Source organism: Mesoplodon densirostris, chromosome 2 (genome assembly GCF_025265405.1).
Source record: "Mesoplodon densirostris isolate mMesDen1 chromosome 2, mMesDen1 primary haplotype, whole genome shotgun sequence".
Classification (NCBI taxonomy): domain Eukaryota; kingdom Metazoa; phylum Chordata; class Mammalia; order Artiodactyla; family Ziphiidae; genus Mesoplodon; species Mesoplodon densirostris.
In genome coordinates this window covers 21730427-21800689 of record NC_082662.1, presented here as the reverse complement: position 1 = coordinate 21800689, position 70263 = coordinate 21730427, and the positions used below count along the sequence as shown (strand labels likewise).

Here is a 70263-nt window from a genome sequence, read left to right as displayed (position 1 = left end):
CCGAGGCAGCCAAATAAATAAATATGTTTTAAAAACCACAAAAAACACACACAAAAAAACCCCATACACCTACCCGGGGATGCAGCAATGCCACTTCTATATGTTTACCTAAGAGAAATAAAAACATATGTCCACACAAAGATCCTACATGAATATTCATATGAGCCAAAACGGGAAAAAGTATCCAACAGCAGATGAATGGATTAAACAAATTGTGGCACCTTCACTCCACGGAATGCTACTCAGCAACAAAAGGGAATGAACTCCGGACACAGGCAACAACATCCACGAATCTTCACAGACATTATGTTGAACAAAGGAAGTCAAACACAAAAGAGCACACCCTGTATGATTCCATTTATACAAGTTCTAGAACAGGCAACACTAATTTATGGTGACAAAAAATCAGAATGGTGGCTGCCTCTGACCTTGGGGGAGATTGAGAAGGGACACAGGGAAATTCTCTGGGTAATAAAAACATTCTGGGGCTTTCTTGGTGGCGCAGTGGTTGAGAGTCCGCCTGCCAATGCAAAGGACACAGGTTCGTGCCCCAGTCCGGGAAGATCCCACATGCCGCGGAGCGGCTGGGCCCGTGAGCCATGGCCACTGAGCCTGCGCGTCTGGAGCCTGTGCTCCGCAATGGGAGAGGCCACAACAGTGAGAGGCCCGCGTACCGCAAAAAAAAAAAAAAAAAAAAAAAAAATTCTGTATCTTGAGAGTGGTATGGGTTTCACAGGTGTACACATTTGTCAAAACTCATCCAATTGTACACTTAAAATCTATGCATTTTATTTTCTGTGAATTAAACCTCAACATTGATATAAATATACATGTGGAATTGCTTCATGGTCTGTCAGCCTGTGGTGGAGTTTAGGAAGGGAACCTCCCTCCATGAATCAGCTCAGAACAGGGCTGGTCATAGTCAAGGATTTGCCACCTGCAGGCAGCTCATCAGCACCCCCAGGAGGTGTGCCTGCACCTTAGCTCCCTCATTGTGACCCCAGGGGCTTTCTTACGGAATGCTGATCCTGCTGGTCTTGGTTAACCAGAGGGAACTTGGGCAAGCCACAGACCTGGGGAACCCCTCTACTGAGACAAAAGTGGCCAGCTTTGCAGTCAGAGATTTGGGGTTCCAATCCTAGCAGTAGGCTTCCTTCCAATCTCAGAAGTCTGTGACCTTGGCTAAATCACTTATCCGCTCTGAAGCCTCATGCTCCAGAGAGGCAAGTAGCATTCATCTTTGCATCTTCAGTGCCTGGAACATACACGTCTACTGAATGAACTACTGCGCAGTGCTGGGCCAGGAAGGCTGTTCTACATACTTGTAAAGTAAAAGTCTAATTATCTGCTTCCCTGGACACAATGCTTCGTAACATTTTAGGGGATCACAAACCCTTCTGAGAATCTGATGAAAACCCTGAACCCTCTCCCTGCAGAAAACTACACATGTGTACACCATTTTATATATCATTTCCACATTCCTGGGAAGCCCATGGACCTTGAGTTAAGATCCTTGGTTCTGGAGTGTCTCTTTCAGCTCTGAAGGTTCTATCAAGCATTTTTGCAACACAGCTACAATTTGTTCTGCACTTAATCTCTGCCAGAGCCTCTACTCTTATAACCCTCTGAGGACGGTTTACAGATAAGGAAAATGAAATTCAGAGAGGCCAAGTAACTTGCCCAAGATCACACAGCTAGTCATGGCTGATGTTGAGATTTGACTTCATTCTCATGCCTTCTGATTCTAACCCTCTGCTCATTCCTCCAGGTGAGAATTTAGACCCATTCAGATGTTCTCTGAAGCTCATGCAAAGGTTCTGGGAACTGTAAAGCTCTGTAGTAACAGCAGGAATGATTGCCCCAATCCAGTCCTCTGGTAAGAAGATTCTGCAATGGGTGAGCGACTCCAGGCCCATCCCAGGTGCAGGCCTCAAGCCAGCTCAAACATGTGTCATCTGCCCCTTTATTTCTCAATTCAGCCCACAGCCCAGTGAGTGGGTATGGAACGGAAGAAGGAAAGAGAAATAGAGGAAATTACTTATAAAAAGAAGTTTCAGACTGAGTCATAAACATGATTTATAACTCAGAGAGAGGCTCTGAGGTAGGAGAGGAAAAGAGAGAGATGGTCCTTACGAGAGGGTTCCTTCTCCTCGTGGGACAAAGATGCTTAGATGAGTTGACCAGTATCTCTGCTCTAGAGAGAGAAAGAGAGAAACTGAGAGGGTGGAGTCTGTGCTTGGGGAGGAGGGAGTGGGTAGTAGCCAACGTGTGTTGAGCATTTCCTATGTGTCAGGCCCTGTGCCATGTGCTTCTGATACAGTGCCTAGTTTACCTTCACCAGAGAGTAGATACTACTATTAATCCCCATTTTATTTATTTATTTAACATCTTTAATGGGGTATAATTACTTTACAATGGTGTGTTAGTTTCTGCTGTATAACAAAGTGAATCAGCTATATGTATACATATATCCCCATATCCCTTCCCTCTTTCATCTCCCTCCCACCCTCCCTATCCCACCCCTCTAGGTGGTCACAAAGCACCGAGCTGATCTCCCTGTGCTATGCGGCTGCTTCCCACTAGCTATCTATTTTACTTTTGGTAGTGTATATATGTCCATGCCACTCTCTCACTTTGTCTCAGCTTACCCTTCCCCCTCCCGTGTCCTCAAGTCCATTCTTTACATCTGTGTCTTTATTCCTGTCCTGTCCCGAGGTTCTTCAGTTAATCTCCATTTTAAAGATAGGGAAATTGAGGCAGAAAGTTTAAGTGACTTGCCCAAGGTCACACAGACAAGGGGTCAAAATTGGATTCTAACCCAGAAATGCTTATACTTCAAGAAAAAAATTAAACAGCAAAACCAGGACAGCCCTGACCCCAGAGTCTGTGCCTGACCACAGCTCTAGACTTCTTCCTGTGTCCTGGTTGCCATTTGCTTATAACCAAATGGCTCTGTAGACATACCCTCTCCTTTAATGCTCACAGCAGCCCCCATTTGACAGTTGGGGAAACCTCAGGGCAGTGAAATGACTCTCCCAAGGTCACACAGCAGGTCAACGCTGGGGCTGGGGTGTGACTGCAGGTCTGTCTGACTGCAGGTCCAGCGCTGTTCCCACCACCACTCCTGCCTTCACAGAGAGCTGGGCGGGAGCGAGCAGGTGGGGTCCACTGCACAGCCTGAGGGACGGGATGGCCCACAAAGCCCGCCTGCTCACCTCCACGTCTTTCTCTCTTGACAGCACAGCCTTAACAGCAACGCTTTGCCTGTGGCTGCAGCTGCCTTCCCTCGGGGTGGGGGTGGGAGTGTCATTTAGATTTCCCTCCTGCTACTGCTGAGTCATTTCTCCCTCGAGTCCTTGGAGTTAGTGGGAACCCCCCCAAGAAATGGAAGCTACTCAGAAGACCTCAGTTCAAAGTGGAGGAACTTTCCAGCCGTACGGGGGACTGCCTTGTGATGTGGTGGGGTCTCTGTAGTGGTTGGCGGTATTTGAGCAGAAACTGGATAACCATCTATGGGAGATTCTTGTCATGGGCAGAGACTGGGTCTAGGCCTTTAGAACCCTTCTAACTGTGAGTTTTTTTTTTTGTTTTTTTGTTTTTTTTTTTTTTTGCAGTATGCGGGCCTCTCACTGTTGTGGCCTCTCCCATTGCGGAGCACAGGCTCCGGACGCGCAGGCTCAGTGGCCATGGCTCACGGGCCCAGCTGCTCCGCAGCATGTGGGATCTTCCCGGACCGGGACACGAACCCGTGTCCCCTGCATCGTCAGGCGGACTCTCAACCACTGCGCCACCAGGGAAGCCCTAACTGTGAGATTTTATGAGTCACTGTAAGGTGAAATTTAGCCCATCCAGCAAGGTGGCTTAGTATGAGCTTTGGGGCCAAATTAGACCTGGGCTCAAAACCTGGCTCAGCCACCTCCTTCACTGCTGGAGACCTGTGGGCAAGCTTCCTCTCTTAGCTTCAGTTTCCTTGTTATAAGATGGAAATGATCATACCTACCTCATGAGATTGCTTTGAGTATTACGGGTGATGTATATATTGTGCCCCGTAAAAAGCAGGAACTCAATCATGCTTACTATCATAGCCATTAAATGAATGGCCAAATCAAGGATCAAATCCATGTGTTAACCAAAGTACCAAATGTTTGGATGCATAACATTTGGGGGAAATCAGATTTTTCTCTGAGGGTGCCTGTCTCAGAAATAAGCATGAAAAACACAAAACGTAAGCGGGTGAAAAGCAGGAAACAACTAGAGACTTCAATGCCTGTGCCAACAACTGAGAATTGGTGTCTCTGACTCAGACGGGGTGTGTAAAATCATCTAAACAGTCCCTGACTGGGAACAGGAATATTCTCTAAGACCTTGACAAGTCCCATTAGTTCTCTGCACGTGCAGCCCAGGCGATGGGGAACACACTACCTTCTGAGACTGTCCATAGGAAACTCCTCAAATTCCCTAAGGTGTTTTCTGCTGTTTGCCAGCTGGTAAATGTAACTTTCTAACAACTACATCTTCTAATTGAGACCAGACCCCAATATTATAGGAACCTTTATGACCACATGGCTGGCTGAGGGGGAAAGTGATAACCAGACAGGTCTGTGGAACATGTGAGTAGATCTTGGGCATCTTGGAAGCAGAGAGGTGGGACATCACCCTGTTAAGAGTGAGTTTCAGGGACTTCCCTGGTAGTCCGTCCAGTGGGTAAGACTCCGCGCTCCCAATGCAGGGGGCCCAGATTTGATCCTTGGTCGGGGAACTATATCCTGCATGCATGCCACAACTGAGTCTGCATGCCACAACTAAAGATCCCGCATGCTGCAACTAAGACCTGGCACAGCCAAAATAAATAGATTAAATAAACTAAAAAAAAAAAAAAAGTGTGAGTTTCAGAACCACACAAACCTTGATTTGAGTTCTGCTCTGCCACTTAGCTGTGTCCTTGGGCAAATCACTTAACCTCTTAGCCTCAACTTTCTCATGTGTGGAATGGAATTAATCATATCTCTGCAATTCCTGGTGATCCAGTGGTTAGGACTCTGCTCTTCCACTGAAGGGGGCACGGGTTCGATCCCTGGTCGGGGAACTAAGATCCTGCAAGCCACACGGTGAGCCAAAAAAAAAGCATATCTCCTTCACATGAGGATCAAATGAAATAAAGCCTGCAAAACACCTGGCATCCAGCGTCTCCACATAGTATTTGTTTAATAGACTGGAACGGGGACTTCCTGGTGGCACAGTGGTTAAGAATCCACCTGCCAATGCAGGGGACACGGATTCGAGCCCTGGTCCGGGAAGATTCCACATGCCGCGGAGCAACTAAGCCCGTGTGCCACAATTACTGAGCCTGTGCTCTAGAGCCCGCGAGCCACAACTACTGAGCCCGTGTGCCACAACTACTGAAGCCTGCACACCTAGAGCCCATGCCCTGCAACAAGAAGAGCCACCGCAATGAGAAGCCTGTGCACCTCAATGAAGAGCCACCCCCGCTCCCCACAACTAGAAAAAGCCCACACGCAGCAATGAAGACCCAACGCAGCCAAAAATTAATTAATTTAAAAATATATATATTAAAAAAAATAGACTGGAGCAGATATTTCATGGGAAGGGGCATCCTACAGGGTGGGAGCTCAGGCATTCTTATTCGAGTGTTAAAGGGAAAAGTGACTCTGGAACTTGGGGACATCTGGACTGACAATTTGTTTCCCCAAGCCGGGTAATTTCTATTAGTGGGTTTTGCCCAAAGAGTCAGCACTCAGGAAAGTTGCTGGCTGAGATGTTGGTGGCTTGGAACTGTGTTTCTGGAGTCCACTGAGTTCCTGGGGGGCCGTCCTGACCTTATGAAAGTTAGAACAAGCTTAACTGTACAAGCCACACTTTTTACCTTCCAAAACATGTTCAGACTCACTTGCTCATTTGATCTTCAGGTTATGCTGTGACATGAGCACAGATTATGATCCTCATTTAGCAAGTGAGAAAACTGAGGCTCAGAGAAGGGAAGTAATATTTGGGTTTTGGGGTTTAGCTGCTGAGAAAGCAGTTGTGGACTCCCACTCTACCCATCACCATTTCCTAGTTCTTGAATCTTCCCTCTGGTGCCTGGGGCAAGACACTGCTTGGTGTCTCAGAGCATCAGCTTCCTTTCCTCCTCCCTAGATGCCTTTCCAGGCTCCTGCAACTCTGTGGGTGAAGTTTCTATACTTCCTCCAGCCCTACCAAGTCCACTGTTCCTGCATTCTTTCTTGCTCACCCATTCAACAAACACTAGCTGAGGACCAATATATTGTGTGCCAGGCCTGGTGCTAGGTGCTTGGGATACAGAAATGAACAAAACACAGCCCATACCTTCGAGTTCATAGACTGGGTAGGGAGAAAACACATCATCAGCTAATTCCAAAGCTGTGTGATATACAAAGAGATACACAAAGAGAGCGTCTTTTTTTTTTTTTTTTTTTGCGATACGCGGGCCTCTCACCGTTGTGGCCTCTCCCGTTGCGGAGCACAGGCTCCGGAAGCACAGGCCCAGCGGCCATAGCTCACGGGCCCAGCCGCTCCGCGGCATGCGGGATCTTCCCGGACCGGGGCACGAACCCGTGTCCCCTGCATCGGCAGGCAGACTCCCAACCACTGTGCCACCAGGGAACCCCAAGAGAGCGTCTTTGATATACAAAGCTGTGTGATATACAAAGAGAGCGTCTGGGGATCCCAAAGGAGGACTGACAAACCCTGTCTGGGATGTCCTTGTTGGCTTCCTGGAGGTGTCATTTGAATTTTCCTAAAGGATGAGTAGAAGTTAGCCAGGCAGAATCCAGAGGAGGCAGGAACGTGTTCAGGTCTGGTGAGCAGTATGGGGATAAGTTATGAGAGCTGATGCTGGGGCTCAGCAGGGACCAGATCACACAGGACAGTGGCTGTCAGGCTAGGATGTCTGGGCTCTCTCTGTGGGCAGAGAGGAGCCACTCCAGGACAGATGCTGGGTCAGATTTGTGATTATATTGGAGTCTGCTGCGGACACAAAAGACTGAAGGGGGGACTTCCCTGGTGGCGCAGATTAAGAATCCACCTGCCAATGCAGGGGACATGGGTTCAATCCCTGGTCCAGGAAGATCCCACATGCCGCGGAGCAACTAAGCCCACGCGCCACAACTACGGAGCCTGTGCACCTAGAGCCCATGCTCTGCAACAAGAGAAGCCACCGCAATGAGAAGCCCGCGCACTGCAACGAAGAGTAGCCCCTGCTCGCCGCAACTAGAGAAAGCCCACGCGCAGCAACGAAGACCCAACACAGCCAAAGGGAATTAGTAGCCTGTGGCAAAGGACAAAAAATGCGGTAAACAATGGAGAGGATGGGATGGATCCCAAAAATATTTAGGGAACGATATTGATGGGACCAGGAGGAAGACTGGATGTAGGAAGTGGGGGAAGGGGTCAGGGATGATGCTCAGGATTCCAGCTGCGATGATGGGGTCCAGGGTGGACAACCTAGGGTGGTGGGTGGGACAGGAAATGTTGGTTTCACTGCACGGAGAAGTGGAACACACGCAGGTCAGGGACTCAGTACTACGTGTGTCAGTGGTGGTCACCAGAGCTCCAGGGCAGCCTTCCCTGCTCCTGTGGGGAGGCCGCTAGCTCAGAACCTGCAAGCCGAGGCCAGCTCAGAACCTGAGCTGCGAGTGTCACAATCTCCTTCCATCACAACAGGACGTACCTCTTGGGTACTTACATTCTTATCTATAAAGTGAGGAGGTTGAGAAATAACAGAAGCAAAAGACCCTGGTTCATAAAGCTTTGAATCTTGCCAGACTGGCAGGTCCCCACTCACTGACTGTTATCTCACAGTTTCTTTTGCTGGTTCTCCCTCCTCCAGGTCACCTCTAAATGCTGGTATGTGCTGGGGCTCAATCAGTCTCCTTCTCTGCTCTCAGCCCCTACAATAGCGCTTCTCAAACTTTAACGTACGCACAAATCACATGCAGATCTCATTAAAATGTAGATTCTGACTGAGCAGGTCTGGGGATGGGCCTGAGATTCCACTCTTCTAACAAGCTCCCAGGTGATGCGGATGCTGCTGGTCCATGGACCACACTTTGAAAGTCCAGCTTCCTGGCTCTACAAACTTCCTCCAGACTAATGACTCCCAAATTTATACTTCCAATCCAGACCTCTCTCCAGAACTCCGACTTCTAATTACAACTCTTGGTTGACACCTCCATTTGGATATTTTAAATCATCTCCCAGAGTTCTCAAACCTGCTCCTCTCCAACTTCTCCTTCAGTACTCAACTGCTCAAGTCAAAAACCTACAGGAGGGCTGCCCTGGTGGCGCAGTGGTTGAGAGTCTGCCTGCCGATGCAGGGGACACAGGGTCGTGCCGGGGTCCGGGAGGATCCCACATGCCGCGGAGCGGCTGGGCCCGTGAGCCATGGCCGCTGAGCCTGCGTGTCCGGAGCCTGTGCTCCGCAACGGGAGAGGCCACAACGCTGAAAGGCCCGCGTACCGCAAAAAAAACAAACCTACAAGGTATCTGTGCGTCTCCTTTTTCTCTTAGCCTCTACATCCAAACTGACAGCAAGCAAGTGCGGTCTACTTTACCTCCAAAGCATATCCGGACCCTGTCTACTCCCTCCCCATCTCCACTCCCACCACCCTAGTCCAGGCGACCGACCTCCTCTCGTGTGAGCTACTGCAGAAGCCACTGACCTGGCCGCCCTGCTTCTTGCCTGCCCTCTCCCCGCATCATTTCTCTACACATTAGTTAGAGTGGTCTTTTTAAAATATCAATCAAATCATGTCACTCTCCTGCTTAATTACATTCTTTTAGTGGCTAGCATCTCATCTAGAATTAAATCCTAACTCCTTACTCTGGCCTACAAAGCCCAGCATGCCTGGCCCTGGCCCTGACACCACAGCCTTGTCAGCTTCTCTCCAGTCCCTGAGCATGGCCAGCCTGTTTCCTCCTTGGAGCCTTTGTCCCGACTCTGCCCTCTGCTTCCTGGTCCTGGCTGGGCCCTTCTCATCATTCAGATCTCAGCTTGTGGGTCACTTCCCCTGAGAGGCCTTCCCTGATCACCCCATCTCTCACCCCAATTTAACTCTGCATGTCTCATCAGTAGCTGACCTTTGTTTACTTGTCTGTTTCCCCACTGGAAGTAAGACCCAGGAAAACAATGACCTTGTTTTCTACTTGGTTCACCAGCATCTGGAACAGGGAACTCAGAAAAAAAAAATTACTGTGTTAGGAAATGTCATTCCCCCTCTGAGCCTCAGTTTCCCCATCTATTAAACAGGGATAATAATATAATAGCATCTTCCTCACAGGGTTGTTAAGACTAAATGAGAAATACATGTAAGGCCCAGGCACGGTGCCTGGCAGGTCACTAGTGGCTAGTAATCCCATTACTATGATCAATACCATATTGGAATCCCTGACAGGAATGTGTGGGCAGAGCCAGCGGGACTCCCACATGCTCCCCAACTGAGCTCCAAGCAGCTGGGCTAATTGGCCCTGGCCCACTACTTGTCACTGCCAAAGTCCTCAACACCCAATAGCAGAGGGGAGGCAAATCCAGGGATGACAAGTGGAGACAAGTGAGCTTCAACTCAACTGTAAGTTTATTAGAAAGGCCGTGGACAGATGAACCCTGAGTTACCAGCTGAGGAAGAAATGAAAAAAGCCCCTGCCCCTCTTGGCCTGCCCCACAGGCCTCCTGTGAGCTCTGTCCTGTGGCAGACTCCAACAGAAGTCCGCCAAAAAGTGCTTTCCAGATGCTCCTTCAGGGGCTGCCCAACCTGACTGCAGAGGACCCAGTGGTACGGCCAATGTGGATGCTGGTGCCTGGAGCTGGGAGCCACGGGGCCTTGGTCCTCTCCTCTAGCAGAAAGTGGTTCCAGAACCCCCAACAGAACAGAACAGAAAAGGAGCCGATGGGGATAGAGCCAGTTCTGCTAAACAGCCAAGGGCTCTGGAAGGTGACACTGGACTGCCTTGGAGGTGGGTGCAGATGGCTACAGATGGCCAATTGTAGGGGTCCCCCCCAGGGGGACCCTAAAGCTGCTCTAAGGAGTCTCAGCTACAGACAGCCCTAGTGTGACTCAGTGCCCCTCCTGGGGCTGCACTGGCTACTTCTGCTCCCAGAAAGGCAAATGGATCTTGTAAAAATCCATGGTGGTTGGTGCCATTTTTTCCTTAAAAAAAGACAAGAGTTTGTACAGTGAATCGATTTCAACCAGCAGAGCCTGAGCCGAGAAGAGTGCGTCCTGGGGGAGGAGAAGGCACTTCTCACGCCCTCCCCGGGGTGATCTGGGCCCCCTCGGGGCTCCGCTCCCTCTGGCCCTGTGACTCAGGCCCGCTCCCTCTGGGAAGTACGCTGCCTCCGTCGAGCTAGCACTGCCCTGCAGCCCGGATGCTCTGGCACCTCACAGGGTGGTGGACGGCAGCTTCCTCACCCGCCGCTGGGCCAGGATAGACGACTCGATGGGCTTCAGCTGAGGGGTGGGCTTGGAGCTGTTGAGCGCAGAGTATGTAGCTGCCATGGCTCCCTGGGAGAGGAGGTGGGAGTCAGTTCCTGAGGGTCGGAGGCGCATGTGCTCCAGGGCCAGGCCAGCCCCTCCCAGTGTTCCACAGCCCCCACAGGCCCCTGTTAATCCCGCCTTGGTGGTTCTTCATGGTCATCAGTCCTGCCTCATCCATCAGACTGGAGGCTTCAGAGCTCAGGGGCTGGGCCCCCTAGAGGACCAGGGGGGCCATGAGTGCACTACAGACACCCCTGCATGTCAGACTGGGGCTCCCTGGGAAGACACACACGGCATCTCCTGGCTCTGCCGCCCCAAGTCCCTGCCCATGGAACCTTGGCCTGGCAGCCTGGGTGGCCGTACCTTCACAATCTGCAGGTCCTGGTGGGATAGCTGGCTCTGGGGGAGCTTGTCTTTCTGGGTGATCCACGGGTGCTGCAGGACCTGCTTAGCTGTGAGGCGCTGGTGCGGGTCCACATGCAGCATCTTGGATACCAGGTCCTGGGGGAACAGCAGGAAGGGGTTGGTGGGAAGGGCTAGCAGGGGCGCACACAGCTGCGCCTGTAAGGCAGCCATCTCCTGCCATCTCCTGCCTGGACCCTTGCAGTGGCCCCTTCGATCCACTCCCCACACCACTCCACGGCCTCCCCGAGCACATGCCCTTCTTCAGGACTTCTTCCTGGAAGGCCGTTTCCTTTCTCTTTCACTTTCTAGAAGCCATGCAGGAAGGTGGGAAGAACCTAAGGCTGGGTTGGGCAGATTCAAAACCTGACTCCCCTGCTCATCAACTGCATCTCCTGGGCAAGTTACTTTAACTCTCTGAGCCTCAGTTTCGCCTCTGAGAAACGGGATAACAAAAATACCTGACTCATAAGGTTAATGCAAGGTGGCACTGTTCATTAAGGGCTCAACCTCTGTCTGACACCGAGGTTCCCATGACTGGAACCCATTGCTAACAGTGAAAGCTCAAATGTCCCCTCCTCTGAGAAGGCCTCTCTGCCTGGTGGCCCGGGGCTCTGCTCATGCCTCCACTGCCTGTACCCCTGACCAGGAGGACCTGCCTCTCCGCACCTGGCATCTCTGTTCCTTGTGTGCAAGCCTGTCTCTCACCTCACACTAAGTTTCTCCACGGCAGGGGCTGTGATGATGCAGCCCTCTGTTCCCCTACAGGGCCCAGAACACGGGAAGGGCCAGTAAATGATCACCAAGTTGTTTCCAAACAAGGTGTTGGGGGGCAGTCTGCCTGGGAATCTTCCACTTGGAGAGATGAGGCTACAGGTCACCTGTTCGTGAAATGCTGAAAAGCCCTGGGATGGGGCCCTGCCTCCCCACCCCTAAATGAGCAGGGTCCAGGCCTTACAGACTCACCTTGGCTGTGTCTGAAACCGTGTTCCAATTTCCCCCGCTGAGGGTGAACTTCCCACTGCCGATCCGGGTCAGGATTTCCTCTGGGGTGTCACTGGGTCCATTGGCAAATGGAGTGTATCTGGGGAAAAGTCCACCCAGTCTGGGTATAGCCTCTGGCCTCCATCCTGGGGCCAGGGGTGGGGAGGGGTGGGGGACTGTGTCTCCCCCTTCAGACGGGGTGCTCCCAAGGGTGGCACTTCCTCCTCAAGGTGGAGCTCCCAAAGGCAGGGCCATGTCCCTGTCTTCAGGCCTTCCTGAGGCAGGGCTGAGTCTCTCCCATCAGACAAGCACCACCCCAGCTACACCAGGGCTGGAGGAAGGGGCGGGGGGCCGAGGGGGGCAGGCCAGTGGGGAACTCACCCTGCCAGCATGGTGTACAGCAGGATGCCCAGGCTCCAGATGTCGCAGCCCTCATCATAGCCCTGGCGCTTCAGTACCTGGCAGGAAGGCAGGCAGGGGAGGGTGGTCAGTCTGAGGGGCAGTGGCGAGTGGCCCCATATGCTTGCCTGCTCCTCCCCGAAGGGTAGGACAAGGGTCCCAGGCCTGGGCTGATCCTCCCTTGGTACCTGGGCCAAGGCCACAGAGACGGGTTCTGGACGGCGTGGGGCCTCTGGAAGGGACACAAGGCTCCCCGTGCCAGGTCCCCTCGCCCTTGCAGCTGAGGAGGCCAGGCCACTCACCTCAGGTGCCACGAAGTTGGCGGTGTAGCAAGGTGTCATGAGGAGGCCGTTCTCAGCCCGCAACTGCTTGGCAAAGCCAAAGTCGCAGATGCGCAGGCACTCAGGGTTCCCAGACTCGTCCACATACAGGATGTTGCTGGGCTTGAGGTCCCTGTGCACAACCTGGGGGCAGAGGGCCCGGGTCAGTTCTCCATGTGGGCAGGCTGCCGGTGGCCCAGGTCAACTGCCAGGGATGGGAGAGGTAGAAGATGGGCCCAGAGGGGGGGCAGAATCTGAGAGGGGAAGGGGCTACACAGGGGCCTTAGTGCTGCTGGTATTGCCGACTTGAAACTTCTAGGTCAATGTCTGTGAGGCAGCTCTAAGTTCACTGTCCACACGGAACTCCTCAAATCTGCCGTCACAATCTTACCGAATGGCAACTCCATCCTTCCCGTTGCTTGGGTTGAAATCTTAAGAACCATTCTCAATTCCCCTTTTTTTCTCGTATTCCTCAATCAATCCTTTAGCAAACTCTGCTGGCTCTACCATTAAAATACATCCAGAGCCCAAGCACTTCTCAGCCCGTCTCCTGGCAGCATGCTGATCCCAGCCACGATCATCCCTCCCCTGGGTTACGGCAACGACCTCCTAACTGGTCTTCCTGCTTCTGAACTCACCCCCTACAGCCTGTTCTAAACAGAGCAGCCAGAGCGATCCTATTAAATGTAAGCCAGATCACGTCCTCTCCAAGGGTTCCGCTCTCAAGAGGAAAAGTCTTTACGACGGCCTGATGGCCCCACCTCATCTCTCCCCTGCCCCCTACCCACATCCCTTGTGCTCTCTGGTCCTCTAGCACTCTCCTCCTTGCTCAGTTGGCTTTGGCCACATCAGCCTCTTTGCTCTTCCTTCAACATGCCAAGCACACTCCTGCCTCAAGGCCTTTGCACTTGCTTTCCCTCTTTCTGGAATATTCTTCCCTTAAGCATCTGCCTGGCTCATTCTCAGTTACTTCAGGTTTCAGCTCAAATGTCACCTTATCAGTGAGGCCTTCCCTAGACCATTCCATATAAAATAGCAATCACGGACCAGTACTCCTTAGTCTCTTCATCCTGCTTTATCTTTTTTTTTTTTTTTTTTTTTTTTGCGGTACGCGGGCCTCTCACTGTTGTGGCCTCTCCCGATGCGGAGCACAGGCTCTGGACGTGCAGGCTCAGCGGCCATGGCTCATGGGCCCAGCCGCTCCGCGGCATGTGGGATCTTCCTGGACCGGGGCACGAACCTGTGTCCCCTGCATTGGCAGGCGGACTCTCAACCACTGCGCCACCAGGGAAGCCCACCCTGCTTTATCTTTATCCATAGCATTTACCACCATTGGATATTTACTTAATTGTCTTCTGAACCCACCCACTGGAATGTAAGCTCCACGGGTGTTTTGCTCACTGCTGCATCCCAGCATTTAGAATAGTTCCCAGCACAAAGTAGGTATTCAATAAATAACTGCTGAATGAATGGATGAATGACACTTAACTAGTGAGGCCTTAAGCAAATGACTTTCCTCTGGCCCCATTTACTCATCTGTAACCTGAGGGGGCTGAACCACTCCACTTGTCATCCACCCCCTCTCCCTTGGCATGGTTCTATTCATAGTCATTCCTCTAACTATCACCTAATTATCGACAACTCTCAGATCTCTGACACTAACCCAGAGCTTTCCTGAGTCCAGGCTCATATAGCTGCTTACCAGATGGCAACCACTGAATGTCCCATAGACCCTCAAACCCAATACATCCCAGACTAAACTCATTCTCACCCTCCTTCTCCTCCTCCCATGAGCTCCTGGTACTTCCTTGAGCACGGTCAAGGACCTTCAATGGCTCTCTACTACCTGCAAGATAAAGCCTGAAGTCCCCATCCTGGTGTGGAAGGCTCAGCTGTCCGTTCCAGCCTTTGTCCACCACATCCCTCAAGCACCCTGAGCTCAGGCCAGTGGGGGTTCCTTCAGCCATAAATAGCCGTATCTCTCTGTGGAACGCTGGCTCACCCCCAGCACCCAGCACAGGGACTCGCACAGAGCAAGTGCTACATGAACGCTGTGCAATGAATGAATGAATGACACCTCTGAAACACACAGAGACCTCGCAGGTTAGATCAGCTGAGTCTCACAGGTTAGTTGGCTTTATGAGATGGTCCTTGCATATTCCCCGTAGAGCCAGGCCAACAGGCTCAAGGGGCAGCCGCTGCGCACTCCAGCTGACAGTCATCATACAGCAACTCGGGCCCAGGTTTCAAAAGCAGCCAAATTACCAAACAAGAAAACACCCGCACTGTGGAGGCCAAATGCAGCCACTGAGTCAACAGGCTGTGGCTCTGGCAGAGTTGTGCTTTCAGTCAGGAGGCAGATGGGCCAGAGTGTGAATCCTGGCTTTACCAGCAGTAGCTGTGTGATCTTGATGTGTCACTTAACCTCTTTAGTCCTTGGTTTTCTCACCTGTAAAATGGGGCTGATAAGAGTGCTTGGCCCCCCAGGGTTACAGGAAGGAGCATATGAGTTATGTACCAGAAATATTTAGCACAGGGCTTGGAAAATGGCAGCTGCTGTCATAGTAACACCAGCACTCCCTGGGGTTGAACCCCACCATCATGCTGGACATTAAGATACAGTGAGTGCTTGTTAAGAAGCCCTTAAAAATTAGAAGACAAGAAGGGTAGGAAAATGAAGGGACAGATGCTGTCCAAAGCAGCATCCGATCACACACAAGTCAGGGGCACAGACTCTGGGGCCAGTTTAGCGATGAGGCTTTTACTTAAGCTCCCAGAACCTCAGCTCCCTCACTTATAAAATGGGCAGAATAATACTAATACCCTCTTCATAGGTTCGTTGGAACAGTTAAATGAGTTGATGTGCAAAGTGCTTAGGATCTGTCTGGCCTGTGGAAAGTGCTATGTGGAGCAGCGGCATCTCTGTCATCACCAGCACCATCGGAGGATGTGCATTAGGGCGCCTGTGACCAGCCACACACACACAAAAGGGTGAAGTTCTTCTACATAAATCATCTGGCTAAACAGAGAAGTCAAAGTGTGAAGCCCTGCTGAGTTCTCAGACAAGCTGTCCCCGGCATGCTGGGGCCCTTACAGAAACGATATGAGGGAAGCAAGAGACCTGAAAGGGCCCACGTATTAAACAAAGAACTCTTGCAAAATAGATGAAAAAGGCAGACAACCCAATTTCTTCAAACGGACAAAAGACCTGAACAGACATTCCATAAAAGAGGCTGTCCAAATGGCAATAAACCCACGAAGAGGTGCTCAACTTCATCAGTCATCAGGAAAATGTAAATTAAAACCACTATGAGATACCATTCCTCATCTCCTAGAATGGCTGTGATTAAAAAGATGGAAAATACCAAGTGTTGGAGAGTACCAGAACTCTCACACGCTTCTGGGAGGAGTGTAAGTAGGTAAAACAACTTTGAAAAACTGGCAACATCTACTAAAGATGAATATACACTGCACTATGACCCAGCAATTCCACCGTTAGGTTTACACCCAGCCTTAAAATAGGCAAGTGTTCACGAAAGACAAGTGTTAAGAATGTCACGGTGGCATTATTTGTCACAGTCAAAAAACTGGTAACAACTCCATGTCCATTAATGGTAGAAAGGACAGTTAAACTGTGGTCTATTCATACAGTAGAAACCACACGGCAACGAGAAGGAGTGAACTGCAGTCACACGACATCGCAGATGAATCTCAGAGAGTGCTGAGTGGCAGAAGTGAGATATGAAAGAGTACGTTTATATAAAATTAGAAGTTCACGGGCTTCCCTGGTGGCGCAGTGGTTGAGGGTCCGCCTACCGATGCAGGGGACACGGGTTCGTGCCCTGGTCTGGGAGGATCCCACGTGCCGCGGAGCGGCTGGGCCTGTGCGTCCGGAACCTGTGCTCCGCAATGCGAGAGGCCACGACAGTGAGAGGCCCACGTACCGCAAAAAAAAAAAAAAAAAAAATTAGAAGTTCACTGAGAATGGTTATCCTTGGGGAGGGTGCAGGGACTGGAAGGGGCTCAAGGGGGTTGGGGGGAACTGGAAATCCTTCAGTTCTTGATCTGGGTGCTCGGTTACATGGGTGTATTCACTTTTTTAAGATTTATTGAATTATACATGATGATTTGTTTATGTGATATTTCAATAGGAAGGTAACATTAAAACAAACGGGAGGTCCCAGTGGACCCTGCTCCTGGTCAGCCCCTTCCCATTCCTCGGCTATCATGAGATTCCCAGCTTCTAGACCACAGATGCTGCCAAAGTATAATCAGCCCGAGAATCTCCCTCCAAATACCTCCAAGAGAGCTTCCCATTTCCTCATCATCTACCCCTGGTATTTGGAAAGGGCCAGAAACTTTAGAAGCCCATAGATTCCAAAATCCCACAGATTTTCTTTGGGCAAGAAACAGTATTCTCCCATGACACCCCACCGAGCAGCTGTCTGTACTGGAGCTCACCAGCCCTCACGGAGGGTCTCACTACTTTTGGAGGCAGCTCCCACTCTATAAAGCCCTTCTCTGCTCTGAGTTGAGGGGGCCCACTGGGAACGCACTGCTTCAGCTCTGTCTTCTAAACCTTCTTTGGGTAACATTGGCTAGTACTCACGTGAGAACAAAACAGGAAAAGGAAGCACATTTACTGTCTGACCTGACATGTTTCCATATCAGTTTGTTTGCACTGGCCATTTCAAAAACCTAAACCACTTCAAACATGACCATTAACAGTACATGTGGTAAACAAACTGAAGCTCTGGTTATGAGGTAAAGATCTTTTTCACAAAAACTTTTACTTTATTTTTACAAACCCTAATGGACTGATTCAGGCCAAGGTCCTGAAAGGCTGAAACCACTGCATGAAGGGTTGGTGAGGACCTTTATGATACACCTCAGGCCCACCCACTGCCCGCCACCCATTCACGCATCCCCAGACTGTGACCACCGACACGACTGATCACTAACAGGGGCAACAAGATGTTGGCTCAGGGACGTGATGCTTTGTGAAGTTCACTGTGCCTCCCATGGAGTGTTTCTTGACTCCTTGATCCCAAAAAGAAGTTGAAGCTAAACCTAATTAAGACTTTGGAGCACCTTGCAGTTTACAGGAAGTATAGGCAATAGAGAAACAATTAAAATGATGCCATGAGGAAGCAAACAGACACATTCAGAATGTGGGACAGGGAATTCCCTGGTGGTCCAGTAGTTAGGACTCCATGCTCTCACTGTCAAGGGCCCAGTTTCGATCCCTTGTCGGGAAACTGAGATCCCGCATGCCATGCAGCACAGCCAAAAATAAAAACCAAAAAAGATTTGGTGAATCTTGGGACTTCCCTTGCAGTCCAGTGGTTAAGACTCCGCGCTTCCACTGCAGGGGGCGCAGGTTCAATCCCTGGTCAGGGAACTAAGATCCCCCATGCCCTGTGGCTCGGCCAAAAAAAAAACAAAAAAGATTTGGTGAATCTTAAAGGGAAATATTTTTCCTTGTACTGTTCTCTTCTTTTTTTAAAAACTTTTTATTTCATATTGGCGTAAAGTTGATTAACAATGTGTTAGCTTCAGGTGTTCAGCAAAGTGATTCAGTTATACATATACATGTATCTATTCTTTTTCAAATTCTTTTCCCATTTAGGTTTTTACATTATATTGAGCAGAGTTCCCTGTGCTATACAGTAGGTCCTTGTTGGGTATCCATTTTCAATATAGTGGTGTGTCCATCCCTTGTACTATTCTTTTAACTTTTATATAGGTTTGAACTTTTTCCTCAATAAAAAGTGGGGAAAAATACTCCAGCAACAACAAAAAAGAAAGTAAGAAATTGAAAGAGGGAGAAGGAGGGAGAAGGAGAGGGAAGGAAGAAAAGAGGGAGGGAGTGGGGTAAAAATCTTGACAATTCTTGAATCTGGTTACGGGGGGTTCATTATTCTATTCTTGTACTTCTTGTATATGTTTGGAATTTTTCATACTAAAAAGTTAACGTTAAAAAAAAAAAAAAGGCATAGCAATGATCTGGTCCTATTTCCCCGTAATGTTTATGTGGCCTTTTCCAGGGGCCTGCGCTGGACCATGGTGCTTCCCCGGCACAGCACCTCACTTCATGCCTCATCCAACCTGTGAAGGGGCAGCTCTTACTGTCATGACTTTGCAGATGAGGAAATGGCTCAGAGAGGTGGGAGGCTTTCCCAACCTAACACGCAGAACTGGACACAGCCAGTCTCGTTCCAGAGCCTGCGTCCTTAACCCCCATACTGCCTGACCAGAAGCACCCTAAAACATCATCTCGTCCAGAGAGAAACTCACGCTGACTCTGTTTTCAGCTTTGATACACTATAAGGACTTTTTCTAGCTCCACCTTGTGCAATGATAAGGACAAGTCCTACGGTTCGGACACACACTCTTCCGTAGCACCTGCTGTGTTTCCAGCAGCGTTTCCTCTTGCATCCACTTCCTCTGTCCTAATAGCCGAACCCATGGCCGGCTTCACCACCCTGAAGGCTTGCAGCTTCCACAGTGATCCTGCTCGTTCCTAACTTAAAGCCTCACTCCCCATCTGTAGCCCTCCACCCAAATTCCTCAGTCAGACATTCTGGCTCCATTCTTCCTGGACTGTGTGACCTTGGGCAAGTGAGCTCACATCTCTGAGCCTCAGCCTTCTTACCTGGAAAGTGAGGCCAATAACAGCACCTACTTAACAGGGTTGTTGTGAAAATCAACTGAGATAATGTAAGGAAAGAAGTCAACATGACGCCTGCCTAGGTCCTGAATAAATGTTCCTTTTCACAGTTTGGCCTCATCTCTCCCTCCCTCCCTTCCTTATGTCCATCCACTCGCTCCCTCACCCATCCCAAGTCTCCCCTCTGTCTGGCTGGTTGAAGACTGCCTGGGCCAGTCACAGTTCATACCCTGTTTATGGTATGACCCTTGGCTGCCCCCCACGCCCACTTGGTGCCCCCTACCCAAGACTTACCCCCTGGGAGTGCAGATACTCTACGGTCTTGCCGATGGTGTGCAGGACGAAGCTGGCCTCACGTTCCGAGAAGAATTTCTGCCGTAGGATCTTATCCAGCAGCTCCCCTCCCCGCATCAGCTCTGTCACCAGGTACACGTGTTTGCCATCATCGTACACCTGCCAGAGACCTCACCATCAGGTCCCTCCCCTTGATGCCACCAGCTCACCAGGACAGGAAGGAAGGAATGACATGAGGCTTGGGCGTGTGTTCTGCTCTGTGCTTCAGTCACCCTGGCAGGGCCTTCACCTATCTGGGCCCCTGGACAGGATGCTGGCTCTGTCCTGATGGGCAGGAAAGCTCTCAGAGACTGCCTGGGTCTGAAGTGGAGGGCACTTGGGTGCAGCCAGACCAGAGGCACTAAGGGGCCTCCCCATCCAGAAGCAGAGGAGGAGGATCAGAAGTCAAAGGAATGGCAGCCCCAAGACCAGTCCTAGAGTCGAGGGTCCCCAGCCCCAGCCCACTCTCAAGGACCCCCACTTACATCTTTCAGAGTGATGATGTTGGGGTGCTGCCCGTACCGCAGAAGAATCTCAATCTCTTCCGAGGGATCTCGCTTGCTCTTGTCGATGACCTGAGGAGAGGAGTGCACGTGGTGGTGTCCGAGGGACCGACTCCAGACTCCCTTCCCGCCACAGAGCCCGTGCTGCAGGGCGTGGAGTCTCAGCCGCACACCTTTCACCCATCCACAGAGCCTCAGGCACCAACCCGCCCCCACCAACGGGCCAGGGCTACATAGCCCCCGACCTCCACCCCGCCGAGCGGCCCCGGCCGAGACAAGGTCGAGAGGCCTACCTTGACAGCATACTCCATGGTGGTGGCCTTGTGGACACAGCGCTTGCACTCGGAGTAGGAGCCCACACCGATCGTCTCTTTTACCACATAGCCGTCGGTAAAAACCAGGTTCTTTCCGTGTAGTTGCTGCAGGAGACCAACAGGTGGGACTGACCCCAAGTTCTAGGATGCAGAGGTCATCCCCCCAGAACCCAAGGCCTTGGCACTGTGGAGGTGGCACCGGGCAAGAGGCTGGAGGCCTGGGGTAGAATGTTGGCTGTGTGACCTCGGGCAAGAATCTGCCCCACTCTGGGCCTGTTTTCTACACTATTATGATGGGCACACTCACTCTCTCCAGGGTGCCTGGCTGCAGTCTGTGGTTAGTGGGTGCTGGAGGGGGCAGGCAATAGGCCACAACACACATGGAGTGGTTTGAAGCTCCGAGAAGGCCAGGCAGGACTGAGCGGGATGCAGGAGTCCTGAGCCAGGTCCCAGCTCTGCCACTTACGTGGCCTTCAGTGAGTTGCCTCCCCTTTCCGGGTGACACAGCCCACCTCACGGGGTGTCTCGAGGCTCTGAGACATTAACAGTATCAGATGCTGCTATGGTGCTGCAAGTGTGGCAGGCACTATTGCAAGCACTTTTCACCAGGTGACCCACAGCCCGTGGACGGCCCTGGTTCATGTCTGTTGTCCTCACATCCAGTCTGGTTTAACGTTTGTCCATGACCAAGATATCCCAGGTGGATAATAAATCACATAGTCACCTTAACTTTACACACATGAACTCACATAATCCTTGCAACAATCCTTGGAGAAAGGTTTTATCATCACCCCCATTTACAGATGAGGAAACTGAGGCACTGGGAAGGTGAATGTCCCCTCCACAGTCCCTGACCTTGGAAGCTCTGGCCCAGGCAGGGAGCTCCACAGTCTACATTCTTTTTTATTTTGTTTGTTTGTTGTTGTTGTTGCTGTCGTTTTGTGGCCGCACGGCGCAGCATGCAGGATTCTAGTTCCCGGAGCAGGGACTGAACCCACAAACCCCTGCAGTGCAAGCATGGAGTCTCAACCCCTGGACCACCAGGGAAGTTCCCGAAGTCCACCTTCTTGCCTCTCGACTCTAAATTTCCTACAGAGCCGGGAAAGTGTGTAAATGGGGGACAAGTGGAAGGAGACCCGAGTGCCACGCCACCCACCCCCGTCAGGACCAGCCACTCCCCAGCAGCACCACCCCGGGCACTCCCTGGCATTTACCCAGGCCCTACAATGTCCTGGCTCTGTGTCAAGAACCTCACAACCGTGTGGTTATCCCTGTTTTACAAATGGGGAAACTGAGGCTCAAGGAGGCTGGAGGCCCAGTGGGCTCCACAGTGGCATCAGGGTTTGAACCCAAACCTATCCAAGTCCAGAGCCTGTGTTCTCAGCCGTTCTGCCTTGTGGCTTCTAGGTGGAAAAGGACAACTGAGCAGCAGCCCCCTGCCCCTCACCTGTACCACCGAGTGCAGGGGCGCCTGTGTGGCCCGAGGCTTGCCGTCATCCTCCATCAGGCCAGTGGCCACGAAGCTGAAGCCACGGAAGAGCTGATGGGCACCAGCGCTGGGGGGGATGCCTGGGGAGTCTGCAGGGGCAGGAGAGGGATGTAAGCCAGAGGAGGTACGCTGGACCCGAGGCAGCCCAGCAAAGTGGACCACAGGGGCGTCCAGGCCTGCCTCAGCAGCTGGCCGTTGTGGTAGCCTGGGCAGGGCCCCTCACCCCCGGCCTTAGTTGGCCCATCTGCCCATGTGGGTTTAGACCAGCCCAGCCCTGACACACAAGGAACAGAAAGACCCTCACCTCCAACACCCGCCCAGGCCAAGGCACTTTATCCCTTCCTGGAGGCCTCCCTGCCTCTGGTCTGCCCCTTCAGGTCCATCTTCTGCGCAGCAGCCAGAGGAGTAGTTCCGAGCACAAGTCTACCCGCTGCCTGTACCCTTCAAATGCTCCCCTCTGCCCTCAGGAGAGCCCAGCTCCTCAGCCTGGCAATGAGGCGCTTGAGAGCTCAGCCTCCTCTCTCCCCACTCCACAGCTCAGCCACGCCAAGCTTCTCAGATCCTTAAGGAAGACTCCGAGGCCCTGCACATGCTGTTCCTGCTAACGACAATCCACTCCTTGTCCATCCTTTGAGGCTCAGCTTACACACTGTTCTCTGAGAAACCTGGCCTCATGCTGCTCCTCCAGCCTCTCGCCCCATTAAGCTGCACTTGTCGTGCTGCCCAGAGCTGTCCTCAGGTCTCTTCCCCCACTACAGCCTGAGCCATATGAAGGCAGGGCCTGGGTCTGTCCTGTTCACCATCAATGCTCCCATGGCTGGCACACAGTAGGGACTTGGTACGTATTTGTCAGATCAACAAACAAAGATGGGACAGACTGCTTGGAGAAGTGCTAAGCTCCCTGACATCAGAGATGTGCAAGCCACAGTGAGAAAAGCACCCCCTCTGCTAAACCTGCCCCTCCAGAAGGCTTTCCAGGACGAACACTCTTCCCCAATATCTAGCCAAAATGTTAGGACTTACCAAGTTCCCTCCCAGAAGCCCCCTACTTGGCTTCTAGCAGTAACCCCAGAGACTGAGTGGGTCTATGGCTGAGCCCACGTTTCAGATGAGTCACTGAAGCCCAGTGGTCAGAGTAGCCAAAGCCGATTCCCACACTTGCCCCTGACCTTTGGGCACTGTCACCTCTGCTGCCAGACCGTCTCCACCTCACGTGTTTGCCGGGTCAGATACTTTAGCCCTGACGTGAGTGTGAGCCTGATGTGTCTGGTCTTCCCAGTGGGCTGAAGATGCCCAGGGCAGGGGTCCCGACTTCTCTATTGTGGCCTTCACCCCCACCCCCTCACCCAGGCACAAAGAGGCCCGTAGAGTCCCAGAGTGGGACGACCAGGCAGAATGAGATGGAGACAAGGAGTCAGAGACCCATCCACCTGTCTGCCCACACACCTGGGCCTGCCACAGCCCTGACCACCCCTGTGCCCCAAGAAGCCCCTGACTCCCTGCTTCCCTCCTGTACCAGTCCAAGACAAACCGGACAAAGGGCGCACCCTTGGGCGTGCGGGATGTGAACTCAGTGTCAAAGTAGAAGGTGTCATCGGGTTGTGCCACAGCCGGCTTGAAGGGTGGCTTGATCTCGCGCCGGTACAGCTTCTGCAAGGCGGGGCGGGCACAGTGGTCACCTTGGCACCTCCACAGCCTGCCAGCAGCCCCGTGCAGGAGTCAATAGCCTGGACGGAGCACAGGCTAGGCAGACATGGCATGACCGCTTGCCCTTGGGAGGCCAGCCCATGCCTCCAAGGCCATGGTGTCACCTCTGCTTCTTATGGGAGGCCCTAGGCAGTAGAAGCCCCCTCCGACCACAGCTGAATCCCTGACTGGGGCTCTGGGGTGGACAGACACACTCACATTCCAGTCAATGGTGGAGTAGAAGGCATGCCGCTTGATTTCCTCTGCCCCGTCAGGGCCGGAGCCTGAAAAAGCCCAGAGGAGAGGTCTGCCCTGGGACGCTCTAACCCGCAGACACCCGCCCTGTCCTCCGAGCAGCCTCGCCTCACTGTGGGGCAAGTGGCTGGGCTCACGCTGCCCCAAATGCATCCAGCCATCACCCTGAGGCCTACTGCCCACTCCGCATTTTCACTGTCTGGAGCCCCTCTAGGAACAAGCTCCAATGTACTGACAGGAGAAGGAAAGCCCAGAGAAGAGAGGCCAGGCAACTCGCCCAAGGCCAAAGTCAGGACAGGCCGAACCTGTTCCGAGATCTGCAGGGGGCCCCCACCTCCCTCCCAACTCAGGCCTCATCTCTGCTGCTCTTATCCCATTGCCCTTGTCAGCCACTAGACAGGCTCTCACTCCATCCAAGCCCAGGGACCTGGACGGGACCTTACAAAGCTGGTCATGATCCAGGTGAACCCAGGAGCCAAGGAGCCAACACATACTGAGCAGCTGCTACAGGCACATTCGCGTGACTTCATTTAATCAACAGAGCTTGAGATCATTGTCCTCCATGGAGACGAGGACCTAGGGCTCTGGGGGGAGAAGTCAACTGCCTTGGGTCACTTCGCTCACAGATGGTACTCACTCGATCAACAAAAATTTGTGGAGGGACCACTGGGTACCGAGCAGTGGGGTCCTGTCACGGGGCTGGGACTGGGGCCTGAGCCTCTGACGCCTGAGCTCGTGCTCCTGCCGTGCGGGGCCTCTGTCCTCATCCCCAGGGGGAGTACAGATGACTCAGTTCCTGCCTTCCCCCTACACACAGGTCACCCCACTGCCCCAAACGCCACACATGGAGCCAGAAAGCAGGGTGGCCAGAGGCATTGTCTCCCCACACAAAGGACAAGGGCCCCTTTCAGCCCCCGATGTGGCCCCGTGGCCTAGGCCGCAGCTGTACCCCGCTCCCCTCCCCTGAGCTGGGGCTGCTTACCGAGCCGGTTGGCAGGATTCCGCTTGAACAGGGACCGCAGGAGGCTCTGGGCTTCTGTGCTCAGAAACTGGGGCATGCCTAGCTTTGCCCTGAAACGGCCCCCAGGTCTCATCAGGGCTGAGCTCCGCCCCAGAGGCCCCGTCTCACCTCCCACCTCTGTCCACGCCTAGTTTCCAGATCAGTCCAGACAGGCCATCCTCAAACTCCCCTCCCAAAGACTCAGGGATTCCCCTCCCACAGGCCCCTGTGGATGAAAAGGGAGCCCTAGAAAGCACAATGCTCAACCCAGAGGAGTGTCTCATTAATGGGGAATCTGAGGCAGGTGCAGGGTGTTACTCTGGTCCCCAAACTGGGGCCAGGCATGGAGGAGACCCTGAGGTGTCAGAGGGGGGCCGGAGCTTACTTCAGAATCAGTGTCATGGTCTCCTTCCGGTCCTTCCCCTGGAAGGGCAGGGAGCCCGTGAGCATCTCAAACTGCAGAGGACAAGGGTCTGTTCAGGCTCTGGTCCCATCCCCCATGCCCCCCACCTCCTCCCACCCCAGCCACTCAGCTCCATGCCTAGGAGGTCTGCCTGGATCAAGAACTGCATCCGTCCCTCCCCACTCTGTCAATCAGACCACGAGGTACAGTACTAGGGGTCCAAAGCTGGGGAGAGGCCCAGCACGGGGCTGGGGGCTGAGCCTGGAATCCTTCCAAGGAAGGAAACTACAGCTGGGTGGAGGGTGAGGCCAGCTTAGCTGTGAGAGGGCAAGAGGAGAGCCTTAGAGACCATCAACCACCCCCTTACACAGATGGGGAAACTGAGGCCCAGAGCCTGGGCTGGATGCTTTACCCCTGCCTGGGCACTCACCATCAGCACCCCATAGGACCACCAGTCTGCACTGTGGGTGTGGCCCTGGCGGTTGACGACCTCGGGGGCCATGTACTCCACCGTCCCACAGAAGGAATAGGCCTTCTTCTCATGGTCAATGGCCTCCTTGCTCAAGCCGAAGTCTGTGGCAAGGAGGGCAGAAGACACATCTTCAGGACCCCCTGCCTTCCTTGCTGCCATTCCCTGCACACCTATCCCTCCTGCCCAGAGGCCTGAGGGCATCACCCCCATCACACTCAGGAGGAAGCTGAGGCCCAGGGAGGTTAGGTGACCTGCCCAAGGTTACACAGTGGGGAGATGGGATTCAAACCCAGGCCCTTCCAGGTCTGGGGCCTGGGCTTTTGACCGCTTCCAAGTGCCTGGCACAGCCTCTCAGAAAAAGTGGATCGCCTGGCACTCAGCCCAGGCCCATCAAGAGCCCATCCTGCCCTCCCCTGAAACCGGAGGGGTCAGGTGCCCTCCACTCACCAGTGAGTTTGATGTGGCCTTCCTCATCCAGAAGGATGCTGCAATGGAGAGATGGGAGTCAGGGCCCCCCAAGCTGTGGGCCCTCGGTGGGTTCAGGGGACACCATGGGGCCTGTGGGGGCCGGGTCCAGCCCAGAGAAGGTGATCCACCCAGGGCCGCTCATCTGATGAATGGGCCGGTGGAGTGGGTGTTGGTGGTGCCCTGTAGGTGTGTTGCCTACCTTCTTGCTAATTCTTGAAACAACTGTGTGAGGTAGGTACTTTCATGGCCCCATTTTAACAATGGGGAAGCTAAGGCTCAGGGAGGTTAAATAACTCCCCCGGTCATAGAGCTAGTAGGTGGTAGAGACAAGATTTGAATTTGGGTCTGCCTGACTCTAAAGCCACATCTCATTCCACCTCAGCACCTGCCCCTGGCTCCCAAGTTACCACTTGAGGATATTCAGATGTTAAGGAAAATTCTAGAAAAGGCCATATCAAGGAATGACCTTCAATGGTGGCATCTCAGATGTCACACTGGATTAGCAAAAAAAGTAGGCAACACCCAGGCACAGAGGTACCTGGCCCTTGGTAATGGCATTACTAGAGATCAGGCAGCCCCTCGGGCGCGCCTGCTGCCTCCACCACTCTGCTCCACCCACCCGTTCATGGGGCAGCCCATCAGGCTGGCTTCGTCCCCCAGCAGGCTGGCCCTGTCCTAGAAGAGGCCCCAGGGCCTGCCTCTGTACACCCTAGGGAGGCCGGGCGCGGCTGGGCCTTCACTCACTTCTCAGGCTTCAGGTCTCTGTAAATGATGCCCAGGCTGTGCAGGTGGTCCAGGCCCAAAGCCAGCTCGGCCAGGTAAAATTTCACATCCTCCTCCGTGAACATAACCTGCAACAGGCGGGAGAGGGCTTCAGCTGGGATCGCTTCTTCCTCAGGAGCTGGGTCACTGGGCAGTCAGCAGCTTCCCAGTCCTCCTTAGAGATTCCAGTGCCATACACCCTTCTCTGTATGAAGGGGTCTGAAGAATAAAATGACTAGCATCCAAGTCACTCATGGTAGCACTGAAATGCAAACAGCGAAAGGCTGGAAACAACCCAAGGGTCAAGCAGTAGACTAGAATAAACTCTCTCCCCCACATAATGGAGTGCTATGCAGCCATAAACTAGAACAAGGATTCCTCCATGTTCTGATATGGATCCATCTCCAAGACACACTGTTGTGAAAAAAGCAAGATACAGAACAGTATATACAGAACAGTACTTTGTATGTAAGAAAGTAGGGTCAGGATTCAGAACACACAATGAATTGGTTTGTATTTCCAAAGAAACGTGGGAAGCTTAGATAAAAACCATTAAATGTTTATCTGTGGGGGGGGTGGTAGAGGGGGCTGGAGTGGGAGGAAGACTTCTCAATGAATATTTTTCTTTTCAATCACATATTATCTATTTAAATGTTAAAATAACATTTAAAAAATTTAAAAAGTTTGGTTCTCTTCTAAAGTTTAAGTTGTATTAATGGTCCCATCGTTTTTTTTTTTTTTTTTTTTTTGCGTTACTCTCACTGTTGTGGCCTCTCCCGTTGTGCTCCGGACGCGCAGGCTCAGCGGCCATGGCTCACGGGCCCAGCCGCTCCGCGTCATGTGGGATCTTCCCGGACCCGGGCACGAACCCATGTCCCCTGCATCGGCAGGCGGACTCTCAACCACTGCGCCACCAGGGAAGCCCTAATGGTCCCATTTTTATATTTGGCTCAAATTCTTTTTTTTTCTAATAAATTTATTTATTTATTTTTGGCTGCGTTGGGTCTTTGTTGCTGCGCGCAGGCTTTCTCTAAATGTGGCAAGCGGGGGCTATTCTTCGTTGCATTGCATGGGCTTATTGCGGTGGCTTCTCTTGTTGCAGAGCACGGGCTCTAGGCACACGGGCTTCAATAGTTGTGGCATGTGGGCTCAGCAGTTGTGCCTCACGGGCTCTAGAACATAGGTTCAGTAGTTGTGGCACCCGGGCTTAGTTGCTCCACGGCACGTGGGATCTTTCCAGACCAGCGCTCGAACCCATGTCCCCTGCATTGGCAGGCGGATTCTTAACCACTGTGCCACCAGGGAAGTCCTCAAATTCTTTTATGTGAGTTCAAAATCCTTTTGGTTAACTGGACATAATGTTAAAGCATCTAGCTTTCTAGGTGGATTTGGGCTTCTCTGCATCTTTCATAGCCCTGCCCAGAGAAGCCCTGAAAGAATGGAGGTGAAAGAGGTTAGAGCCACCCTTAGCTTCCTGGAATCAGGGCAGCATCAGATCCAGAGCCTGATTCTCCTCAGACCATCTTGGGGGAACCTCTCAGAGGTTTTGCCAGGGAATGGGCTCTGTCCCAGGGTGGGTCAGGGACTGCTGGGCAGGTCTGGGGAGTCTCAGGTTGAGGTCTCACTGTCGTGCCAGCTCCATCCTGGTGCCCTGGCAGTGGGGTGTCAGCTCACCTCTTTGGAGAGCCGTGTGAAGAGGTCCCCGCCACGCAGGAAGTCCAGAATAAGGTAGAGCTTGCCCTCGGTCTGGAAGGCTGGGGAGAGGGGAAAAGGCCATGGTGGAACCAGCTGGGCCCTGGGCCCTGCCCCTCTGATCCCAGCTCCCTTAGCCTGCTGGGTGGCAGACAGTGCAACATACAGGGAAGGCAACAGCCCACCAGCAAGGGCAAAGGCTGGCAGGTAGGGTAGGAGCTCAACTAGGGTCTGCGGTCTCACCGTAGTGCAGCTTCACCACAAACGGGTGGTTTACATCAGCCAGGATGTCTCTCTCCATCTTGGTCCGAACGCGGTCACGCACTGGTCAGAGGAAGAAGGCGGTTACCAAGGGTCTAGCCACCCAACACAGCTACCCCCAGCCCTGGCTAAGAAGGACTCTCTTTTCTACTTGTTCTTCATGTCTCTCGGCAGTGCCCAGGGCTGGCCCTTGGTACCCTGCCCATCTCTCTAGCCCTGTCTCTTGCCATGCCCCAAGGAGGCCATTCAATCCAGCCAGTCTAAGCATCCTGTTCCTTGTGTGCCCTTAGCCTCTGCCCCCGTGGCTCCCCCTGGGATGCCTTCATCAGCCCCCTCTCCATCTGGCATAAAAATCCCCAATTCCAGTCTAGGGCAGATTCTCTGGGCCTGAAATTCAGACTCATGGGTCTCAGCAGGCATCCCACAAACACTTTTTTTTTTTTTTTTTTTGCGGTACGCGGGCCTCTCACTGTGTTGTGGGGCACAGGCTCCGGATGCGCAGGCTCAGCGGCCATGGCTCACAGGCCCAGCCACTCCGCAGCATGTGGGATCTTCCCGGACCGGGGCACGAACCCGTGGCCCCTGCATCGGCAGGCGGACTCTCAACCACTGCACCACCAGGGAAGCCCCCCCCCCTTTTTTTTAAGGGGTAAAAGTCCCGGGACTTCCCTGGCATTCCAGTGGTTAAGAATCCGCCTGCCAATGCAGGGGACATGGGTTCAAGCCCTGGTCCAGGAAGATCCCACATGCCGCGGAACAACTAAGCCCATGCGCCACAACTACTGAGCCTGTCCTCTAGAGCCCTCAAGCCACAACTACTGAGTCCACACACCGCAACTACTGAAACCTGTGCGCCTAGAGCCTGTGCTCCACAACAAGAGAAGCCACTGCAATGAGAAGCTGGTGCACCATAACGAAGAGCAGCCCCCACTCGCCACAACTAGAGAAGGCCCACGTGAGCAACAAAGACCTAACACAGCAAAAAATAAATAAATTTTTTAAAAAAAAGGCTACTCCCATGTGAGCCCACACCCTTTGAGGCTACAACCCACACTCTCCAGGGCTCCCTGGTCATAGCACCAACTGCACCGTGCTGCAGAGTCTGCTCAGCCTCTCCTGCCCCAGCCTGGGAGCCCTTCGCAGCATTCTTCTCCTCCCACCATCCCTCCCGGGGAAGGACTCCCATCCCTACCAGGCTGGCCGTGGGGCACCACAGCTGCATCACCCCACAGACAGCCCTTTGTGGCTCCATGACCCCAAGGCCAATACCTCCTATTCTCCACTGCCCCCCAGCCCAGCTGGGGCCCGCTTCACTTGGTCAGTGGCCACACTGGTTCCCAGGCTGGTCAAAGAGACACTACCTGGCCCAAAGCCCACTTCCAACCACCCTCACGCCCTCTGCAAGTCCAGGGATTCTAGACCTGGGCTCAGCTTCCTTCTCTGAGCCCATGCATCTCTGCGGCCTTGCCTTGACCCACCCTCTCCTACCCACCCAGCTGCCTCCTTTCCCGGGTTCCCTCCTCTCCTCTCACGCCCTTCTCCACCCCGAGACATCTCCCTCTGACTCTCCTAGCATTGCGAAGCAACTCTGCTGACAGCACAAGGCCCCCCGCAAACACAGTGCACTCACCCCCTGCCTCCTTCCAGGCACCTTCAGCTACAGTCAGCACTTGGCTTAAGGGGAGCGGGAAGGGGTGGGGTTAATCCCCGAAGTCTGTTCTTCTGAATGGACCCTGTCTTTGCCATCAGCTGAGGTGGGGGATAAGGAGTGGCTGAGAATAGGCCTGTTTCTCTACCTTCAGACCAGGTACTCCTGGTGACAGAGCCATCTCCTCCATCAGACCCAAGGCCCTTGAGAGCTGGGCTGTCTCCTTCAATCTGTGCCTAGCCGGGGCTCCGCATGGGGAGGTACCCCCCACTCACCTTTCAGTGTCGCCTTCTTTAGTACCTTCATGGCATACAGGTGCCCACTGTCAGGCCGGGTGACCTTCCGCACCAGGAAGACCTGAGAAGGCAGCGGCGGGGAAAGCAGGGGAGGAGCTGGGCAGGGGGCCGAACACATCAGCTCCCACGTGCTCCAGGTCCCAGGCTGACCTCCAACTTCCCTAAGCACCAAGTTGACCTTGTGTCCCCACTGGGTACCACAGTGACCTCTCTCCTCCTCCCCTTAGACCCATCAACCCTTGCCCTCTGATCTTTTAAGCTCCAAGGTGACCCTCCCACCTGTCCTCTGACATGACCGGCGCTGCCCTTCCAGCTGTGGGCTCAGGACTCACTTTGCCAAAGGATCCCTGGCCCAGAACCTTGAGGAGCTCAAAATGGGATGGGTCGGCCTTCTCAGAGCCAGCCTTGACATGGTGCGTGATGGAGATCTCCTTGAGGACGTCCTCATCCTGATGGGGGAACAGAGCTGGTGAGCACGGTGGGCCCCATTCAGGTCCACATAGGGCATGTCCCCCCATCCAAGTCTACTCCCACCGGGTCCCAGCAGACAGGGTCCTGCAGGCCCCACCAGCCAGCTACCCTGACAGGGCCTCCCAGTTCATCAATAGCAAAAGCCATGGAGGGTCAAACTACCAAGGTGCCAGGTCAGGTGAGCTCCTGTACCTCCTCCTGCTCCAGCCTGTTCAGGTCCAGAGGGATGCCCAGGCGCGGCCAGGTGGAGGCAAGCCCAGGCTCTGGCTGAGGCCCACGAACCTGCCCCAGGTCCTCCCTGTGCGGCTCCCCTCCCCACTGCTGCAAAGGTTTTGGGTTTGCCACAATAGGAAGTAGGGTTTGTTCTCATACTGGGAAGGCACAACTGGGCTTTTGTTCCTGGTCAAGATGGAAGATGGGCTCTCTCTGGCTAGAAGGACAGGGCTGAGATACACAAGAACCCAAGAGTCACCTCAGACTCCCCCACCAACCGGGTAAGTGCCAGTCTGGGGTGGGTAGGAGCTAAGGCCAGAGACTCTATGGTCCACCCTCTGAAACTTCCTTCATACAAGTCTACTAGAAAGCCCTTGCCATGTCCCAGTTGTTCTAGGACCCCTCTGCTCTCCCTCCAATCTGTCCATATGGCCCTGGAGCCCTGAAGTGCCTCCTCACTTCCCCAGAAAGCAAGTCCGGGCAGGGTCCAATCGCCCAGTAGGGACAGGCGTGGGCAAGGAGAGCCCAGAGCCAGCTGAGGCTAAACTGGCTCCCAAGGCACCTGCTCCAAGGGCCACAGTCAGGCCAGGCCCAGACATCTGGGCACACTCACCGAGTCCTGCCTGGGGCCAGAGCCAGGGCCAGGGGCAGGCAGAGAAGTCTGGCTGATCCTGGGCCGCTGCTTCCTGGGCAGCCAGGGGAGCAGGGCCCAGAGCCGCAGACGGGGCAGCTTGGGATCCCGCTCCATCTGCCTGGGCTGGGCCGAGGCACCATGGCAGGAGCAGGCAGCGACCGGGGCTGCTGCGGAGGTGGCCAGGCCCAAGGCGGATGTGCAGGGTGAAGGCGGGGGCTGGGCCCAGCCCAGGACTGCCAATCACTCAGAGCCTGTGGTTTCCCAGCTCCCTTACCACGCTCCCTTCCTCTCTCTTCCCCCTCCCCATTGCCTGAGGGCTACCCTCTGGCCCTCCTCCCCATCCTCCCTGTGGGCCTTCAAAGGGAAAGCCCCATGCCAACCCAGCTACTGAGTAGATAGGTACCCAACAGGGAGAAACAGGCAACTAACATGTAGAGGCAGATAAAGAGGGACACCCAACAGGCAGAGACAGGCATCCTACAGGTGAAGACAGAGGAAGGCGGGCATCCAACAGATGGGTAGGAGAGTCCACATGCCCAACAGGCAGAGGTAGGAAGAACACACATCCAACAGGCAGAGACAGATGGGGACATGTACCCAACAAGCGGAGGCAGGAAGGGACTCATACCTAATAGGCAGAAGTGGACAGAGACTCATACCTAACACGCAGAGGCAGATGGGGACACATATCCAACAGGCAAAGATAGATGGGGACATGTACCCAACAGGCAGAGACAGATGGGGATCCAACAGGCAGAGGCAGATGGGGGCCTGCACCCAACAGGTGGAGACAGATGGGGACATGTACTCAACAGGCAGAGACAGAAGGGGACACGACCCAACAGGCGCCCAGCACGTGACATGTACCGAACAGGTGAAGACAGACACTCATGAAGTGGAGACAGAGACAGGAGCTCACCAATAGAGGCAGGTGGGCAGCAGCCAGCATCAGTGAGGCCCAAAGAGACTGACAGATACCCAGGGCACACACACAGGCAGGAAAGACACACAGACACCCCGAGAGTCAGACTCTGGACTAAAGGGAAGACCTCCAGGTTCTTGCTGGTCTGCCTGGGGGCAGGAAAGCAGTGAGGGGACATCACCTGCAAACTCCCAACACTTGGGAGAGCAGTCTGGTATTTGTGGCAGACTCATCTCTGAGGAATTCCATTTCTCTGGAGTTTCCTTCCCATGCTATGGCCTGAGGGGCCCAGGATCAAGACACTGGAGACCGAGATGGATGTTTCCTAAGCGCAAACTGATGGCTTTGATCCAAATATCCCAAAGCTGTCATCCCCCACTTCAGGAACAAGAAACTGAGGCCCACAGGACAGTGACTCACCCAGGCTCAAAGTGAACAGGTCACAGAGCCAGCTCAAACCCAAGTTCTTCCCCTGGTTACTGCCTGGCCTGGGGTCAGCAGACCTCAAGTACCAGGAAAGCGTGGGCAGGTAAGTCAGCCAGAGCCACGTCCTGCCTTTCCAATCCTGCCCCCTCCCTTAGTACCAGGACAGTCTGGGGACTTCCCATTCTAGATGTTGACCCTCAGAGACACAGCCCCACCTTCAGGGGACCCTGAACAGCCACAAAAACTGCAGTCACAAAAAGCTGCAGGCTAATCAGGCCCCTGAGTGTAACCCAGTGGGTGGGACAGGCAGAAAGCCCAGCTCAGAGAGGGGCTGGGGAGGGCCAAGACCACACAGCAACCTCTACCCACCCCATTCTGAGGTCTGAATCTCCACCTGTCTGCCTCTGACTGAGAATACTCCCTGGGGACACAGGCAGTCACCCGGAAACCCCAGGGGACACAGCCACCCCCAAACCCATTCCTTGCCCAGAGTCATGACAGACCCCGCTGGAGGCAGGTCAACCCTCTGCTCACCTTTCTGGGACAGGGGAGTGAGTCTCTCTCAACTCTGGGGAAATCTGCCGGGGTCTGCATGGTAGGGCCCAAGCTGGCGGCCAGAGGGCCCAGTTACTCCCCTTACTTCTGCTTTTTCAGCTTTCCTGGCCCAGAAGGCAGGGTCCCTGACCCCCTCCTTCTCACTTCCCCCTCTGCAGGGAGGAGGGACAGAAGATGGCTTAGGCTCCCCTGCTAAGGAGGGGACAGTGCAGACCCCAAACCCAGGGCTCCAGGGTGGGCCCAGAGAGACACCCCTCATCTCCTCTGGTACTAAGGAAAGGAGACTAGAACACAGCTAGAAGTTACAAGGAGATGAGGCAGTGATACAGTGGGTACCCCACACCTGCAAACATCCCCCGGAGAGAATGGGGGGCAGAAGTCACCAAGGCTACCATCTCTGACTGTCCCGGTCCAGAGCATGGGAAATCTTTCCCCCGTAGTGACCTTCCCATGGCTGGGCCCACCCAAAACGGCAGCCCACAGAGCAGGCACCACCCTGCCCTAAGAAGCCTGCCAGCCCAGGGCCCTGGGACGGGCAAGGGGGCAGAAGGCCCTAGCATGGACCTCACAGAGGCCTGAGAGGAGGAGCAGGTAGCCATGGGGCAGGGGTTGACCAGGCCCAGCCCTTTGCCACATGGCCTCACCACATCACTGACACCAGTACACCCACAGAAACTGACACACGCAAATGCACACAGTCCGATGATCGGAAACCATTTCCACAGACATCCCCTATGTGGAAACGCTCCCACGTACACAGAACTTCCCCTTCCAGTCCCCACAGGGCCTCCAATAACTGCCTGATGACGGCCTGCTGGGTGTTGTGAAAGATGCTTCCTTAGACTGAGGCCTCTCATTGTACTCCAGCTTCTTCTGGAGCGTCTGGGGTCTGGAGGCTGGGGCAGTCCTCAGAGCCCCAAAACTCTCTGGTCCAGTGCCGGCTGGGCCCCCCCAACCCTTGCATCCCTCAGAAGCAAAGGAAGACTCTCCATGGCTAGCAGGGTACCGGAAGGGGCAACAGGAAGGAAACTGTCTCGGAACTGCCTTCACTGAAGGGAATGTGCAGGGCCTGTGAGGCCACTGGTGGCAGGAGTAGGGAGGACAGCACCAGACCCCACCCCCTGGTCCCTGCCCCATTCCCCCTAGAGATACTTCCTCTTATTTACTTCCTCCCGCAAGGCAGCTGGAGAGAAGCCCAGATCCCCCCCGACCTGATCCCTGGCCCGTAGGGTCCCCACACTGGGCCTCCCTCCAGCAGCTGCAGCCCAAGCCCACCTGCTAATCTCTGGCCCTAATGGACACCAACAGCCCCTCCCCCAGCTGGCATCATCTGCAGGGCCTCCCAGGACTGCCCCCTCTGGTGGGACAGATGTCCCCAGACGCCTCTCCCAGCATGCCTCTGGGCAGGTGAGGAGGGATCTACATTCCCCAGGCATCCTTGATAGGGGAGCTGGCTTTGGGCCCGAGGCCAGGACTGGCATGGAACGACAATGAGAATTGTGCCTATTAATTGAACATTTATTGCATGAAGTCATTCTTTCCCTCAACTTTTGTTGGTGTGGATTCTGCCAGGCCCTGTGTCCTAGCTCCAAGGGAAGTACTGATCCCATTTCAGAGAGGAGAAAACTAGACTCAGATAGAAAGTGACTTGCCCAAGGCCACATGGCCAGAAAGGGGGAGAGCTCAGGGCAAAATCAACCTGTTTGCTTCCAAAGCCTACACTCTAAGCATTTCATTATCACCTTCCTTGCAAGGCCTGCCAGCCTGCCTCCCCTCTGGAAATCACTCACAGCTACGGGCCTGCTGCTCTGTCCTCAGGCCAGGAACCAGACACTAGGAGGCGCACATGTGAAGGCAGACTTGCCCCCCAAATAAATACACAGTAACAAAACACAACTATCCTGGGACAGAGTGCAGTCAAGGTGCTGTAGGTGCCCAGAGGCTCTAACTATCTGCCTGGGGTGAGGTCCAGGAAGACAGGGCAGTCCAGCTGGACCCTGAAGATGAACAGGAGTTGGCCAGGCAGAAAGGAGGAAAAATTTAGACACTCCGTGTAGGAAGAGACCAGCGTGGAAAAGAGGCTTGAGGCCAGGAGTACAGCGTGGGAAGTTAAGAACCGTCTACTCACTAGCTGAGTGTTCCCAGGCAAATCTCTTTCCCTGTCTGAGCCTCAGTTTCTTCTTCTATAAAACAGAGGTCAAAACTAGATTGTTCCACCCTCAAAAGGTTGTTTCTAGAAGCAAAATGGGCCACAGAAACAAAGGGACGTGGTAAACAGAACTCCCTGGATTACACGGGCACTCTTACTGCCACAGGGTCTCCTCTGGGCAGGCGGATAGGACAGAGCCCAGCAGGTCTCAGGCGCTGGGAAGCTGGGCTATAGCCTGCCTGGCCAGTCCCAGGGAAGGTTCCCCCAACACCTGAAGCTCCCGAGGCTCCCCGAAGTCCACAGTCACATCCTGCCTGAGCTCCAGCCAGGGGGAGCATGAGGGATCCGGGAGGGATCAGGGTTTCATAAACAGGAAGAGAGGAGGGGAGGGGGGAGACGCTCAGCTCTCAAAATAGACCTGCAGGAGCTTCAAAGGGGTCCAGCTCCGGAGATAGCCGGGGGAGGGGGCCGGGGGCACCCAGTCCACCCCCAGGAAGGGAGGGAGGGTGAATGGAGCCCCAGCATGCCTGAGGGCACCAGGTGCACTCCAGGAGCTCTCACCCTAGACTGCAGTCCTCACTATGGCTGCTAAAACCCCAATCTCCCCTCTGCCTGAAATGGATAAAATAAACAAGCATTAAACACCAATATTATGCCTCAAACCCTGTTGGATTCTTCACTTTATACACATCACATTCCCTCCTCTGGGTGGCCCTGAGGGGTGGACTCTATTCTTTTACAGAAAAGACATCTGAGCCTCAGAGGGGCAAATCACTTGCCCAAGGTTACACAGCAAACAAGAAAGAGGGGCAGGATTCTGAACTCAGAGCGCCTGCCTCCCAAGTCCCCCTCCAAGTCAGGCCTCTCCTCCACCTGGAAGGCCCACTTCTCTTTCCAGCTGCCCAAATCCTGCCTTTTGAGGCCCAGCCAAATGCCAGCTCTGCAGGGAAGGTGACCTGGTGTCCCATGGCCCACCCCAACTCTTCCTCTTCTGCCACACACAGCAGTGACTGTCCTTCTGGTCCACGCTCAGCTCTGAGTTCAGATGCCACTGGCTGGGTTCCCCGGGATGCGCTCATCTCATCATGCCCCCAAGAGACATGTAGGAAGGTGGTATATTTCAGTGCCCACTATGAGGCCTGGCGCAGAATGGAGGTCTTAGGTGCCCACAGCCTGTTCTTCCCCATCACAGCGCCCTCCACACAGCTTTCCTGTTACCACTGTTCCCCCAACACTGGGAACTCCCTGAGGGTGGGTGTTGAATTCATTTTGGGGTCCCCAGTGCTACAGCAGGGTGCACTGAAAGTCTGATGTTGCAAAAAATAAACCAGCTTGCTGCCAGCTTGTTCCACTAAACAAAGGGATGAGGTCCTGACCACAGGCTGAGCGCTCCCTGGTGTGCTGAGCCCAGAAGTGGGCACTGGGGATGCTAGGAGGTTCTGGAGCAACGGAGAAGGTGAATGAGCAGGGGGCCAAGGAATGATGGAACTTGGGGTCACGGGGACCCAATGCTCCTCCTCTTCAGCACTCAGTATGTTTCCTGGGCTGGGAGGAGGGTGGGTTCTCTGGTCAAGCAAGACCTGACCCTATTGCCCACCAGGTATTTGACCTTGGGCCTCAATTTTCTCATCTGTAAAATGGGGAGAGTTAATCTCCAGGGGTGTTATGAGAACCAAATGCAAAGCTCCTGATATGGCGCTTTCTCTCCCTTAACGTGGCATTCGAGGTTCTCCCTGACCCATCACGTCCAGCCACACCTCCCTTCCCACCCCAGGATCTGCTCTAGAGCAAGAAGGAGTTACAGGCTTGGGATCAAATGTAGGTTGCCCGCCTGGGTAAGTTCCTGCCCTTTCCCAACCAGCCTCTCTAGCACTGAGGTGAGAAGCTGCACTCACCACCAGCTCCCTCAAAGCTGCAAGCACTTCTGCAACTCCCAGAACCATAGCCCCAAGATCTGAACATTCTGGGTCTTCACTGGAGACCTACAGCCCCTTCATTCTGTTACTAGGCAACCAGGGGCAGCTCCTTTGTGGGAAGAGATTCTCCAGACATGGGGCTGAGATAAGCTAAGGGGCCCATTCCACACCACTTGGACTGCTTTTTGTGGTCCAAGGTTGCCATAGTACCAAAAAAAGGAAGGGGTGGGAGCCGACTTCTGTCAGCCTGCCCTACCCCAGGTAGCTCAGCTCCCTTATCTTAGGAGGCTGAGTCAAGGCAAACATCAGGACCAGCTCTGGGTCTATCTCAAAGGTCAAGCTCATGGTCTGGTGCCCAGGCAGACCCAGGCCAGGAGGGTGTGGCCACAAACAGGCAGTGGAGCTGAGCAATACAGCAGGGCGTTCACGCTGCTGCTGCTGAAGTCACTGTGTGGCAGGCAGTTGCTACCTCATTTGTCCTTCATGTCACTCCTGAGAAGTAGGTTACTATTATTCCCAATTTACAGCTGAGGAAACTTTTGAGAAGCTTCTGGTCAAATGGTGACGGTGGAGCCAGGACTCGAACTCAGGTTGGCTCTACTGCCAGAACCCATACTTTGTCCTGCCTGGCGGCTTCCAAAGCCCCTCCACAGCCAGCAGCTCTGTGACCTCACAGCTCCTCGAGAATTGGAGGAGCTCAACATGGAGATGAGAAAGCCCAGGCCCAGAGGAAACAAACGACCCACCTAAGGTCACACAACTGTCACCCAGCCCTGGCACTTCTGTCAACACACAAAACCAGCAACAGGAGCTGAGGGGCTGAAGGGAGGAACCCAGGGGAAGCAGAGAGAGCAGAGGAGAGGGAGCCAGCCTGGGGCTGGGAGGTGGGATCCCTGAGAAATGGCCTGTGTGCCACATGCCAGGCACTGGGCCCTGGTTAGATTTGAGGCCACCAGGTTCCCTCCAGCGCCAGATGCCCAGATGATTCCAGGCCCACGTCAGGCCCAGCAGACCTGAGCCTCTCTCAGCACCCCTTCACCCTCTCAATAAGTTGGCCAAGCTGCCACGAGTAAATAAACGGAGGAAGTGTCCTGGTCTGGGTGATGGGTAACCAGAGTTCTAGCCTGGATTCTGACCCTGTCTGGGCCACAGTCCCCTCACCTGAGAAATAGGAAGGTTGGAGCAAGTAATCCTGACACACAGGGTTGCCTCGAGGATTAGGTGGGACCAGAGAAAGAAGGCTGAGCTGGGCCAAAGGGCCTCACGCCCAGGGGGGACGAGGGCAGGCGTCCCTCCTCTTCCACTCCATGCAAACGGTCCCCCCACCCCTGACAGTCCCTAGCTCTGGTGCTAGCCCTGGTCCTTACCTTGGACGGCTGAAGTCCAGCTTCTTCCCCTGAGGCTTGTCCATTCTGGAAAAGAGAAGGGAGATATGGGAACACTGTCAAAACTTACCAGAGTGGCACAAAGCAAAGATAGACCCCATGGGGCACCCCCGCCCTTGGCTGCTCCCGGTAGCTAGGGGGCCGTGGAGGTGAGGGCGGCAGTTCCGGCCACGTCCTCTCCACCTCCACTCTCACAGGGAGGGCACAGGCATCAAGGCTCCTGCAACAGCCCCTCACAACTCAGCAGACCATTTCCCGGCATCTCTCCCTCAGGCTCTCTGCCTGGCAAATACCTCATCTTTGAAGGCTCAGCTCAAATGTCACCTTCTCCCAGTGAGAAGGAAAGGACTCCCAGCTCTGCCACAGACAAATTGTGCATGCCAACTAACCAACTCAAGAGGCCTCAGTTTCCTGATCTGTAGCAGGAGGGTATTTATATCACCTCCCAGGGTTGATGCAAGGGCTGAAGGAAACAAAGTCTGGAAGAGTGTCCAGCCCAGTGATGGTGGCTACCCGGGCCCTGCCTGCTCTGGGACCCCTCCCTATCCTTGCAGAATCACTGCTGCTCCGCTACGGTCCTGCAATCCTTCATTTTACCACTTATCACAATGCAGGGACTATTAACACACGGGCCTGCCCCTCCTAAGAAACGGGGAGCCCTGGGAGGGCAGAGATTAGGGCTTGGTGCTAACAGCTTTTCTCTTCCGAGCCCCTGCCACATGGCCGGCACTGGGCTCAGTGCCTCACACCTGTGGCACCATTAAACCCTCCTGACCTGGGAGGCAGGCCCTGGTCCCACTTGGCAAAGGAAGAAACTGAGGCACAGAGGGGCCTAGTGATGGCGCATAAAGTTACACCGCTGGTAAGTTGGGATTCAAAATCCGGTCTCTGACACCAGGGGGTGCTCAAAAGAGGACTGAGGAAAAGCAGCCCACTGCCCAGCGAGGGGAACTACCTGCAGAGAGGCAGGCACTGGAGCCCGCCCCTGGGCAGTCCTCCAGCCCCCAGACCTCACCCTCAGGTGGGTGCTACTCACCCTGGGGTACACCATCCCTTTCCTGTGTGATATGAGGTGAGTAACCTACCCCATCCGGGCCTTGGGAAGCTGAAAGAAGCTTCCTGCACAGCAAGAGTGTGGAGAGGCCAGAAGACCCAGGACTTTGGAGCCAGGGGCCGGGTCCACAGGGCAGCTGCGGCTTTGCTCGGCAGCAGCAGGCATAGCTGTGCTCTGCCCATTACATAATCTCCCTGCCCCTGGAGCAGCCCTCCCCTTGTCGCTCCCAGGACATCCTGCCCCGAGCCCCTTTAATGCCCCTAATCCTCCCCAGGGGCCAGTGTTCTACAGGCCCCACCACGCACGCATACACATACCTGTCATCTCTCAGAAGCCTGGGGAGAAGGACCAGGTCGACCAGGGCTGGGGGGAGGGGGAGGCACGGTGCATTTGTAGATGGAGTTCCACTTCACCCAGCATTCTAGACTCTTGACATAATTCCCCCAGACGGTAACAACGGCCTATACGCCAGCCTCCCCCATTCCAAATCCTCACCCTTCCTAAAACTCAACTGTAATCGTTACACTTGAGTGATCGGCTCCCTTGGTTACTCCCTCACTCCTTATTGAGAACCTTCTACGTACCAGGCCCCAACCCTTCCATGGCTTCCCACTGCCTGCAGGATAAAGTCCCAGCTCCTTGGCATGGCATTCAAAGCCGTCATCACCAACTGCCCAACACAGGTGATTAATGTGGGTTCTGGAACCTGACCTTGTGGGTTCAAATTCTGGCTTCTACCACCTGCATGACCCTGAGGTTACTTCATTTCTCAAGGCTTCAGTTTCCTCATCTGTGAAATGGGGATAAAAGTAATGTACCTCATTGGGTGGCTGTAAGAAGCAAGCAAAATGGTGTCTGTAAAATACATATACCTGGCACGTAACTGGTCCACAAACAATCCCCATTATTGCTATCAGGCCCTATTATGGAGCTAAACTGAACAACCTGAGACCCTGAACAGACCAGCTTGTTTCACATCCCCTCGCATTTGCACGGTGGCTCCTCCTACCAAGAAAACCTTTCCTGCCTGGTCACTTTGGCAAACCCCTGGTCTTCTTTCAGGACTCAGTTCTAATGTCATCTCCTCTGCCCACACAGTCTCAAGTCCTTTCCTCCCTCCTCTGGGCCTCACAGCACCGAGCAAACTGCAGATTAACTCAGGGAGGAGCCATGACTTGCCCAGCATCAACTCCTTGGCACCCAGATCAGGGTCCAGCATGTAGCCTGTCAAATGAAAGCTCAACCCAGCAAAGAGAGCAAGGAGGCCAGAGCAAGTTTTTTTGTTTGTTTTTTTTGTTTTGTCACGCCATGCGGCATGCGGTATATCAGTTCCCCAACCAGGGATCAAACCCATGCCCCCGGCAGTGGAAGTGCAGAGTCCTAACCACTGAACCACCAGGGAATTCCCCAGAGAAAGTTCTATTACTCCCATTTTTCAGACAAGGTTCAGAGAGTTGAGGGACTTACCTGTGGTCCCTAAGACATGGGGCCATGACCCAGAGTCATGTGGCTGCAAGCCTGAATCCCTGATGAGGGAGGGGAGGAGGTGGTGGGTGTACCCAGAGGTGTGCGCTTACAGAGCAGTATCTTGGAGGATTCAGGGGGCTCCACAGGCCTTATTTGGTTGCCTCCAGTCCAGGGGTCTCTGGCTTGGATGCCATCCTCATGGAACCCCATGCCTGTAAGAACTGTTGCACAAGGTCTCTAGAGGGGAATGGGCAGCCCTGGAGAAAGGACTGGAAGTGCAAAGAGGACCACAGGTGAGCCTCCCCGCTTAGAGCCAGGGTCCTGGGAAGACAGGGCTCATTTGCCCCTCTGGCCTGACTGCTGCACAGATGGTGGAAAGAACACAGGTCTGCAGCCACAAAGACACAGCCACTAACGCTAGCTCTGCCGGCCTCTCACTCTGACCTTGTGTCTGTCACATGACTTCTCTGAGCCTTGGTTTCCTCATCTGTACTACGAGGGCAGGTCCATCTTGTTCACAGCTGTACCCTGCTGCTTGGATTAGTACTTGTCACATGATAAGTGCTCAATAAATACTTGCTGAATGAATGCATGAATGAACGAAAGAGGACAATGATACTGACCTTGCAGAATACTGAATGAAAGACCTTGTCTAAAAAGTCTGGTACAGGAAAGGCCTTTTGGCCTCTTGGAGGATGGAGACCCACTCTACTCCCTCTTCCTCAGAGAGCACTACTCACGGGGACGGCTGCGGAGGGCCTCCAGACCACTGTGCCCCCTCCCCAGAGGTCAGAGATGGGTTTCACCAAGCATCCTTCCTTCCCACCCAACCAGCTCTGTCTCGGGAAGAGGGGCCAGGGCAGCGTCTGGAGAGGCCGGGCAGCAGATGGACAAAGACAGCACGTGCCCCACAGGCAGGAAGCAGCCCCAGGAGTTGGGTTCAGAGCCCAGCACTGGCAGCCCTGCGCGCTGCTGGAAGCTGGGGGCCAGGTGCCAGGGCCGGCTGGTACCACCAGCCCTCAGCAAAGGCTGGACAGGAAAGCCTGCCAACATCCGGAGCCTCTCCTGGAGCACCTTCCACCTGGGCCAGTTTGATCCCAGCTCTTCCCTGTCCTTAAGCCTCCCCCAACTAGGCTGGAGACAACAAGAGATCTGGGTTCCAATTCGGACTCTGACATTAATTCACAGGCCAGTTCTCCTCTCTGAGTTCAGCTGTTCCATATGAAAATGGGGGTAATAATCCCTACCTTGAGAAGTTGTTTTGAGAGTTGTTTTATTTTAATAAGGTAACAGCGGTGAAGTGGGGTGGGTGGCACATAATGAAGCTCTCTACACAGCGAGGCTGGGCCTGGGGTCAAGGTTACTGCTTTCAGCAAGGCCAGGGAAGGCCCAGGCAGAATCGTCAACCACACTTCCAATGGGTTTACTCCACCTGGGCCACACCCCAGACAAGGCAGCCCATTTTCAGCAGCGTCATGGGGAGGGCAGGGCAGTCCAGATCCCAGGCCTCTGCCAAACGCCCCCACCAGCCCCTCTGCCTGCCTCCTTCCTGGCCAGGAACCAGCGGCAGCGCCTGTACCTGCAGGTCAGGCTGCCGTATCACTTACATGTCACCTGGGCTAAGAACAGCGAGGCCCTGTTCTCCAGTGAAAACAGCCCAACCCGCGCCCTGGCTGCCCCATGGCTCCTGTTACCCAAACAATAACACCCAGTCGCCTGGCACCTCCATGGAGTGGGGAGGAAGAAAATGGGCAGTGGTGCTCGGGACTCTGTACCCTCTCAGGCCCAGAAAGCAGAGGCCAGAACCCAGCCCTGGCCACTGGAGAAACAGAGGCCCAGAGAGGCTAAAGACTGATTGGGGGTCACACAGTGTTTCCAAGGTGAAGCTCCTAGAGAAATCACAGCCCTCCTAATCCTAGGAAATAAGCCAGTCTCTTCCTCTCAGAGTTCAGCTGCAGCAGTACTAAAACTGAGTTGAGTTTCCTGTTTAAACCTGGCCCCTGCCCCAGGATTCCCCAAAGAGAAACAGGAAGTAGTGCCCTGGACTGGGAATTGAGCTCCTGGGTGTCTTTCTTCCCTACTAGTATAACCCATGGTAAGTCCTCAGATTAAGTCTCTCCCTGGCCCCTCCCAGTCCGCCTTCCTCTAGGGAGGCCTAGGTCTCGACAGATGCCCAGGCAAAGGAATCCACCTCTGAGCACCTCCCCAACCCCCTGTGCCCCAGTCCTTGGGGGGTGGGCTGCGGTGGATAGGGGCTGCAGAGGGGACCTCAGAGGGTGAGTCAGCGAGAGAACTTCTGAACTGAGCAGGGCCCGTAAAAACCCCATGGTAGGGATCCCAAAGCAATTTACTCCAAATTGCGCCTTCAGGTTGGCTACCGAATCCTGCCATGCGCCCACCCTCCAATAGCCAGTGTCAGCCATGACCATCCCTTTAAAGGGGCAGCACACCCTGGGTTCTGGGGACCAGGGATCCTCACTCTGATCTCAACCTGTGGCCCTGAGAGGCAGGGCACTTGGTGGTTGCCCCAGTTACGAGAGGGCAGAGGAGGGGATCTAAGCAGGGGCTCCGAGCCCAAGCCAGAAGAAAATCACCTTGGCTCCCAGGCTCACTGAGGTTTCCATACCCTCCCTGCATATCCCCACATCCCCTCTGGAAAGGCAGTATCACCTACCTCCTTCCCAGAATGAGCCTGAGGGAAAAGGTTTTTTTCTCCATCTGCTGGCAGATGGACTTGACCTTGACCCTGGGGGTCAAAGGGCACAGGAAGAGCTGGCCTTCTGCAAGCTTAGGGCCTAGCACCATAGAATCCTCAGAGGGCAGGAGGTGCTTCTGGGAGAGGCTAGGCAGGCAGAGGCCAAACTCCCCAGGGGCCCAGTCCTTCCTACGGGAGGGGGCAGGAACCAACGTCCTCCTCATCTCCAGGAATAATTTTCACAACGTCTAAGGGCTTTTCCCCATTCTCTTCTCCCCAGCCTGAAGCAGGTGACACAGGTGTCCTCTGACCCTAGGCTGGGGCAAAGAAAACCAAGAGTTTCAGCCCCAGACGGGCGGTGTCACCCCAAATTCCACAACTGCTAGGGTCAAGAGGGACAATCCTTCTAGGGTCAGCAGCCGAGAAGCGGGAGCTCTTGGGGTAGGGCGCTGGGAGACATCAAGGAGAAGTGGGGGTTCCCATGATCCTTGTCTCTTGTAGAATCCGAGACATCTGACACCCCGGCCCTGGGCGTCTGCCCTAACGAAGGAAACTCCGACAGCTCCCGGTGCAGGTCCTAGGCGTGTGGGGTGAGGCGGGGGTCAGATCTCAGCGCACCACGGGATCCCCTCTCCGGGCTAAGGGGTTTCTCGGCGCTGTGGCGGAACTGTCCCTCGCGCACACACACCCGGGGCAGAAGGGGGTGGAGCCGGAGAGGGGGCAAGAGATCGGAGGGCACTCGCGTCCGCGCGGGCGCCCGCCAGGCTACAGAGGCGCCGCGGGCCGCCCCGCCCCTGTGGGGACTCGGGCTCGCCGGCCGCCAGCGCCCGTCCCCCGCCCAGCTCACTCACCTCCGTGTCCAGCGGCACCAGCTCCATGAGCGGCCAGGGCTCCTTGAGCTGGGCGAGCGGCATCGCGCCGCCGCTGGGCGGCCCGCGCTCCACCGGCGGCCCGGGCCGCCTCGCCTCCCAGGTCCCGAGGTCCCCGGCTCCGCGCCCCCGCGCCCCCTCGTCCCCGCGCCCCCTAACCCCCTAGCCCCCGCCGAGACCCTCTCGCTCTGGCTGGGCCGTCCGCGCCGCCGCCGCCGCGGCACTCGCACTTCGGCTCTCTCCGTCACCCGGCGCCGCCGCGCCCATTGGCTACCTGCGCGAGGGGCGGGGCCAACGAAGCCCCGCCCCGGCCCCCGCGGCGCGGCATTCCCAGCATGGACCCCCAGCCCCCGCCGCGAAGAGAGTGCGGGCCCCGCCTTCACCGCGAGCCCTGGGCCCGCGCTCTGCTCAGCCCAGAAGAGGCCCTCCTGGCTCCTCCCTCCCAAACCTGGTCCCCTGAGGGGACCACGCCAGGGCTACCCATCTCCCCCACTCACCTCGTTTGGAATAGCTCCCCAGATGTTCCTTCTCCCCCACAGCGGGGGCTGTTTCCCCCTGCCACACACACACACACACACGCACACACGCACGCACACACACACACACACACACACACACACACACACACACACACACACACACACACACACACACACACACACACACACACACACACACACTGAATGGCCTGGGCCTGACCCAGGCAAAGGCTAGAAAGGAGCCTGGGCCCTACTCCCCCCATTACAAGACCCTAGGACCCCCCAACCCCGCCCCGGAAGGCGACACTGGGGCCTCTCCTGCGCCCCGGCTCCAGGTAGGGTACAAGTCTTTCGCCACGATCAGGACCCACAGTGTCTCCAAAGTGATGTCTTAATACGCATGTTTTTCTCTTTTCAAGCCGTCTCCCCGGAATCTCTCCCAACTGCAGGCCCAGCTCTGGGCTCATTTGGGCTTGTGCCCCCTCTGAGGAGAGCAGGGACCAGGTTCCCAGGATTGACCGACACTTGGGCTGCACTTGGAGTGCAGGGAGGCCAGGGAGAGAGATTTCCCCTGGAGAGATTCAGCCTCCGTCTAAAGAGGTGTTAGGGGTTCAGGTGTGATGAGATTTATTCACACGTTGGGGAGTGGAGAGATGGGCTTGCAGGTTTCATGGGTGGGGAAGAATGTCCATTTGCAAAGCTGTTCTAAAGCAGGGTTGTTTATCAGAAGCCTTCTTCCAGTCAGGCTTCACCAATGTATGATCTCCTTGGATCCTCACCACCACCTAGTTTACACATCATAAAACAGCCTCAAAAAGATGAGGTGACTTACCCAAGGCTACACAGCAGATGGGGAACAGATTAGGACTTTAAAAAATCAAAGTCAGTGAGGATTTCTCCTAAATCCAGATGCTCCTGTTATTCCATCACTTTCCAAGGGTAGCACCTCAGCTGTTAAAGTGAATTGAGTTTTGAGTGGAAAAGACTTTGGAACCGAACAAATCTGGATTTGAACCCTAGCTCTGCCACCTCCTTAACATTGGAAAACTCATTTCACGTCTCTAAACCTGTTTCCTTATCTGTGAATGGGGAATTATTAATATAATTCCAATCTTTCAGGTATATCCTGAGGACTAGATTTAATTCAATAAATATTTATGGCTATATATTACAAGCCAGGCCCTCTTCTTGAGCATGCATTATAAACCAGCCCTGCTCCTCGTTCCTGTGGATATAGCAATAAACAAAAGAAAGTCCCTGTTCTCATGGAGTTTACATTCGGTCTGGTGTGATTAGATAAATTATTAGAGCTAACATTGACATAGCACTTACTATGGACCAGCCACTGTTCTAAGCACTTTACCTGTAAACTCATTTAATCCTCGCAACAACCTTATGAGGTAGGTGCTGTTATCATCTCCAGTGTATAGATGAGGAAACCAAGGACAGAGAAGTTAAGCGTTTCATTTTCTGGGTCCCTCCAAGGTCACACAGCTGGAAAATGGCAGAGCTGAAAGACAACCCTGGTAGTCTAGGCCCAGTGTTCATTCCTTTTTTTTTTTTGGCCTCATTGGGTCTTCACTGCTGCGCACAGGCTTTCTCTAGTTGTGGCAAGTGGGAGCTACTCTTCATTGCGGTGCACCGGCTTCTCATTGCGGTGGCTTCTCTTGTGGAGCGCAGGCTCTAGGTGTGCAGGCTTCAGTACTTGCAGCACACGGGCTCAGTAGTTGCGGTGCACGGGCTTCAGTAGTTGTGGTGCACGGGCTCTAGAGCGCAGGTTCAGTAGTTTTACGCGTGGGCTTAGTTGCTCCGCGGCATGTGGTTGCTCCATGGCATGTGAGATCTTCCCAGGCCAGGGATCGAACCTGTGTCCCCTGCACTGGCAGGTGGATTCTTAACCAGTGCACCACCGGGGAAGTCCCTAGAGTTCATTCTTTTGTTCACTCACTCTATTACCTCCTTAATGAGGGCTAAACTGGAGGCAACCTGGGCCAAAGTTGGCAGCTGTTATTGACATCAGTGTTAGTATCAGTTGCCTGGAGCCAGTTTCCGATGCCCCAACCCCTGCTGCTCAGGGCTAGTGTTGTAATGTTTAGACTAAAAATTAGACGAAAAAATGGTTGTTGTTTATCTGAATTCAAATTTAACTGGGTGTCCTGTTGATTTGCTAAATCTAGTCATCCTACTCAGGGCTCAGAACAGATTGCACACAGGTGCCAAATATCTGGCTGCAAGCCGGTTTAAGTTAAACTTGGGAAGAGACATTGAGATCTAGAGAATGAGGGCAAAGGACTGCTGGGCGAGGAAAATGAGGTGGATGGATGGGAGGGGCATGGGTGAGGGGAAAACTGGAGTGATTCTACCTTCAATCTGCCCCCTTCCTGGGGCTCCTGGTCTCTTTCTTCCCCTTCGTACAGGAAAGGATTCCATATCAAGTGCATCATCTCAATTTAAGGACCCAGTAGTGACTGTGCTTTCCTATGAATGTTTCGCTTCCTGTGTCCTCTCTCCCAAGAGTACTGGGTTATGAGTGGGTTATGCTGGGAAAGGGGGGTGCCCAGAGGACACCTGAGCCCTGCCTGGGAGCTTGGGCAGGTCAGCTTGCCCATCGCTGTTGAAGGGCTGTTGCAGTCACTCAGCAGAGAGCTGTAGAGACCAATCCATGGCCTACAGTGTGCGGATCCTGCTGCAGCCTCAGCTCACAGTTTCCTCTGTTTCTCTCTAGGCTGCAGCCACACTGACTTTCCTTTAGTTCTACTGCCCCAGGGCCTTGCTCCTTGTTCTTGAAACTGTCTGTCTTCCTCAAGCCAGTTTATCTCCACAATCACTTCCTCCAGGACATCTTCCCTTACCTGCCTGTTATATACACTCATGGCAATGGATACTTCTCCTTAGTGCTCCTCAAGGTGTACTTTTACATTTGTTTTTGTGATTACCTGATTAACATCTAGCTCTCCAATTAGACAGGAAGCTGTGAGAGGGCAGTAATCGGGTCTTCTTGGTTCTTCATTGTCTTCCTGGCACCTGACACACTGCCTGGCACATAGATGCTCAAAGAGGCTAAGTGATATGTACAACATCATCTAGCTACAGTACAGTAAATCTAGGACTCGGACCCAGGCAACCTATCCTCATGCTCTGAAATGCTACACTCTGAGTCATGGATAAATGATAGCTATTATTATTATTCATAATGGGGTGAAAACAGGCTGTTCTGGGCAGTCACTTGTGGTGTTTGTTAAGTGAATGACTCATAAGTGTGAAAGGGCTCTGCTGGACACAGTGAGGTTCTTATTCTGTACCTTGTGGAAGAGGTTATTCTGGCATGAAGCAGGGGGCTGAGCTGACAGGCTGAGCGCTGGGTTTTGGGTCCTTCTGCCGCAGCCTGGGCATGTGCTTGCTATAATGTTCAAGAGCACAGGCTCTGGATGGGCCCTGCCCCACAGGAAGAGAGTCTGTCATTATTCTTTCTTGGCCATTCAGTAGAGGAGGGTCTTGGCACATGTGTCTCCTGGCAGCAGGTGGAACAGCATAAGGGGAACAATCATAATGGTAGTTCCCTTTAACAAGTGATTACAAAATGCCAGAACTTGGCTCAGCATTTAAATAGTAATCATCATCAACTATGACAGCTGATTGAGAGAGAACTATGTGACCTGCCTGGCACTGTGAGTGTTTTAGAGGCAAGAGCTCATCCAGTCACCCCAACAACACCATGAGACAGAAATTATTGTCCCCATTTTCCAGATGAGAAAACTGAGGCTCAGGAGTGATGAGATTGCCCATGGCCCAACAGCTAGTAAGTATTACAGCTAGGTTGGGAACCCAGTTCTCTCAGACTCAAAATCCAGTGCTCTTATTCACTTCACTACACTGTCAGCCCAGAAGGGGCTTCACGGGTACTCAGTATGCAGAGGTGGGTAGTGGTGAACAAGTAAGGGGGTGGATTCTCTTATCTGCCCCATCCAGGTCTGAGGGATGGAGGTGCTTGAAACCCTCCTGTAGCTCCCCCATCACACTTCAAACAAAATCCAAGGACTTTGCTGGGCCTGCAAAGTCCCGCAGGACCTGGCCCCCTCCTCCCCCTGCCCCCTCCTCTCCTACCACTCACTCACTCACTGCCCCCCTGCCACCAGTCTTGCTGCCTGCTCACTGACATACCACACACACTCCCACCTCAGGCTTTGCTCCTGCTGTGCCCTCCACCTGGAACGTTTCTTCCTTCAGCTCTCAGAGTTCGCTCCCTCACTTCATTCGCACCTCTGCTCAAATGTCACCTCTTCAGAGAGGACTGACCCTATCTAAGATAGCTCCCCATCGATGGTATCATCTTATGTTTTCTTTTTTTCATGGCCTGCCTCTCTACCAGGGATCATATTGTATATTTACCTGTTTGTTTATTGTTTGTTTCTCCCACTAGAACAAAGCTCCATGAGGTAGGACTTGTCTATTTCGTTTACTGCTATCTCGCTGGCTACAGCTGACATATGGCAAGCCTTCAAAATATGCTTGTGTGGGGACTTCCCTGGCGGTCCAGTGGTAAAAAATCTGCCTTCCAATGCAGGGAACGCGGGTTCGATCCCTGATCGGGGAATTAAGATCCCACATGCCACGGGGCAACTAGGCCCACGTGCTGCAACTACTGAGCCCATGGCGCAACAACTGGAGAGCCCACGTACCACAATTGCGAAGCCTGCGTGCTCTGGAGCCTGCACGCCACAACTAGAGAGACCACCCACCGCAACTACTGAGCCTGCATGCTCTGGAGCCTGCTCGCTCACCAAAACTAGAGTCCAGTGGTTAGGACTCTGTGCTTCCACTGCAGGGGGTATGGGTTCGATCCCTGGTCAGGGACTAAGATCCTGCAAGCTGCGTGGCATGGCCCAAAAAATAAAAAATAAAAAAAGAATGAGGCCAAGAGCTAGGACAGCTACCTAAGGCTGTTGGTCAAGCTGTACAGGTTTCTGGCCAGACCAACCAACTCCTTCAGTCAAGTTGTGCTGAAGAGGTTGTGCGTGAGTTGCACCAACTGGTGGCCTCTGTCCCTTTCCCAGATGATCCGGAAGGTGAAGCTTCCTGGAGGGGAAGGCAAAACAGGTGTGGCTATAGGAAGTAAAACTGATGATGTGCGTATGCCCAGTAGGTGCCCGAACTGAAGGTGTGTGCACTGCCCCGGAGCCACATCCCCAAGGCCTGGGGCAAGATCCTCGCCTTTGACCGACTGGCCCTGGACTCTCCCAAGGGTTGTGGCGCTGGCCTACTCTCTGGTAAAGACCAAGAGGTGTACAGGCATCTCGGCAAGACATCAGGAACACCAAACCCTATTTTCCAAGGGCTGGAAGTTCAAGTGCACCAGAGGCTGACAGGCCAGTTGCCACTACAAAAACCAACCCCAGATCCTGCCTTGTTATTAAAAAGATTTTGGATGCTGAAAAAAAAAAAAGAAGAAGAAGAAGAATGAGGCCAAAGATAGGGTAGTCAGAGAAGAAGAGGAACAAATGGGAGCACCCGGATGGGACAGTCCCAGGGCTACTGGAGAACTAGCCAGTGGGCTCCTCCACTGACCTGGAGACCGGGACGGGGTCGGGGGAACAGAAGCTTGTTGCTGCTGGTTACAGAGAATGGGAGCTGGAAGTAGAGGTGGATATAGTAGCAGCAAGAGATGGGAATGGAATCGGAGGTAGAGGGGCAGAAGAGGAAGCAGTTGGTCATCAACAGATACTTATGGGCAGCTAGGTGCCAGGCACTGTTCTGGGCACTGTGGACACAGCAAAGGAATACACAGAGAGGGTCTCTGCCCTCTAGAATAAGGGTGGGTAAACTATGAACGGCCTGTGGGCCAAATCTGGCCTCTTTTTATGTGCCTATGAGCTAAGAATGGCTTTTACATCTTTAAATGATTGAAGAAATCAAAAGAATATTTCATAATGTGCAAAAATTATATGAAATTCAGATTTCAGTATCCATAAATAAAGTTTTATTGGAGCACAGCCACGCTCCGTTTACGTATGGTCTAGGGCTGCTTTCACACTACAACAGCAGAGTCGAGTAGTTGCAACAGAGACCATATGGCTGAGAAAGCCTAAAATGTTTACTAGCTGGCTCTTCAGAAAAAAAGTTGTTAACCCCTGCTCTAGGAACTTACTTTCTCTTTGGTTAAACAAGCAGGTAAACTAATTTCAGAGTGCTTCTGAGGACAAGAGCCAGCTGGCATCTGTAGTTTCTCACACCCTGCTTCTGCCTCAGCCACCTTCCCCTGGAAGGGAAGTGCTCCATCCAGCTGGGTTGTAATACAGCAGCAGAGGAACTGGGGTCATTGTGATCAGCCCCCTGCTTCTGGGCCAAGAGGATCAAGACTTTTCCTGGAAGAAAAAAGTCACTGTCAGTGATTTGCAAAGTCCAGCACCTGCTGGTTCCCCTTCCCCTAACCCAGATCCTCAATCTAGGAACAACTTGTTTATGACTTCAGAGGAACATCATCACCTTTGTCATCAAGGCCTGCCACCTGTGTTCCTGCCAGTTGTATGCAGTGCCTCCTTCTTTACAAAAAGTCTTCTCCCACACTACCTCATGGAGCCCTTATGGGGTAAGGCATGGCTTGGGGTTATTGTTCCCATTTCACAGATGCGGAAACAGAGACTTGGAGAAATAACCTGACTTACCCAGGGTCACATCGCTTGAAATAGCTTGCAAAGCCAGAATTAGAAAGTAGTGCAGTGTCAGCTTTGGAAGGGCCTTTTGGACTGTCTCATCCAGAGATAGGAAACTGATGGCCTGAGGCAGAGGTGAATCAGTTAAGGGTGGTGGCCAGTCCTCCATGTGCAAGAAATAAGGCATGCATTTTCTGTAGAGAAGTTTAAAACATTAATGAAACTGGGTGGGTCTGCTTTTTTTATCACTGTGCCCTGGCAATTCTAAACAATGTCTTTGGTGATAAAATCCTCCCTCCTGAAGAGATCTTTCTTGGTCTAAGTTCTAAATAATTGCCGCGATTATTATATATATATATATATATATATATATATATATATTTCAAATTAGTACATTTTATCACCTAACCTTTAATAAATAACATATTCTACATGGAAGTTAATTTGAAGAACTCCCAGTTACACAACTGGCGCCAACATATACCTTCAGTTTGAGAGCTCATAGCAGGTCAGCATCATTGGAGCTCACATCAGGAGCGTTCATGTCCCCATGTCCCTGCGTTTAAACAGCAGATTTGAAATCAATGGCGATAGCACAGTGATTGTAAGACTGTTACTGTAGTTCTCTCATTCTCTGGGCAAGTCATTCTCTGAACCTGCCAAGTTGCCTCTTTTAGAGGCATTTCTTCATGTGTGTGTATGTACCTTTTTGTTAAAAAAATACATTAATATAACCATAAACTATTAGTCCTTTACTTTTTTCCCATTTGTACTATAATTTTTATTTTATTTTAAAAATTTTATTGGTCTGAGTATATATATGAAGTTCAATAAAAGCAAGTTTTTACTGTCTCTGTTGCTTTTCTGCCATTATTATTATTTGTTTTATTTCATGATTATTATTGAAGATAATTCTTGTCATGTTGGGATTAAAAAGATGATCTCTTATATATATATAACTAACAAGAACCTACTGTATAGCAGTAGGGAACTCTACTCAATATTCTGTGATAACCTATATGAGAAAAGAATCTAAAAAAGAATTAATATATGTATATGTATAACTGAATCACTCTGCTGTATACCTGAAACTAACACATTGTAAATCAACTATACTCCAATAAAAATAAAAATTTAAAAACATGTTTTTTACATTACCAGAAAATCTAAGAAGAAATTCAAGAAAAATAAAATTTGATAACTTGAAAAAAAAAAACCACATTCTGGGTGTCAAACACACTAGGTTCACCATTGGCTTAAAGACAGAATAGGACATCATTATCTTCTCAATCATAACCATCATTATTTTTTTATTGAGCACCTACTTGGTGCCAGGCACTGTTCTAAGGTTGGACATGTATCATCCCAATTTTTTCCCCATTCAACAAATATTGATTAAGATCCTACCATGTGTGAGGCACCATTGTAGGTGCTGGTGATGTGGCAGTGAACAAAGTCTAATGCTTTCTCTCTCTTACCCGTGAACCACTGGGCCTGGAGGTAGGATGGGTGTTCTCCTTGTGTACCATCCTATTTTAAGAATAAAGCCAGGGGCTTCCCTGGTGGCACAGTGGTTGAGAGTCCGCCTGCCGATGCAGGGGACACGGGTTCGTGCCCCGGTCCGGGAAGATCCCACATGCCGCGGAGCGGCTGGGCCCGTGAGCCATGGCCACTGAGCCTGCGCGTCCGGAGCCTGTGCTCTGCAACGGGAGAGGCCACAGCAGTGAGAGGCCCATGTACCGCAAAAAAAAAAAAAAGAATAAAGCCAGGACCCCACAGACCCAGGATTAGGGTGAGGTGAGTTAAGGCCAAGTCACACAAGTGCAAGGTCATATCCTGTCTTCACTTAAAATGTTGCTATTTTGGTCATCATGGATTTTTTTTTTTTTTTTTTTTTTTTTTTTGTGGTATGTGGGCCTCTCACTGTTGTGGCCTCTCCTGTTGCGGAGCACAGGCTCTGGACACGCAGGCTCAGCGGCCATGGCTCACGGGCCCAGCCACTCCGCGGCATGTGGGATCCTCCCAGACCGGGGCACGAACTGGTGTCCCCTGCATTGGCAGGCGGACTCTCAACCACTGCGCCACCAGGGAAGCCCGATTTTTTTTTTTTTTTTTGCATTACTTTTAACTTTTGAAAATATATCTTGATTGTTGAGTTTTTTTGGCACCCCCTTAAATTTTGCACCCAAGATGATTCCTCATTAACCTCATTCTGTTAACCTCACCCTAGTCCTGTCCTTGCTTATGTGATCCTCACAACAATCACGTGAAGTAGATGCAATAATTACCCCCATTTTACAGATAAGAAAAGTGAGGCACAGAGAAGCTAAATGATTTGCTCAAGGACATACAGTTAATTAAGTGGTAAAGCTGGTGCATGAACTTCTCTTACTTTAGAATCCATGCTCTTAACCCTACTTTACATTTTGTTTAGTCCATACGGGCTGCTAAATATCTCAAATAACTTGCCATCACTTTAATTTAAAATTAAAAATACAGCACAGTGCATTCCGCAGCCCCTCTGGACTGGGGTCGGGTTGGGAGACCCCTTGGTCCTGGGACACGGGGCGCGGCCAGAAAGGCAGCAGCCCCCTCACCTGTCACACAGCACACGTTGGTGGGGGTACCTGGTGCTAAACCATTCATAGATGACCTGCTTCTGGGTCAGGGTTTCCTAGATAACAGAGCAGCTCCCTCGCTGGGATCTATTGAAAGTCAGCCCTGGACAGACGTTTTGTAAAAAGAAGGTATTAAAAAAAAAAAAAAAAGGAAGAAGAAAATTTAAGATACAGCTTTCCAGCCTCTTTAAAAGTCAGGCCAGGGACTTCCCTGGTGGCGCAGTGGTTAAGAATCCACCTGCCAATGCAGGGGACACAGGTTTGATCTCTGGTCCGGGAAGATCCCACATGTCGCACCCAAGCCCGAGCACCACAACTGCTGAGCTCGCATGCCACAACTACTGAAGCCCGCACGCCTAGAGCCCATGTTCCGCAACAAGAGAAGCCACCACAATGAGAAGCCCACGCACCGCAATGAAGAGTAGCCCCCGCTCACTGCAACTAGAGAAAGCCCGCGTGCAGCAAGGAAGACCCAACGCAGCCAAAAATAAATAAATAAATTTATTTTAAAAAATAAAAAAGGCCACCTGGGTTCACATTCCAGTTTTGTGGCCATCAGCAGAATGGAGTGGCAGCCTCTCTCAGATAAAGCAAGCTCATCAGGTCACCACAGTCTCCACCACCCACTATTATCTCACTGCCTCCCCCATTTCATTCACTTGCTACCTGTCTGCTCCTGGGGGCATTTAGATTTGGACTCCTAATCTGGTCATCTCACAGATGGAAGAATCCAAGCCCCGGAGAGGAAGAGGTTTACCCAATTCACACAGCATTTGGAGCCTGGGCTCCAAGCCAGGCCTCACACAGCCCTTCAGTGATAAGAGACACTTGTAACTTTACACTCGATGGGAGCTCAGAAAGGGAGTTCCCAGACAGATCAAGCTAACTCCTATTTGCTGAGCACCGCCCAATTTTTGCCTCCAAAGTGGGCATTTCCACATCAACATCTCAGGTGGCCCTCCCAACGACTCTGGCAGGTCAGCCTTGACAACCTCTATATTACATGTGAGAAACTGTTGCTTGGGAGGTTAAGTGACTCTCCCAGGATCTCACTGCAAGCTTGTGGTAGGTCTAACTTCAGTTCACTAGCTCTTGACGTAAGACCAGAGGAATCCACCTCCTGCTCTCTCCCCAAAACACCCTCTCTGACTCTTACTAGGATTCTCTTGGACTGAGGCTGGAGTCTCTGGGGCTAAATTTACTCTCTTCCAGAAGGATTCTAACACAGGGCAGCCCGAGAGTCAAGCCGGAGCTGTCAGAAGTACTGACTATAGGCCAAGCATATGCTAGAAGCTTTTCACAAAGCTTCTATATGCTTTGTGTTTATCTGCATCCTCTAAATTTTCCACAGTGACTGTATTTTACTTCCTATACAAGGAATTGCTTGATCTAGGCCTGGAAATGATTCTACTGAAAGTTTGGGGAAGTTGAGGATATTGGTCCCCAACTTGCAGTTAAGGAAACTGAGGCTCAGATGGATGGCCCAAGGTTACACAGGTAAGAAGTGATGGAATCAGGATTCTGTCCGAGTCCAAGACCTGTGCTCTTTCCGTTCCACTACTCTGCTTGCCTTTTTTTTTTTTAACACCTTGTTCCACAAAGGAATTCAGGCAATTTGTAAAAATACATTAAAGGAATCAAGCATTTATCCTATCTTTCTTGTACAAACTATTTCAGGAAAATCAAATAATGAATGAGGAAAAGTTCTTTTATTTTTTCATTTAAGTTTTATTTTTTAATTATTTTTGTAATTTAATTTTATTTTTTACAATATTTTTTATTGAAAAGTTGTTCTTTATGGAAGAATTCCAGCTAATGAATGCAAAAAGAATGACAGAGGGATTTCCCTGGTGGTCCAATGGTTATGACTCCGTGCTTCCACTGCAGGGAGCTCGGGTTCTATCCCTGGTCAGGGAACTAAGACCCCACATGCTGCTGGGCGTGGCCAAAAAAAAAAAAAAAAAAGAATGACAGAATTAGAAAGTCATGGGGAATTCCCTGGCAGTCCAGGACTTGGCGCTTTCACTGCCAGGGCCCGGTCCCCATTTTGCAACACCTAATGAAATAATGGATCATCAGCAGATGCTAAAACCAACAGATAGAAGGTTGATGGGGAGGGCTTCCCTGGTGGCGCAGTGGTTGGGAGTCCGCCTGCCGATGCGGGGGACACAGGCTCGTGCCCCGGTCCGGGAGGATCCCACGTGCCACGGAGCTGCTGGGCCCGTGAGCCATGGCCGCTGGGCCTGCGCGTCCGGAGCCTGTGCTCCGCAACGGGAGAGGCCGCGGCGGTGAGAGGCCCGCGTACCGCAAAAAAAAAAAAGGTTGATGGGGAATTCTATAATGAAAAGAGCAGGCCAAGAGCCCTGAAACCATGGATCAATCAATAAAAATATTTCAACTAAATATGTGCCACTAGATGAGACATGATAATAAGTAGACCGCACCATCGCCGATAAGGTATTCTTGCTAAAGACGTTAAACCTGAATCTAATCAAGCTCTAGATCTAACTTTCAGTTTACTGGAAATACAAGAGACAGAAGAACAAGTTAAACTACACCATCAGGAAGCAATCAGCCAAATCTTCTGGGATGTGGGAACCTTTACAGGGCAAATGCTCTGGTTTCCTTTACAAATAAATAGCATGAAAAAAGAAAGAAAAAAGTGAAACTGTTATAGATGAAAAGTTATTTATGACACATATCAACCAAATGAAATGTGTGAGCCTTATTTGAGTTCTTATTGGAACAAACCAACTATTAAAGAGATGTGAACATGAACTAGGTATTAAATGATTTTAGGGAATTTGTATTTTGTTAGGTATGATAGTGGCATTGTAGTTATATTTGAAAAAGCCCTATCTTTTAGAGATATATGCTGAAGAAATTCCAGTGAAATGATATGATATCTGGGATTTGCTTTATAATACTTCAGAGGGAGGGAAAAGTGGGGAGGTAAATGAAACAAGATTGGCAAAATGTTGATAATTATTGAGGATGGGTTACAGGTACATAACAGTTTATTACATTCTCTCTACTTTCATGTGTTTGAAATATTCCATAACAAAATGTTTTTTTAAGGCTTAAAATTAAGAAAATTAGGACAAAGAGAAAATACAGATCCAGAAATAGAATAGTTCTGAGCTTCTTAGCAGCCAAAACAAAGAGGGAAACAAGAGTCATGATGGCCAACTGTTGAGAAAGACAGTCTCATGCCTGCAGTTTTTTGACCCTTACTCAATCATGTAAGAATGGGCCCTGAGCCTGGAACACTTCCTAACCAAGAGATAAAGAGCCCACACAGCCTGGGCTGGATTTATCACCTTGTGTGGGAGTATCTTTCCTTGTTTCAGGTGTCATGAGTACTCTTTTGTCTCTGCTTAAAGCATGTCGGTCATATGGCATCTAGCCAACCCCATGGTTATTATCTGTCCTCCTCTTGGAGGGGATAGGGTCCTTCCACTATGGCACAAGAAGGGTGAGCATAGGTGAAGTGCCCTGTGTTGATCACCGGGAGAGATCCCCCGGCAATGAGGGACCAACACCCACTACTGAAGCTGATCCTACTGTCTCTTCTCTACGTGACTAAAGCGTTGTTCCATCTGGTGCTTGACTGCATTGTGTCTTCCTTGACTACTCAGATACCAAGAGGAAATGGGTAGAAGTGTTTAGAGTCTTCCCCTGGGAATTATAACTGGTGCAAGGGTACTCCACTTGACACAAAGAGATTTCTAAAGCCAACAAACCAGCACAGTTTCTTTTAATCAGGGAGATTCCGGTGCTGGCAAAATTCCTCCTCAATATGGCCTATCAATAGGCGGCCAGTCATCTGTCCTGATTTGGGGTATAATGAAGGACTTGCAAAGAGCTAGGGCCAACAGAAGGAGGGGAAAGAGGTGGAGAGAGGTGGACCTTGGAGGATGAGGGAAATGGAGAAGGACATGGGAAAGGCAGGGCATTCTAGGGGGAGGGTACTGAGTGAGCAAAGGCAGAGAGGCTATTTCATTTTCATAAAAGAAAAATTACAAAAAATGCACGCGAACCTGAAGAAAGCTGGTCTTTTATTTGCTCCCTCTTCGCCAAAAGAAATCGATCCAACTCCAAAAAGCACTGACAGGAAACAAAAGTCTTTACCGAAGGTCTCTGGAGGACACTGCAAAGGGATCACACGGCACAGCTCACGGCAAGACAGCCTTTCAGAATCCTCCTAAATCTCTCTTCCTCCAAGTTCCACACCATTACAACAGCTCCCCAAACCTCTTCCTTCTTTCTCTTTTTCCAAATTCTTGACCACCCAAACTCTGCCAGCTCCCTCACTCCCCTCCCTTCTCTCAGAAGCAGCTTTTCCTGATTGGGACTGGGAGGAAATTCCTCCAGGTCTCTCCACTCTTTTGCTTAGGTCTATTCCTCTCCCTCTGCCCTCCTTACAAAGGCTCCTAAGCCTGGGAAGGAGGAAAAGCAGTGCATATTTACATGTGAGTATTTTTGTCCTGATGCCTGGAAAAAAAAAAAAAAAAAGATTGGAAGGAAAGACACCCGAATGTTAACAGGAAGATGCCAGCAAAGCTTTGGAATCAGATAAAGTTGGGTCCAGGTCCTGGCTCTGCCACTTTCTAGCTGTGTGACCTTGGGCAAGCCTCACTGGAGACATTTCTCCAAACCTCAGATTGCTGTTCCGTGAATGACTTAGCATGGTATCTGGCATATAGCAAGCGTTCCATAAAGTGTAGCTTACAAAATAAAGGAGTTAGTTACCTGTAGATAGTAGGAATATGGTGAACTTTATTTTGTCTTTATCCATATTTTTTGCCTTTATCAGTATTTTAAAAATTTTACAATAAGTACATACTTGTAAAAATAAAACAACATAAAGATCATTATAAACACAGGCCTAAGATTAAATGTTTATCAGTAGAAGATCAAATGAATTATGGGGTACCCATATTCTGGAATATTATGAACTCCTTAAAAATGGGGTATCTCTATAAATAATGACACGAAAAAATGTCCACAGTATACAGCAAGTTGCAAAACAATATGTGGTGTGACCCCCTTTATATATACATATATATAGTATGCTACAAATAAGAAAAACCGCAGCTATCTCACCAGTGAAGATGAGTGTTTTTCATTTTTCAAATCCATATTTTTGTAAGGTTTTAATTAAAAAAAAATAAGACGCATGAATTACTTTTACATAAAAGAAAAACACTGAAAGGGGGGAAAAAACAGGCAGGTAGGGTTTCCCGTGTGTTTCCCAGGCCCACGGCAGAACACAGCACCAGACAAACGAAGGACCCCAAGATTCTGCGCACCTAAGTCCTATCGCTGAGCCGGGTGAGCTCCTGCCAGCCACTAGGCTGGGCAGGAAGGGTAAACAGGGCACCCCATCTTCAGCCCTCGAAAGCTCCCCCCTGCCCCCACGTCCTGTTTTGCAGACTGCAATAGAAGGGAGCCAGTTGAAATTGCTCCCTTTCTCCCCATGGGGACCCTTCTAATACCTCTGCTAAGGAGAGAAGGTTTGCTGGAGCAGAGAAGAGGGCAGGGGCAAGAGAAGGCCCTGGGGCCTGAAGATCTTTCTAGATGTATGTGGCCTGTGGCGCCCAAGACTTCCCCGCTCCCCCAATCTTGTTGAAACTGAAGATGGGGGGGCTCTGGAGGGACCGCAGGGCCTTGCCGGGTTCTCAGGGTGGGACCCACCCCGCAGCGTGTGGAGGCAGGAAGCTGCTGAGCCCCCAAACTCTTGGGGAACAAGCCTGAGCAGTTCCCGGAATGTGGGGGAAATGGGTGCCCTATCAGCCATCTCTATAAAAACCACTTGGGGGACCCTATCAGCCCTCTCTATAAAAACCATCGCCTACAGAAGATCAAGCCCCAAGATTGAGTCCCAGGATTTCCTGACTAGTTCCAAGAACCCAACCTAGAAAGTGGGCGTGGTTCCTGCCTCCTCTTCCCCTCCCCACTCAGACCCTTCTCGCTTTTGGGCCCCCAGTCCAGGCCCAACCCCACGGCCAGCCCATTCAGCTCCCAAGTCTAGTCTGCCCTGCACTCCCTCAAACCCACCCCCAGTGCCCGCCCCGCCCCCAGTTCTGCGCCTCCCCCCGCCCCATTTCCGCTTAGTTTGCACTCCCGGCACCCCGCGCGCGCCTCGGGTACCTCCTCGGCCCGCGGCAACTCATGCGCTGAGGCCCCGCCCCTCTGATGCCCCGCCCCAAAGCCCCGCCCTGGCACGTGCCCGCGCTTTGCTTGTTTACCTCTCAGGGTCTGTAAGGCGACCCTTCTACAGGTCAATCCCTGACTATGTTATCAGTCCTTGGGACCTGCATTCGAAGTGTTGGGAAGGGGGTTCGCGGCGTTCAGAGAAGTTCGGAGGAGATGCAGGCCCGGAAGCGGAAGCAGAGAATGGAGAGGGCCGGAGGTCGGGGCAGTGAGGACCACAAAGCTCGAGCGCACGCCCACCTCCTTCCCTCCGGGCCGGCGCACTTGGGAGTGGGACGATATGCTTGGTCTGGGTCCGGCGGGCTCGAGCCTGAATCTGAACAAGGGCTGGCCCGGTACCCGCCAGGTGTGCTGCGCGGGACTGGCGGCAGGGCGGGGTGGCCCCGGGAGCGATTGTCGGGGTTGGAGGGCGAGTCAAGTGAGCTGGGAGTGCCCGGCCTAGTATCGGGAATCGAGGGTCCAGCTTGAGGTATTGAGGTGAGGCGACATTAGGCCCAACGGCTGTCTCACCTGGATGCCGTGACCTGTCCTGGCAAGGCTGGGGAGCAGGAGGCCCAACCATTGGGGCTGTGCCTCATTAGCGCTTCCCAGGTGGGGCATGGAGCTCGACTCTACGCCGCCACCGTGTGGCCGCAGGGAGCAGCGCCTGCCTGGACCCGGAGACGACTCAGGGCTGGGGCGGGGGACCAGGTCCTGGAGACCTTGGGAGAGCAGCCCTAGGGGAGACTGTCTTTCGATACCCTGCTCCTCCCGAGCTGGGTTCCAGGAATGGGGTTGAAGTTGCCATGGCGGCGGCGGAGCAGTCGCCGAGCCTTCCTCCAGCCGCTGTGAATCCTCCTCAGGACAACGTGGGATTGTAGTGTGGACACCCATTATCCGCCAGCATCTTGTTGCTCACTGAATAAGGAGGTGTGGAGATGTGGATGAGAATGATCCCTCCCAAAGGCAGCAAGGCCTCCAACAACCAACCAGCTTTTCCTAAGCATCTACTATGTGAAGGGCGTACAAAGATGAATAATTAAAATAAGTAGGGAAAGCCCTCTCATATTTGTGGCTCCCCACTCTCATGAAAATAACAGGTAACTTCTAGGAAGGCTTACTGTATGCCAGACATTTACTGAGTACTTTTATATGCGTGATAACATTAAATTCTCACCACAGTCCTCTAAGGGAAGGCACTATTTTTCTTATCCAACAGATGAGGAAGTTTAGGTTCAGAGAAGTTAAGTAACTTGCCCAAAGTCACACAACTAGATCGAATTTCTAAGCCTTGGCCTGACTTTTTTTTTTTTTTTTTTTTTGGCCGAGCCGTGGGGCTTGCAGTATCTCAGTTCCCCAACCAGGGATTGAACCAGGCCCCTGCAGTGAAAGCCCAGAATCCTAACCACTAGGCCACCGGGGAACCCCCCTTGGCTTTTTTTTTTTTTTTAATAGACTTTATTTTTTAGAGCATTTTTAGGTTCACAGCAAAATAGAGCAAAGATGCAGTGTTTCCTTATGCCTCCTGTGCCAACACACAACTTCCTCTATCAACATCTAACACCAGAGTGGTGCATTTGTTACAATTAGTGAACCTACATTGATATATCATTATCACCCAAAGTTCAAAATTTATGTTTGTTAAGCCTTAGTTTATAACCACCATGTCAATCTCCTACCCTAATTATAAGGCCACTTTGCTGAGCAGGGATTCAACTGGGACTTTGAAGGGTATGTAGAAGTTTCCAAAGCAGGGGGTAAGAAGGACATTTCAGGCAGGAGAGTTGTATAGAGAAAGATGTAGAGGGATTTTCAGGGTACTTGGCGAGTTTTACCTGAGCAATAGTCCCCAAGCTTTAGTTAGTCAATTGAGTATCAACCTCATGAAGTTTGTCCTAAGCAATAATAGCCATGAAATCCTGGGTTTAGAATGCAAGTTTTATTTCTGAATCCCCATTGAAATAAATATGTTAATCTTTGAAAAATATTTGGTTATATGCCACTGAAATTATCCCTAGAGCCACCAGTGATAGTCATGCCCCATTCTGGAAAACACTACCATAGGGAATTACTGGAGGTACCCTGGGGAGTTAGGATGAGGCCACTGTTTGTTGAGCAAGGGTCATGTGTGTCCCAAGTAAGCTGCTTGCTGCTGTTCATAATTCTCTGAGCCCCAGACCTACCAGCATATTTGATCTTATCTTTCCTGGCTAACAACACTTTGGTGGCTCCTTATTCTCTTCTAGATAGAAGAGTAAATGCCTTAACATAACCTACAAGGTCCTTGGGGATCCTGGGGTAGGCCCACCATGGCCCCATCAGGCTGGTGAAGAGAGGGAGATAGGAGACAGGATCTCCTGGAGGAAGTGACATCTGAGCTGAAGTCTAACGGATTTATGGGAGAGAACTAGGTGATGGTGGTGGAGAGCTTTTTTAGGTAGAAGGAACAGCAAGTGCAAATTTCCCGAGGCAGGAAGGAACAATGTGCATGTGATCACCTGAACGAGGCACTAGAGGAAGAGTCGGGGAGAGGAGTTTGCAGGAGACAGACCCTGCCTGCAGTCCCTGGAGGCATCACAAGCATTGTGATCTTAATTCTGTGCCTTATGAGGAGCCATTTAGGGCCTCAAGAACGGTGACTTCAGTTACTTGAATAACAAATACTTTTTGAACACCTACTTCAGGTGGAGCCCTGGGGTTTTTAATAGAAGACTCTCATGGTCCCTGCCATCAGGAAACTTACATTCTTTTACAAACAAAAGTTATACATATGCATGGTTTAAAGAAATAACAAGTATTATAAGGTTTTCTATGAAAATAGAAGGCAGTCCACTACCTTTTCCCTCATTTCCACATTTGCAGAGACATCTATTTTCAACTTTTTTAGCTGACTGTATTTTAGATTTATCTCCATTATCTCTAAGTAATCTTGGTTTGTTTTTTGTTTTTTGAATTTTTGAATTTTATTTAATTTATTTTTTTATACAGCGGGTATGTATGTCAATCCCAATCTCCCAGTTCATCCCACCACCACTACCCCACCCCCCTGCCACTTCCCCCCCTTGGTGTCCATACATTTGTTCTCTACATCTGTGTCTCTATTTCTGCACTGCAAACCGGTTCATCTGTACCATTTTTCTAGGTTCCACATATATGCGTTAATATACGATATTTGTTTTTCTCTTTCTGACTTACTTCACTCTGTGTGACAGTATCTAGATCCATCCACGTCTCTACAAATGACCCAATTTCGTTCCATTTTATGGCTGAGTTAATATTCCATTGTATATATGTACCACATCTTCTTTATCCATTCGTCTGTCGATGGGCATTTAGGTTGCTTCCATGACCTGGCTATATTGTAAATAGTGCTGCAGTGAACATTGGGGTGCATGTGTCGTTTTGAATTATGGTTTTCTCTGGGTATGTGCCCAGTAGTGAGATTGCTGGGTCATATGGTAATTCTATTTTTAGTTTTTTAAGGAACCTCCATACTGTTCTCCATAGTGGCTGTATCAGTTTACATTGCCACCAACAGTGCAAGAGGGTTCCCTTTTCTCCACACCCTCTCCAGCATTTGTTGTTTGTAGATTTTCTGATGATGCCCATTCTAACTGGTGTGAGGTGATACCTCATTGTAGTTTTGATTTGCATTTCTCTAATAATTAGTGATGCTGAGCAGCTTTTCATGTGCCTCTTGGCCATCTGTATGTCTTCTTTGGAGAAATGTCTGTTTAGGTCTTCTGCCCATTTTTTGATTGGGTTTTTTTTTTAATATTGAGCTGCATGAGCTGCTTATATATTTTGGAGATCAATCCTTTGTCCATTGATTTGTTTGCAAATATTTTCTCCCATTCTGAGGGTTGTCTTTTCGTCTTGTTTGTAGTTTCCTTTGCTTTGCAAAAGCTTTTAAGTTTCATTAGGTCCCATTTGTTTATTTTTGTTTTTATTTCCATTACTCTAGGAGGTGGATCAAAAACGATCTTGCTGTGATTTATGTCAAAGTGTGTTCTTCCTGTTTTCCTCTAAGAGTTTTCTAGTATCCAGTCTTACATTTAGGTCTCTAATCCATTTTGAGTTTATTTTTGTATATGGTGTTAGGGAGTGTTCTAATTTCATTCTTTTACATGTAGCTGTCCAGTTTTCCCAGCACCACTTATTGAAGAGACTGTCTTTTCTCCATTGTATATCCTTGCCTCCTTTGTCATAGATTAGCTGACCATAGGTGCATGGGTTTATCTCTGGGCTGTCTATCCTGTTCCATTGATCTATATTTCTGGGTTTGTGCCAGTACCATATTGTCTTGATTACTGTAGCTTTGTAGTATAGTCTGAAGTCGGGGAGTCTGATTCCTCCAGCTCCGTTTTTTTCCCCTCAAGACTGCTTGGGCTATTCGGGGTCTTTTGTGTCTCCATACAAATTTTAAGATTTTTTGTTCTAGTTCTGTAAAAAATGGCACTGGTAATTTGATAGGGATTGCATTGAATCTGTAGATTGCTTTGGGTAGTGTGGTCATTTTCACAGTATTGATTCTTCCAATCCAAGAACATGGTATATCTCTCCCATCTGTTTGTGTCATCTTTGATTTCTTTCATCAGTGTCTTATAGTTTTCTGAGTACAGGTCTTTTACCTCCTTAGGTAGGTTTATTCCTAGGTATTTTATTCTTTTTGTTGCAATGGTGAATGGGATTGTTTCCTTAATTTCTCTTTCTGATCTTTCGTTGTTAGTGTATAGGAATGCAAGAGATTTCTGTGCATTAATTTTGTATCCTGCAACTCTACCAAATTCACTGATGAGCTCTAGTAGTTTTCTGGTGATATCTTTAGGATTCTCTATGTATAGTATCATGTCATCTGCAAACAGTGACAGTTTTACTTCTTCTTTTCCAATTTGTATTCCTTTCATTTTTTTTTCTTCTGTGATTGCCGTGGATAGGACTTCCAAAACTATGTTGAATAATAGTGTTGAGAGTGGACATCCTTGTCTTGTTCCTGATCTTAGAGGAAATGCTTTCAGTTTTTCACCATTGAGAATGATGTTTGCTGTGGGTTTGTCATATATGGCCTTTATTATGTTGAGGTAGTTTCCCTCTATGCCCACCTTCTGGAGAGTTTTTATCATAAATAGGTGTTGAATTTTGTCAAAAGCTTTTTCTACATCTCTTGAGATGATTATATGGTTTTTATTCTTCAGTGTGTAAATATGATGTATCACATTGATTGATTTGTGTATATTGAAGAATGCTTGCACCCCTGGGATAAATCCCACTTGATCATGGTGTATGATCCTTTTAATGTGTTGTTGGATTCTGTTTGCTAGTATTTTGTTGAGGATTTTTGCATCTATATTCATCAGTGATATTGGTCTGTAATTTTCTTTTTTTGTAGTATCTTTGTCTGGGTTTGGTATCAGGGTGATGGTGGCCTCATAGAATGAGTTTCGGAGTGTTCATTCCTCTACAGATTTTTGGAAGAGTTTGAGAAGGATGGGTGTTAGTTCTTCTCTAAATGTTTGATAGAATTCACCTGTGAAGCCATCTGGTCCTGGACTTTTGTTTGTTGGAAGATTTTTAATCACAATTTCAATTTCTTTACTTGTGATTGGTCTGTTCATATTTTCTATTTCTTCCTGGTTCAGTCTTGGAAGGTTATACCTTCCTAAGAATTTGTCCATTTCTTCCAGGTTGTCCATTTTATTGGCATAGAGTTGCTTGTAGTAGTCTTTTTTTAAAATTAATTAATTTATTTATTTTTTATTTTTGGTTGCATTGGGTCAGTTGCTGTGCATGGGCTTTCTCCAGCTGCAGCGAGCATGGGCTACTCTTCTTTGCGGTGTGTGGGCTTCTCATTGTGGTGGCCTCTCCCGTTGCGGAGCATGGGTTCCAGGCACACAGGCTTCAGTAGTTGTGGCTCACGGGCTGTAGAGCGCAGGCTCAGTAGTTGTGGCTCATGGGCTTAGTTGCTCCGTGGCATGTGGGATCCTCCCGGACCAGGGCTCGAACCCGTGTCCCCTGCATTGGCAGGTGGGTTCCTAACCACTGCGCCACCAGGGAAGCCTATGTAGTAGTCTCTTATGATGCTTTGTATTTCTGCAGTGTCTGTGGTAACTTCTCCTTTTTCATTTCTAATTTTATTGATTTGAGTCCTCTCCCTCTTTTTCTTGATGAGTCTGGCTAAAGGTTTATCAATTTTGTTTACCTTCTCAAAGAACCAGCTTTTAGTTTTATTGATCTTTGCTATTGTTTTCTTTGTTTCTATTTCATTTATTTCTTCTCTGATCTTTATGATTTCTTCCTTCTACTAACTTTGGGTTTTGTTTGTTCTTCTTTCTCTAGTTCCTTTAGGTGTAAGGTTAGATTGTTTATTTGAGATTTTTCTTGTTTCTTTCTTTTTTTTAAAAAATAAATTTATTTATTTATTTTTGGCTGTGTTGAGTCTTCATTGCTGTGTGCAGGCTTTCTCTAGTTGCGGTGAGCGGGGGCTACTCTTCATTGTGGTGCATGGCCTTCTCATTGTCGTGGCTTCTCTTGTTGCAGAGCACAGGCTCTAGGCGTGCAGGCTTCAGTCGTTTTGGCACGTGGGCTCAGCAGTTGTGGCTCGTGGGCTCCAGAGCTCAGGCTCAGTAGTTGTGGCACACGGGCTTACTTGCTCCGCGGCATGTGGGATCTTCCCAGGCCAGGGCTTGAACCCCTGCCCCTGCATTGGCAAGTGCATTCTTAACCACTGTGCTACCAGGGAAGCCCAAGATTTTTCTTCTTTCTTGAGGCAGGCTTGTATTGCTATAAACTTCCCTCTTAGAACTGCTTTTGCTACATCCCATAGGTTTTGGATCGTCGTGTTTTCATTGTAATTTGTCTCTAGGTATTTTTGGATTTCCTCTTTGATTTCTTCAGTGATCTCTTGGTTATTTAGTAACGTATTGTTTAGCCTCCATGTGTTTGTGTGTTTTGTTTTGTTTTGTTTTTTTGCGGTACGTGGGCCTCTCACTGTTGTGGCCTCTCCCATTGTGGAGCACAGGCTCCGGACGCGCTGGCCCAGTGGCCATGGCTCACGGGCCTAGCTGCTCCACGGCATGTGGGATCTTCCCAGACTGGGGCACGAACCCATGTCCCCTGCATCGGCAGGTGGACTCTCAACCACTGCGCCACCAGGGAAGCCCGTGTTTGTGTTTCTTACATTTTTTTCCCTGTAATTGATTTCTAATCTCATAGTGTTGTGGTCGGAAAAGATGCTTGATATGATTTCAGTTTTCTTAAATTTACCGAGGCTTGATTTGTGACTCACGATGTGATCTATCCTGGAGAATGTTCCATGTGCACTTGAGAAGAAAGTGTAATCTGCTATTTTTGGATGGAATGTCCTATAAATATCAATTAAATCTATCTGGTTTGTTGTATCATTTAAAGCTTGTGTTTCCTTATTACCTTTCTGTTTGGATGATCTGTCCATTGGTGTAAGTGAGGTGTTAAAGTCCCCCACTATTATTGTGTTACTGTCGATTTCCTCTTTTGTAGCTGTTAGCAGTTGCTTTATGTATTGAGGTGCTCCTATGTTGGGTGCATATATATTTATAATTGTTATATCTTCTTCTGGGATTGATCCCTTGATCATTATGTAGTGTCTTTCCTTGTCACTTGTAACATTCTTTATTTTAAAGTCTATTTTATCTGATATGAGTATTGCTACTCTAGCTTTCTTTTGATTTCCATTTGCGTGGAATATCTTTTTCCATGCCCTAACTTTCAGTCTGTATGTGCCCCTAGGTCTGAAGTGGGTCTCTTGTAGACAGCATATATATGGGTCTTGTTTTTGTATCCATTCAGCGAGCCTGTGTCTTTTGTTTGGAGCATTTAATCCATTTACATTTAAGGTAATTATCGATATGTATATACCTATTACCATTTTCTTAATTGTTATGGGTTTATTTTGTAGGTCCTTTTCTTCTCTTGTGTTTCCCACTTAGAGAAGTTCCTTTAGCATTTGTTGTAGAGCTGGGTTGGTGGTGCTGAATTCTCTTAGCTTTTGCTTGTCTGTAAAGCTTTTGATTTCTCCATCGAATCTGAATGAGATCCTTGCCGGGTAGAGTAATCTTGGTTGTAGTTTCTTCCCTTTCATCACTTTAAGTATATCATGCCACTCCCTTCTGGCTTGTAGAGTTTCTGCTGAGAAATCAGCTGTTAACCTTATGGGAGTTCCCTTGTATGTTATTTGTCATTTTTCCCTCATTGCTTTCAATAATTTTTCTTTGTCTTTAATTTTTGTTAGTTTGATTACTATGTGTCTTGGTGTGTTTCTCCTTGGGTTTATCCTGTGTGGGACTGTCTGCACTTTCTGGACTTGGGTGACTATTTCCTTTCCCCTGTTAGGGAAGTTTTCGACTATAATCTCTTCAAATATTTTCTCGGGTCCTTTCTCTCTCTCTTTGCCTTCTGGGACCCCTATAATGCAAATGTTGTTGCGTTTAATGTTGTCCCACAGGTCTCTTAGGCTGTCTTCATTTCTTTTCATTCTTTTTTCTTTATTCTGCTCCATGGCAGTGAATTCCACTATTCTGTCTTCCAGGTCACTTATCCGTTCTTCTGCCTCAGTTACTCTGCTATTGATTCCTTCAAGTGTATTTTTCATTTCAGTTATTGTATTGTTCATCTCTGTTTGTTTGTTCTTTAATTCTTCTAGGTGTTTGTTCTTTTTTATTT

At 51.2% G+C, this 70263-nt stretch overlaps 1 protein-coding gene, 1 long non-coding RNA gene and 1 pseudogene across 2 annotated transcripts; 1 reads left to right on the top strand and 2 right to left on the bottom strand.

Annotated features, from left to right (window-relative positions):
* Window positions 1-9593: 9593 nt before the first annotated feature.
* Window positions 9594-45736, bottom strand: RPS6KA1 (ribosomal protein S6 kinase A1). Its single transcript, XM_060081213.1, has 22 exons — window positions 45607-45736; window positions 39522-39566; window positions 31201-31317; window positions 30848-30929; window positions 28907-28987; window positions 28646-28725; window positions 26954-27060; window positions 26189-26226; window positions 25700-25842; window positions 25252-25322; window positions 24849-24937; window positions 23831-23895; window positions 23473-23575; window positions 21884-22014; window positions 20416-20541; window positions 20105-20194; window positions 19581-19739; window positions 12599-12760; window positions 12279-12355; window positions 11880-11997; window positions 10875-11012; window positions 9594-10538 (listed from the first exon to the last, which is right to left on the bottom strand). Exons 1-22 carry the CDS (start codon window positions 45667-45669, stop codon window positions 10416-10418), a joined length of 2208 nt encoding a protein of 735 aa, XP_059937196.1. The 5' UTR covers window positions 45670-45736; the 3' UTR covers window positions 9594-10415.
* A 5259-nt stretch (window positions 45737-50995) lies between these two features.
* LOC132502632 (large ribosomal subunit protein eL18-like) lies at window positions 50996-51517 on the top strand (annotated as a pseudogene).
* A 577-nt stretch (window positions 51518-52094) lies between these two features.
* On the bottom strand, window positions 52095-61728 carry LOC132478210 (uncharacterized). Its single transcript, XR_009530374.1, has 4 exons — window positions 61623-61728; window positions 53238-53309; window positions 52766-52947; window positions 52095-52465 (listed from the first exon to the last, which is right to left on the bottom strand). It is a non-coding gene; the product is annotated as an uncharacterized LOC132478210 (long non-coding RNA).
* Between the last annotated feature and the right edge of the window lie 8535 nt (window positions 61729-70263).

Excerpts from the sequence above, each read along its gene's own strand:
- RPS6KA1 (XM_060081213.1), bottom strand. The coding sequence starts at position 45,669 with ATGCCGCTCGCCCAGCTCAAGGAGCCCTGGCCGCTCATGGAGCTGGTG. Across the intron at positions 26,227-26,953 it reads AGAGACCTGAAGCCTGAGAA|CATCCTTCTGGATGAGGAAG; the intron begins GTGAGTGAAGGC and ends TCTCCATTGCAG. Across the intron at positions 10,539-10,874 it reads AGGACCTGCAGATTGTGAAG|GGAGCCATGGCAGCTACATA; the intron begins GTACGGCCACCC and ends CTCCTCTCCCAG.